Source organism: Gallinula chloropus, assembly GCF_964237585.1.
Source record: "Gallinula chloropus genome assembly, chromosome: 5".
Lineage (NCBI taxonomy): Eukaryota > Metazoa > Chordata > Aves > Gruiformes > Rallidae > Gallinula > Gallinula chloropus.
The window spans coordinates 62,038,991-62,111,079 of NC_140090.1; the positions used below are offsets into that span (position 1 = coordinate 62,038,991).

The 72,089-nt window shown below is 38.8% G+C and overlaps 2 protein-coding genes across 2 annotated transcripts; both read right to left on the bottom strand.

Moving 5' to 3' along the window:
- Positions 1 to 5,087: 5,087 nt before the first annotated feature.
- GDF2 (growth differentiation factor 2) lies at positions 5,088 to 8,462 on the bottom strand (the record flags this gene model as incomplete). Its single annotated transcript, XM_084265385.1, has 2 exons — positions 5,088 to 6,423; positions 8,117 to 8,462. 2 exons carry the CDS (start codon positions 8,460 to 8,462, stop codon positions 5,483 to 5,485), a joined length of 1,287 nt encoding a protein of 428 aa, XP_084121511.1. The 3' UTR covers positions 5,088 to 5,482.
- A 5,434-nt stretch (positions 8,463 to 13,896) lies between these two features.
- GDF10 (growth differentiation factor 10) lies at positions 13,897 to 25,760 on the bottom strand (the record flags this gene model as incomplete). The annotated part of the gene is made up of 3 exons (XM_084264404.1): positions 13,897 to 14,088; positions 18,995 to 19,902; positions 25,463 to 25,760. 3 exons carry the CDS (start codon positions 25,758 to 25,760, stop codon positions 13,897 to 13,899), a joined length of 1,398 nt encoding a protein of 465 aa, XP_084120530.1.
- Positions 25,761 to 72,089: the final 46,329 nt, after the last annotated feature.

Genomic DNA, 72,089 nt, shown 5'->3' on the forward strand with positions numbered 1-72,089 from the left:
AACACATCCAGGGAAGGTGACTCAACCACCTCCCTTTTTTTAATATTGAAAGTTCTCCATTTTATGAAAATGGAAATAGCACTTCAAGTGAGTTCTGTAATGATTCCATTGTAATAAGAAAAAAATCCAAAGTGTACTGTATTTTTATTTTCTTCTGTTAATATTCCTTTTCCTTTGCCTTGCTGTGTCTTCCCTACCCTTCTCTCTTTTTCCAGTAACCAAGAAAGAGAAAAGGGAGGGGGGGGAAGCTTATATTTTTATTGAAGAATTGAAGAAGGGTGAAAAATCTATATTCCTATTCTAAAACCTCTCTAATTTCAGCCAGGTGAAGAAGAACAGTCATCACAGCTAACTGAGCACAGTTGTGATAAACTCACATTGACCAACTCTGCTGTTCAAATGCCAGATTTTAGGTAAGCAGAAGACTCCGGAGGGCTTCAGGAGAATATATTGCAACTTTCCAGCCTGACCTAACTCAGGAAAATAATTGTGAATTTTGGTAAGTAATTTTTCATCAAAAAGGGGAAATTGGTGTGCAGTCCTTGAAGAATTGGTAATTAATGTATTTGCATTATATTGTCTAGATCCTGCATTGCTGATAAATTTGTGTGTTCAGCAGGGCTCACCAGAGGTAGCTAATAATAAAAGAGGTAGCTAATAAAAGAGGTAGCTAATAATAAAAAGTATTTAATCAAGAGCTCTCCTATCCTGAGGTTATTATTTGAAATGGTGACAGCTCCAGTCATCCATAGTAGCCAGTTCAGTGGCCAGGCACTGTGAACGGTTGTCACCAAACTGATCTGATTCCTATGGTGTTGCTGAGGGCCTGACACCTCTGACGACTGGTCAAACATGTCTTGGCACTGTTGTCCTCCATGCTGACATAGGATGGAAGTGACCAGCATGTGCTAGCAGACCAGCTGTTGGCATCTTAAGCTATCTAGTTTGTTATAAAGAACTGGGTTTCTCCCCTGGTGCTGAATGGGAAGTTTTGGTTGCTGGCCCAGTACCAAAACCCAGATTGCCAGGATGTTTCCTGCTCAGCTCCTGGTTGTGCTCACTCCTGGGGTGTGCTTTTGTTCGGCCTACCAGCGGGTCTGTCAGGCTTCAGCCAAAACATGTGTCAGTGAGGGAACGTGACTCAGGGTGTCTCTTTTCTCATGGCTACACCGAAGCCATTCTGTGAGGCTTTTAGCCAATTATAACTGATGATTTGGACAAAAGAGAGGACAAAATAGAAATAGGAAGAGCTTTGAGGCATCTTGGAGGGATGACATGATCTTGAGGTGGTCTGGAAGTAGCAGCCTGTGCATGGGCACTTTGGAGATGCACAGAAGGCAAAAAAGGTTGTGGAAAGCACAGAGGGAGACGTTAAGAGGTCCTTTTAAGATGAAAGATTCCATGTTATCATGTGAGGGAATGTAAGAAAATGTGTGAAAACAGGTGGTGAGTAAAGAACAGAACTGGTGCAGAAACACGACAAGGCCTGAAGATGGCGCCGGGGCAGCATGAAGACAGGGTTTAGAAAGAGCACTGAATGCTGTAGAGTCCAAAGATCAGTTGGTTTGATCAGCCCTGGGGCAGCACTGAGATTTCCACCTTTGGCACGTGAAGTTAGAGCCTTGGCCCTGCAGACAGACAGAGAGCTCTTTCAGCCCCTCCTACAGGCTGCCGGCAGACGTGCCCCTGTTTTGTTTTTGCTGAACACACAAGAAATGGTAGACAACCGGCTTACACAGGGAGAAGGGAGGTACTTAGTAGTCAGATGCAGTGTCCTGTTAGCTGTTCAGAGCAACCAGAGGGGATGTGGAGCTGTTGTTGCTCTGCTTGAGGGTGGGGTCTTGCCTCACATTGTTCATTTACTACTTGTTGGCTTTACCAGCTTGTTCTTTGTTCATATTCAGCTCTTCCTTGCAGTAAATACCTTTGATACAGCAGGGTACTTACGCCTCCTGGACCTTACAGGGTATGCCTCTGTGGACCTACATGGTGCATGGCCATGCACCAACATCGTAATGTCCAGGCCCTGAGAAGTCTGGGTAGAAGAATCACCTGTGATCTGAGAGCAGTGTTAAATCTGTTAAAGCACATTTGTGTCTGAAATTAAAAGCCTCTTTGAGGGGCAGTCTAAAACCTTTTATTCTGAATATCATAAATTGGCAATTCTTGCTTAACATTTCTATATTGACAGTACCTTTGCAGTATAAAGGTGTCTCAGCGGATACCAGCTAAATACCTCCATATTCTCATAAGGTCATTCCCTCTTCACCTGTAGAAAATATTGAAAATGGAGACCCTTTTGAGTTCTTGTGATTGCTGGTGGTGTGTTGTCAAGTGAGAAGTTGCATCTGTTGTTCTGTGTTGGTACATGGCACAGAGGAGTAGATGACATCAGAGGGCTTTGTGCCTGATGTGTATGCAGACAAGATGGAAAGCTATGTAAAAATAGCAACTGCTGTATCTCCTGACCAGCTTCCACAAGCTTACCATGTTTATCTATTAAGACTGAAGTGTCTTAATAGGGTAGCCTTAAAATTGACTGTTGAGTCAGCTGGTGATTCTGATGGTACAGGGCTGTTACACAGATAGCTAATGAGCCTGAGTTAGAGGGTATGCTCCAGCTACATGTTCATATTAAATAAGTTTTTAACATTAAGTGTACATCTGCTGAACAGTGCACAGGCCCCAACCTGTTCTTAAGAAGCAGCCAGTTGCTGGTCAACGTTAAGAACTCTGTGATGAGAGGGAGTTACCTCAGTGTCTGATGGGGTCCAGCTTGAAGGAGGGGGCAAGGTGTTTTGCCTGCCCTTTGCAACCTGTCTACTTTTCAGCACATCTTGGCCACCTGGTTGATTTGTTGCATCCCAAAGCAGTTGAAACATGGTGGAAAACAAACGAATGTTTCAAATCAGATGTTCACAGCTATGTAAACCATACTGCTGAATTTGCAATATAAAAGCAACACACTTCAGCCATCCTGTAGGTAGCACTTGTAGTCACTACTGGGTTCATATTTCTTCTTGACCCTGATCACCACCCTATGGAAGGAATCATGTTTCATTGTACTTCTGTACCAATTAAAATGTTAAGCCCAAGGGAATGTGATCATTAAAACTGTCTGGAAGAGCAATGGAATTTTTTGGTTTAAATACAAAAGTGGCTTGTGCTACAGTTTTGGGACAATATCTGTAGAGCTTCTCTGGAATTCTGAAAGCATAGCTAGGATTGGAGGGGTTTTTGTTGGTAGTTTGTTTTGGTGTGTTTGTGTTGTTTTTTTTTTTTCCTTCCAAGCAAGCTTGGGAAACAGATTAACATTTGACTTCAGACTGTGGGGGAAAAAAAGAGTTCTTGAGATTTTCTCTCTGAGTATGTGGGAAGCAAAGGTTCTTTCCCCTTCCCCACTTTTTCATTTAATTATGGACAAAGTCCTATATTTGGTGAAGTCAAAATATAACTAGGGCCCTGTGTTTAGATAACTTAAGAGCACACATCTACAGTTACATTCACACATGGATGAAAAACTTTTCTAATGTGATCACACTAAATGCTTGTTTGATGGTTTCTTTTACTTGATTAAGAAAAGTTGTACAACATGTCATGAGCTTAGGAGACATGAACAAAACAGGGAGACAGTGCAGGATTCCTACAAAGAGGAAGACATAGATGACAGTAAGATGACAGGAGCCAGTGTGGAGTGGTAAAATGAGAGGACTGCCATGGGAAGCTTAAGAGGTTAATGACATGCAGCTATGGATGAATGGAGTTTCCGTGGACCCAGATCTCGGATCTGACCCAACTGCAGCCCAGTTCTAAAGGAAAAGGCTATAAATCAGTCAAAGGATTCTGGTGAATTGTTCTTTGTGCTCATGGTTTGTGATATAACTAGCAGTTCTTGATGGAATTACAACTGCCCTGCTCACACTCACCTGCTATTTGCTCTGTATTAAGTTAACAATAGTAAATAAACCACGTATTAGATTTCAAGCTGACCTGTTCATGCCAAATGAATTCGTCTTGCCTACAGGCTACCCTAATTTAAAACATATGTATCCATTTAAATCTTGTTGCTTTCATACATTAAGCTACTGTTTCGATTTTTGCCTCATCAATATTCTTCACCATTTTGAACAGATGTGTAGTTTGCCACGGGTTTGGATCTTTTGTGTGTGTGTGTGTGTGTGTGTGTGTGTGTGTGTAAGGTGGAGGAGGAGTAGGAGTGAGGTGGACTATCGTGGCATTGTACAGCACTTACGCCTATCACCTGGAACCAAAGGAAGACATTTTGTCTCTTCTTGTACAGGCAAAATCTTCATTAGAATGAAAGGAAGTTACTTCTATTATAGGAAAGGTGGGGTTCTGGTTTAGTGAAAGTACAACTGAAATCAGGAGAACTACTGTATGTTGTATGTTTCCCATTCAGCAGTAGAAATCTTAGACCACAGAAGTTTTCTGGTTTTTTTCCCACACTTGTAAGGGGTGAAAGAATTTTCTATGTAAAATAGTGTTTCTCTTAAAAAAGCAGTTTTTTAAAAAATTGAGCCTAATGTCAGACTCCAAAGAATATACTTAGGCCTCTAAATAAGTAGCCTGGACTCTTCTCAAGTGCTCTGCCAACCCCCACTGCTATTAGGATACAGCTTCTAAGACTGAATGTTGTTGGCTGCATGTTCTTGTGAAGAAATACTAAGAATATGCAGTAAGTCAAAGTGGCTCCTTATCTTTGTGCGGAGATAAGGGCTGCTGTTCCTCCTAGGAAACAGTGTCTTAGAAGCGGAAGGCTGCACTTCTTATCGTTCAAGTATGTGCCATAAAGGGGTAAAAATAGGGGCGTTGAGGATAAGAAAGCTGAAACCAAGGCACCTGCTACCCACAGAAGGAAACTTGGGAATGAAAAGAGACTGAGACTCTCTTAGTTTTAAATACTGCAAATATTCATCTACAGCAGTAAATAATTTGCCTGTAAAAGCCTCTGACATTACTGATATGAGAAAAGACCTGCAGGATTTAGACTCCTGACTTTACCGTGCAGACTAAATTCCATTTATTGAGTTTTACAGAAGTTGAAAATGTCAGAATTGGCTGACAGAATTAGATTTCATTACCTATTAAACATCTACAGGACATACTATATCCTTATTGAAAACTCCTTTAGTTTGTGACGTAAACAGAATTGATTAAACAGAAAAGTTGAAATAAGATATTAAAATTGTATCAATGTTGCCAAATAATGCATACTTCATTCAATCTCACAATATTTTAATCCAGTATTCTCTTTGCCATGGTATATAATGCAGGTTATTTACAATTATTGTAATTTTTTAAATCCCAGTTTTCCTTTAAAACAAGCAGCAGCAACAACAACCAGCCCCATGCCCTGCTCCAAACCTTGCTTGCATGGATTTTCATTTGCATCACCAATGTACAGATTTACAAAGAGCAGGAAAAAGGGGTATTCTTAATTTTAGAGATTCTGCCTTGTATACTACCTGCAGCCACATTCTGCCACTTTCATCCCTTCGTAGTTATATATTAAAGTGGGCACACCAGCATCATCCTTATAAAGAATGGAGATTGAATCTAATTTTGTTGGGACACAACAGGCCTTGGAAGCTTTCTTCGGGTTTTGGAGATGCACCAGAGTTTGGACAATAGCATGTTTTGTTGGAGTAACATTATCTGTCAGAGGGAAGAAGCAACCTCCTTTACACTCAAAAGCCTCATAGTCTTTTGGTGCAATAATCCAGGAATCCCAGCCAATCTCTTCAAAGTTCACATGGAGGGAAGTTCTCCGGCAGTGGTTGGCTCCAATGCTTCTCTTGCTTCTGGAGGAGTGCTGGTGGGGCCCAGTGATGGCCTTTTCCCCTCCCTGGTCTTCCTCTTCTGATGAAGTGTTGTTCTTTCCTAATTTTTTTAGCACACTTTCTTGTTCATGAACAATCATCTCCCGGAGCTCCACTTTGGCCTCTTTTGTCCCATTGCTGTGGTTATTGGAGAACACTATTAACAAGGGCAGATTTTTAGTGTCAGGAGTAACGCTGATATCCAGCTTCCCACAACTGAAACCACCCAGAGCCTTACTCTCTATAACAACCTCTAGCTTGTTTTTAGTCTTCAGTTTGTCTGCCCTGACCCATCTTTTCACAGCACTGGACACTTCAAACATCTTCCAACCACACTCCTGGATACTGTGGGAGACAAGAAAAGATTTAGTACTTTCTGGGTTTTCCCAGTGGTCACCATCCAAAATGTCATAAATGACCATGTTGCCTTCCAGCCTAGAGAGAGACCCAACTTCCCTGTGGCAGGAGATATAAATTCTCAGTTCAGCTCTGGTGATTTCCTCATATCGTGGAATAGAGATGTTGAAGAGCAAGATGTGTTTCTGAAATTGTTTTTCTTCTGGTGAAGCTAAAGAAACAACATCTGCAATAGGAAATTAAAACACGTGGTTACAGAGCTTCTGGCTGTCCAAATAACTTGCTTTTAAAAGACTCAGAATGTATTTTGGGCATAAAATAAGAACATGTATATCAATGATTTAAAAAAAAAAAAAAGAAAATTCTTCTGGCCAAGTTTCAAGGACAAGGAGTGAAAAGTGGAAATGGTAGTCCCTAATGCTGGTAGTATTTTCACCAAGATTGCACGGTCAGGTGAGTGTGTGGAAGGAAAATAAAGAGTCTGCCTAGAACAATCTGTGGATGATGCTGGTAAATTTTAAGTTACATAAATAAGACATTTGTGGTGTGTTCAGATTTAGCAATTTCCTAAAGAGAATTTTATGCAAAGAATTATTAAAAGACCCTATAAATTTCCTACTCTTATCATCATGCAGTGAGATGAACTGCCCTCTCAATACAGAGAAGTATACTACATTTTTAAGTGTCTCAAAGAACTAGCTGTGCTGAGGCTTTCATTGTCATCAAATAACTTTGAAAGCAGATTGGATTATTGGGAGTTTGGGGAAATCAAAAAGCTTTTGGAAAATACCAAATTGAAGCTTCACTCTATCTTAATAGGGACTTGGTGATAAATCACTGTTCATGCCCAGGTCTCAGTCCATTCCAGGCTGGACTCACTGAGCTTGTGTGGATTTTGTTTGTTTGTTTGTTTGCTTTTCCTGCAAAGGTATATGCAGTACAAGCAACTCTGCCTTGGGAGGGGCAGATGTTTGTCTGTAAAACGAGATTGGTAATTTTTAAGTCATCACTGACTGATGTCTATTTGATGGTCAATGTAAGATAATTATTCAATCATGATTGGGCTTTAGGGCAATTTTAATTGGCTAATGTCACTTCACAGTCTTTATCCACTGAAGCAGTCAGGAGAGTGAGATGTGGAAACTATTCTCTAGCTCATACTGTTAAGGTTTCTTTCCATTTCAGGACTGGGGCAGTATTTTGGGAATTTGGAGTTCTCTAGAGCTGTTATGTGTGTGAATGTTTTTCATATAAACAGTAGCTTTGACTCTCCCTGTCTCACTTTTATCACAGGGATTGCCTTCTAACTTCTTTACTGCTTCTTTTGATGCAACTTTTAAAAGTCTATGTAATGTTACACAGACAGGGATCTTGAAATTTTTTTAGGTGAGATAAGTTTGATTACTGATTTACATATAAACCTTTTAATCCAAAACAGAATTTTGGGGAGCATTGCTGTTCTTTGCTTGGATCCAGAGACAGATCTCTCAATTGGCTGCTGTGTTTTTTAAGTATGAGAAGAGCCCACCTGAAAGAAGAGCTTTCTGATGCTGATATATTAATTACAGGTGATCAGAAGTTCACATTCTAACATTAAAACCGAGTCCCAAATCTCTAGCTTTCAGAATCATGATTAATCTAAACCCTGTTATTCAGTGCATCATCTCAGGTGATGTGTTTGAAAAGAGGATATTGTACAGTAAAAATATCAAAGAAGAAAAGTAAAGGTTATTGTATTTTTTTTTTAAGATTCAAAGAAACTACAGGGCAAGGGTACAATCTGAAATTTTAATCTATTTTGTTTCTAAAAAATCTGTGGAAGCTAGGCACTCAGTTCCCTCTGAATTTCAAAATAATTTGAGTACCTAGCATCCATGTACTTTAAAAATTCTACTCCACATATTTAGGACTTGTCCTACCTTCAGTACTGAAGCTCCTTACAATATTGGACGCAGGGATGGAGGACTTATCTGCAGCATATCTGTTGTATAAATCAATCATGAACTGTGGTGGCTCCTCTTTCATCTTCACTTGTGAGGGGACTCTTGACAAATTCAAACTCTTTAGTACATCTGTCTTCATATTCTCCAGGAAAGATTTAAAGTCAAAATGAGTCTCATCTTCCCTTTCCCCAGGATCATGAAAATGTGCATCAGACTTTCCCATTGCTGTTAACTTGTCCCAGTCTTCCAAAGGCTTGCCTCTTGTCAAACAGGCAATGATATTGAAAACAGACAGTGCAGCCAATACTCCAAAATAATGCATTTCTTCTATATTTGCTTTCTGATGAAGAGACGAGAGGCAAGGGTAATTCAGCTGATTAAAAATCTTGTTTCATTGCAGCCAGAGGAAACAAGAAGGAAGGGAAACAACTGGAATGCCCTTTGCAAATCACTTTCTTGTGTTCTTTTTGTGGTCTGCTTCAAACCCCAGCCTCTTGTCAGTTGTCAAGCAGATTGGTTGTACACTTGCCCTTATCAGAGTCATTGATGCCATGCTTCAGCTTCTGTTATCTAGCAAAGCTCTTAGTTAATGAAGATTCTATAAACATCTGACAAACACATGTGGCTGGTGGGAAGGACATTGTATATTGTAAAGAATCCACATTTCACTTTAGGGTCATCTTGCTTAATTATACTCTTCTATCATTTCCTTGCCAACACAGAGAAAAACTTTCTTAGGGACGTAGAAGATGACACTGTTTCCATCAAAACTAGAAAACACAGATCTAGAGCAAAGTTACTTCATTAGCTATTAGAAAATAACATCTCCAAATCTTTATTAAAGTCCCTTCAAATGCCATCAGAAAATCCCTGATCATTTGATGGAGACCTGTGATTCTGCAAGACATGATCTTGTGACAATACAAACAATACAACCTTAAAACTTCTTTCTGTTTATCAGCCAAGAGCTATTGTTTGTACACAGTGACATATCTGTTTTCTGTCAAGTTTGCTTCATGTTGTTTGCAGGCTTGTCTGTTTTCAGTTTGATTCCTCTGGGGTATGGGAATTTAGTCTTGTTTTTATTCTATCTTATGTAATATATTTCTTAGATTCTTGATGGTTGATCCAGTCCAAGAGCAGCCAGTCATTATTTCAGTGAACTCAAAACGAAGACAGAACTAGGCCTTCTAAGGCCACATGGAAAGGAAAAGGTCTCTGTGAAGACACAGAAGATTATCTATGAAGATACTATTATCCATGAGAAAAAAAGGGCCAAGGCAAAAATACAAGACTGATGCTAGAATTTCTCATGATATACAAGAAAAAAACCCTAGTTTATTCATAGACAAAAATATCACTTGCTATTTATCTTAATGAATGCATTGTGGTTTAATCTAATCATACATATTTTATCTGCATTATTAATGTATCACTTTACTTCTAAGTACAGCTCATCCATACTGTACATGAGCCATAAACTCTGAATGGAATTATGAGCTTTTATACTTAAAAAAAAAAAAAATCTCATTGCAAAGGTGTAGACAAGGTTTTGTCCTTTCCGATCATTCTCCTCCAGTTCTCTAGCAGTGCATACAGTGTTTAAAGTGAGCACAGACTACTCAAATGCTCTTATCTGTTGTTTCAAGTGATAACTGGGATCCAAGATTCTGGTTAATTATGATCCTATGATGTAAGGTCCTGGTCCATAGCATAGCAAGACTGTTAGATTTTACTGAAGGCCTTTGTGTGCCCTACCTGTTTGCAGAGCCCAGTTACTTAGGTTTGGCCAAAATGGAACTTTTTAAGGATCTCCAGAACTTATCTAAAGATGTCAAAGAATCAAAGATTTCTGCAATTTTTGTAGCATTCACTCTAAAAGAGTGTCCCATTTAAGAATTCATGGTACTTCATTTATTATTTCATTGTCCCTGTCTTCACCTTCTAGGCAGGAGTAATTGTAACTTTCTGGCCAGCTTATGGAGACCCATAGCACTGCACTTTTCTCTCTGTCAGAGTACTTGTACAGTGTAATTAAGTCACTTCTTAGTTTGCTTTCTGAGAAACAGATTGCACTTTTTAGTCATGTACTATAAGACATGTTCTCTGTCTGGTTTTGTTCTTTTTTTGTGTCTCAGATTTTTAATATCTTTTTGAAAAGATGAACACTGGAGCTATACAGAGTTTTCTAGTGGCAGTCCACCAGTGCCACATGCAGAAATAAAATCTCCTTTCCTTATGTGGTTCTCTACTCCAGTGTGTATCTTTTCAAAGCTTTCTTTGGCTCTCTTTTAATAGCATCACCCTGGGTGCTTATACTGTTCCATAAATCCCTGATATCCACCAAAATTGTTCTAAGAATTATGGCTTTACGGGGTGCAGTCTTTTACTCAGTAGGAGCAGCCTCCATTCCTTGTGCCTAGGTACCATCTGTCTAGTTTAAAATGAATTTTGGTTACATAAACTGCAGCTAGATCAAGTGATCTATATAAATACCTCTCTTCTAAACACTGTCTTCTGCAAATATTGTAAGGGTTGTTATATACAGAATTCCAGTTCATATATAAAGATGTCAAATAGTGTTGGGCAAAGTGTCAACTTTGTAGAAACTTTACAATGAACAGTTTGATTCAGTGGCAATTTCTTTTGAAAGCTACTCTCTGAGGTTTGGCAGTGAGACAGTTGTTAATTCATGTGATACACAAATACATTAATATTGTCCAGGGGTTTATTTTAATTATACCTCCCTGTGTAAGTGAATTGAAATACTCCACAAACATCTAGGTATTTTGTATCTGTTGCTGTTACCTCTGGCAATTAAAATGTGGCCTCAAAGAATGAAATTGAATTTGTTTTAGAAAAAAAGTCCTTAACACTTTGCTAGGTAGTATCAATGGTTTTCGTTTTATCTGTCTTTAATCATCCAATATAAGTAAGTCTTCTGTCCTATTTTAAGTGTTTTATCAATAGTAACTTTCTCTAGAAGCTTAAACATTGAGTGGAATAGTTTATAGGATGTTTGTAGAAATTAAAAAATCTTTCAGAACCAAAAGAGTATCAGTGTCTTCCAACAGCAGCTGACAGAGTTTGTGCCATTTCAAATGCAGTTTCCTTTTCTAGTGGAAGATCAGACATCCAAATAACAAAGACCCAGAAAGCCACAGCCACTTTTAGACAAATAGAAGTTTAAGACCTTGTTCACATCAGAGAAATACAATACAGCTAAATTCCAAATAAATAAACTTTACTAATAAAATAATTGTATTGTGTATGTAGTAAGTGTTTGCCTTGAGAGCTATGCCACTTACAGGTGTAATTCTGGTTTGCCCATGCTAAATAACACAGATATGCTAACAGACCTTTAAATGCAGACTAAACCTTTGAGGGTTTTATAGGTATCCTAACGAGCATGGGAATAACATTTTCCCTAATGTCCTATAGACCTTAGATCATAGGATGGTATCTCCAAATTGCTTGCATCAGCAGATATTGGAAAGAAAATTTGTACCCAAGGACTAATTCAAGATACAGAAAATATTTCTAAAGGAAAGAAAAATGCTGTAGACAAGAATATACACACACTAGGCTAATGTTATTCTGTTCAGAGCTGGTGCTAAATGGGAGCAAGACTAGACCTACAGAAAAGGGTACATTTTCTTAGAGAACAGCAAGGAAAAGTATTTAAGATACTTTGGAAAGTTTTATGCATATGGCTGTTCCTAAGGAATAATGGTGAATTTCTAAGAAATTTTTATTTATGCATTAACATTACTTTGTCGATTGTAGTTGAGCTTCTAATGATTGATAAAAACATAAGTCCCTGCCTCTTTATCTTAGCAGGAAATACCACATTTACACACCTCTGTTGTCTGGGAATCTGTACAACATGAGTATGGAATATTGGTGGCAGATGTTACCTAGTCCCAAATGAGGATAGAAGCCTTCATCAGAAAACAGCATGTCTAGTGTCCTTCCCCTAAACATATAACTCTCAATAAAATAAAATGGCGCAGAAGGTTAGACTGTCTCTTGAGGGAGATTTGTTCTGTATCTTGCATTCTATGCTACCTCTCAGACTTCAGAAATTTGTTCAGCTTCTGGTCTGCCCACATTATTGTACAGCAGGTGGGTGAAAATTATTATGTGGCAAGTGTCTCCTGGCACACAGGGACACTGAGAAAGAGGATTGACAGGCACAGTGGTGAAATATCAGCTTAATGGTGTGCTTCAGTTAGAAGGGCTACCATGAATGTAACAACAAAGGATTGTACAGGAGTTAGAGACACAGAATTTATTTCTGTAAAGAAATGTTCGTGTTGATTGTTAGGAAAAAAAAAAAGAAATTAATGAAAGCTCTGTAAGGAGTTAAGAAAAGAGCTCTGAGAAATTGTTTTGAGGCTTAGAATAAGAAATCAAAGTACTTATTTAAATCTTAGCCAAAATGTAATTTGACCTTGCTTTATATACTAAAAATACACACTGAAAGTATTTTGGATAATAGATAAAAGGGATCTAATAAAATAGGTTACAGTAAGGTCCAGTGAATTGAAGCTAAAGCTTAAATTCAGACTGGGATTAAGCCACTGCATTTGAACAAAGAGCACTAACTTTTGGAACAGCCACTTGTAGTCCACTAGAGATGTTCTGTCACATGAAATCTTTAAACCCAAATTTATGCATGTTTTTCAAAGATATTCCCAAGATCAAGACAGAAGTTCCATAATACAGGGTACAGAAGCTACTGGGTAAGGTTCTTTGATCTGTGCTATGCAGGAGGTTGGTGTTGATGATCATTGTAGTCCCTTCCGTCTTTAATCTATTGAGGTGCATTATGACAAGCTTAACATGCATTTACATGTTTCTATCTAATTAACACAACGAATGTAACAGAGTGCATTTACAGAAAGACAATTCAACTGTTTTTAGATACTACTGTACCTTTAATTTATTAGCTTTTGTTAAAAGCATGTAACAATCTAGAGGATATAAAGTATAATTTACAAAAATATAAATCTTGGTTATTTTATTTTTAGTATTTCAACATACTACTATATAGTATGTGTTACTCAGACAATATGTTTAACAACCTGAAATTATGCAGCAAACCAAAAGTGTGGAAAATTACATGTCTTTTGTAGAACAAATTATATATTAGGGAAGGGTAACCAAACCCAGTTATATTAACATACTGTTTATATGAAAGCTTATGCAGTGCATTATACTTGCATCCCAAAGAAAACATACATTTTTAAGCCCTTTATTACAGCATTTTTTTCAGTATAAATATGCAGATTAAAACTATGAGTGTTTTAGGCAAAAGAGTTTTGATTTGTGTACAAAAGTGATATTCTAAAATAAGCCTGCCTTTGCAAGTTCACTTCCCATCTTCTCGGTTAACTGAAGAGATAAAATAGTCAGAAAAATAGAATATAAAAACATATTTTAGTTCTTTGATTATGGAAAACTTCACACTTAAAGTTTATATTAAACACCAGGTGTCTTGGCTAGATGGGTTAGGAATATATTTGTAAAAATAGTGAATTTCTGGAAGATGAATAGGAAAGACAAATGATGACAGTAAGACATATCCTTCCAGGTGAACACGTCTGTGGTTTTAGTCTCTCCACGTGCTTTCTGCAGAGGAATTGTAGGCTTGCTTTCATTCATCACACAAGTAGATTCATTTCCTATTCACAGCTTTCCCAGTGCAGTCAGGCAGGATGTGTAGGTCTCGTTAATGATGTGTTTGTATGAATTTATCGGCAGGCACAAGTTTCAACTGACATATTGGGATATACCTTTAAAACAACGTTTTTGTTCTCATCTAAGAACAGGACACTGAGTGAATTCATTTTGTCAGGAACACAGCAGGGTTCTGGGATTCCAGGAATGATTCCCACTGCTTTTACAATGCTCTGGATTGTAGCATGATTTGATGGCCGGACAATCTGGAATGAAGAGGGAAATAGTTATTGCTTCATTTATGAGCAGTTCCTTTCCTAAACAGGCTTGGAAAATGACAAAAATGATGGTTTTTCTTTCTTGAAAATGTGAATACATATTATTGACTATGCTGCATGGCCCTGTGACTCAGTCCCTGACACTTCCAGCTTTCTTGTGCAGGGTGTATCCAACAGTTAGTTTGTGTTATGCTGCCTTCATAAATACCAGAGGAGGGCACTGGTGGCACAGCCAGCAGCCAGTAGCCTGAAGACAGAATGTCACTGACTGCATCTACTAGATGCTGGAGGCAGGCCTGCAGGAGAAGGCGGCAATGATGGAATGCGCTTTTCTCTCATAAGGTCTTACCTTTTTTCTGAACCTCTTATCTGACTTGTACAATTGGCTACTGTATTTATTTCCAAAATAGCGGTCTGTATGTTCCAGTAGTACTTATCCTCTTATACTCTAACTGGAATTAGTTGTGTTTTCCAGGAGTACTTGCTCTCTTAAAAGAACAGTGCTCCAGAAGTAGTTTCCACAAGAGGGAGGTGCTCTAGAATACTCAGCCAACCTGACAGAGACTTTCTGATCATAACCCCATGACAAGTAATTACTTCATATCTGTAGTTTGTCTGCTTCCCTCTGCCTTCCTCACCAGGCTTTCCCACCTCTCCTGCCCTCCAAGGTAGCCTCAAAGGGGAAGGAGAAAAAGAAAAGGCAAAGAGGGCAGGAGAAGTATGAAGTGAGGTTTCACAGTGGCTTTACATCTGCATTCTGCTCAGGGTACTGGGCCACAATCATGTTTCTACTATTGATTTTTAGATGCAGTAAACAACAATAGAAAAAAAATTTGAGAATAGGAGGTAGCCATTCAGAATGAGAGCGCTGAGAATGAGAAAGGAAAAAGGTTATGTAAATAGTATACTGTTTATACTTAAGTGTAACTTCTTGTTCAGACTTTATTCACAAGCTGTGCTTGACCCTTTCAGCCTGAGCAACTGAATAGTACTAAACAGTTTTCACCACTTCTGTCACTTGAGATACATAAATTTTGGCACAGGTTTACTGGTGACAGAGTGACAGCCTTTCTTTGGTATTGCCTCAGCATAGCATGGGATGCATGTGCTCCTGCTCCATAAGACAATAACGTAGCATGCAACCTGACTGAGGTTGAAACTTCAGTGACTTCTGCTCAGTTGTTGTACTTGAATACTGTCCCAGCAAATGAGTACAGTAACAGCAGTAAAACTGTCTTATTCACATAAGGCTTTTTGCTACTGCTTCATGAGTTTTCTGCATAGGTCTGGTATAGGTGGCATGTGAAATCTTTATCATGATTGATATATCAGGTGGAAAACGACATCTCTGGGATAACAAAGAGGGACATTGCACACCTGCACATGGAAGCAGATTAATGTCTCATATCCCCTCTATTTTTTTGAGTACATGTAAAAGACTATTTTTGATTTCAACATGAAAGGTTATGTAGTGCATGGGGATAACAAAGGAGCAATTTTTTAGGATACTTCAGTTTTCATACATTTACTTGAAGTGTAACAGATTAGCAAATTGGATCCAAATCTCAACTGCTAACAAAGCTTTCAAATGTTATTTAATTAAAGCAACCTCAGTCAAGCCATTACAAGGAAACTGTGAAGTCCGTTCTTGATCCTTTGGAGTTTCTAGACAGCATCTCTATAGCCAAGTTCAAAAAAGAAACCAATTCTGGAAGTGCCTTTCTGTAATTAGCATATGTTGGCATAATTACCAACAGCTTGCACTCTTATGCCATCCTTGATCTTTAGATTTCAAAACTGTCCACAAACAAGCAGCACCAAATTATTCTCATAGCTGCTATGCAATGTAGAAATAATCTTCTACCTGCATTGGCCATGTCAGCAAATCTGGATAGTAAAAGAGAGACAGCAGTAGCTTTTCCATGCTTAAGCACCTGCAGAGTTTAGAACTAGTTTCAAAAAACTAGTTTCTAGAACCAGGTTCTTATACCAACCATTATGAAAAACTTCCTGCAGTATTCCTAGCACCTTTATTATTTCATATTATTATGAAATAATAAAGGTGGTACATATCCTAAAGTGGTACCTCAAGAGAGTTTGTTGATGCCATGCAGTGGGTAGCCATCATTGCCCTCAGTGCAAATTGCTGACTTACAGAGTTCATGGGTATGAACCTGCACAAGACCCTACTAGGATCTGATCCTGGAGTCTCTAATATCTACAAGGAACAGATAGAAGTGAGACAAGTCTAGTGTGACCAGCTTGCTACCAAGAGGAAAGCAATAATTAGGTGTCTAATACCATCTAGTTTATTTACTATGCACAAAAATACTTATAGAGAAAAATGCTTATTATGGGCTATTACTCTGTACAAAATCTGGCTGCCTGAGCGCTACATCTGCAGCAGAGCCAGACAGCACACCCATGCCACATCCAGCTAGGATCCAAGTTTCACAGCCATTCTGGAAACCTTCTCTTCTCTTCCTTAACCTCTAAGACAATCCTAGCTTAGACACCATAAACCCTGACCCCCTTAATAAGCAGTATTTCCTTGCATTGGGAAAGCTTTGTTTTCAAATTTGAATTCAGGTCTCAAAATTAAACTCGTGAACTGATACACTCACGAGGATGAAATCTGGTGAATTCTAATAAATGCTGACCAGGGAAAGGGTATATTCCCACCTACTTCTGCCACACATAGGACTAGTATTTATATGGCAAATGCAGTAGTGCAGCCAGCCAGCCAGCCGTTATTAACCATGTAAGCTAGTCTTCCCCCCACCTCATACTTCAGGGAATAAGAACTTCAGCAGTAAGGTTGGTGAACTATGACAATATTTGTACCAGAGCTCTTTTGTACCTCAATAAAGAACTGCAGTTATTAAAGTAGATATTGAGAGTCATGCACCAATACTTCAAAAAAAAAAAAAATCATACAACGTGATGATTCTCTACATGCCAGGCATAGAAGTATATTTGTATCTCCACAGTTCTAAAAGAGTATGTGAAAATAAGTTGTTGTGCTGCATGTCCTGTTGTCCATCACAGGTTGACTGTGTAGTCTTCATGAATAGCCTTAATCTGGTCTTTAACTCAGGAATGCCAAGTTCATATGAATGCTTTCCTAATTTAGGGTACTGAAGCCTTAAAAAGCTGGAATCAATCTATTCAGCACTATTCCGTATCATTGCATTGGTACATATGCAAGAACAAAAGCTATTGTCCCCTCCATAATTCATCATGCTGATGTCCTAGTTATCTCTGTTGACTTGGAAACAGTAATGAAAAAAAGTTACAGCTATGAATTTGCCTCTATTTTTTCCTTCTTAAAAATACAAAGCTAAAAAAGCGGACCTCTTCCAAATCAAACCAAATCAGAGTGTATTAAACTCCCTCAAATATATGTATTTAAACCCCCTCAAATATATGTATCTGTGATTTAGCTTTAAATTTCTCTGGGGATTTTTTTGTTTGGTTGGTTTAATTTTTTGGCACCAAGATGATAATATCGCCACATTAATTTGTCTACAAAATAAGTATAAAAATGAGAACTAAAATAAGTGGTTTTGATTTACAAGGGAATCTTTATTTTACAGGAAGTAATATTTCTAGATAAGACCTAAGTCAGCAGCATAAGCTTATTTAATGATTCCAATTAGAAACACTGTCTTTTGGTTCTGTCAGCTGTTGTGTCTTTAGTATCATACTGTTTGGCTCACAAGAAACCAGATATGTTAAATATATGTTTATTTACCTTTTTTGTTTTGTTTTTTGTTTTGCTTTGGTATGTATGAATGGTGTGTTTAACTGTGGGTCTGTGGCAGAGGACCCATATTTCCAGGCTGTTCTATTTTTTGGATAAATTAAACAGTGATTGTGTTGCATGATCTCTTTATACTACAACAAAAAAATTGAAGTTGTATTTGAGCCTAAGCAAGCTTAAATTTTTACCAGACAATGTATCAATTATATATACATGCTTCAGCATCAGCCAGCTACACAAGAACATGTGGTTAGATTTGTACAGCCTACCCTGAGGTTTGGATCTCAACTGTTCCTGGATTTAAACTACCCTGCATATCTACTCTTTCCGAAATCACACTACTTATTTCAACATAAGCATACAGCTATCTCCCTGTGTATTAAGTAGGGAAGATTCCTGTCTTAGAGCTTTGAAATTCTGTGCCATAAATACTATCCATTTTTTATGTGCCAAGTGACCACATGCAAAAAAAAAGAAGTAGAATAAATAATCAGCTTATTTGCAGGTAGAACTGCAAAATAATTACACTTTCTAAACGTGCAGGTTATGCAATGCTTCAAAGCTTCCCTTTGCCCTTTTACTTGAAAGTCATACAAAATGCCAATTCCTGTGCTCCATGGGATTGCCAAAATTCCTACTTCTTGACACAGAGCGAGTGGGAGCATTTTGAGATGCATATATCAGCTAAACCAGCATTCTTATTTTCAAAGTGATAAGTTTGTTAAAGTTAAATATTCCTCAGTGACAATATTCTGCATTTTCCCCCTAAGGTATTACCAGTGGAATTCAGAAATGCTCTGATATACACCTCATTTTATTATTAGCATATACTACTTTATACATCTGCTACCACAAAAGAGTAGTTTGATGATTTAGCTTGTAACCATTTTTTAATAAGCTTCATAAATCTTTACGATAGTTTCAAGATATACAATGAGAAATTGGAATCTTTTTGCCCTCTGAAGAATAAGTTGATGGAAATGCTATTGTTAAAATGATTTCGTCTAAACAAGGCAACAGAACAAAGTGAAAATGGTAAAACTAGAGGAAAATCTAGCTAAAAAAGTAGGAGGATAGGCAAAACAGTAGATCTACAGTTTGCAAACTAGCAACAACAGAAAGGCACACTACCTTGGGCATTGGAAATTCACATGCCCCAGCACAGTAGTAGGCATCAAATGATTTGGGAGATATGATCCATTCATTCCAGCCAATATCAGCAAAGTCAACTTTCATGTATCTTCTTGAACAAACCCTTGGCTCGTTCCATTGTTTCCGCCTTGCTTTCTTCATTGTTTTCTCATCAAAATTTAGCACCTGAGACTTTGTAAGTGTTTCTGTATTTTCTTGCCCTTTTCTCCTTCGGTCTTTGCGTGAGGCTTTTGGTTTCAAGGACTTGTAGGCATTCTCCCATATGTTGTGTTTGTGATATTTATTGTTGTTATAATCTACTTCTGGCAACTCATTGTTCTGGATAGAGCTCGAGAGGTATGTATCCCTCCTCACGCGGGTATCGGTAGAAGCATTAGGGGATAGATTTGGGTCTCCATCATTGGAAGGGAACGGGTCATAACGTTGTAGGGTGACTGCCACACTGTTAGGTTCAGAGATTGCGAGATCATTGGCATAAACTAGTATATATGGTAAATGACTGGTGACCTGTTCAGGGAAGCCCTGATGTTTCTCCCCAGAATCAAGTTCAGCGCAGAGAATGAGCTCTCTAGCCTGTTTTGATTCTTTAATGATATGTGAAATGTCCTTTGCATGCCAAGCCCCTCGCCTTTGAAGAGACACGGTGATGTTTCCTTTCACTAGCCCATAGGCAGAATTCTGGTGAATGCTTCGGAAAATGAGGTTGAGCTGCAGGATCGGGGGCAGGTGAAGGAGACGGCAGGATGAGTTCTTGGACCGCTTACAAAACACTTCCCGGTGCCGAGGGCGTTTTTCAGCATAGAAGTGAAAAGTGGCAGCAAGGATCATCTCTGAATCCTGCATGGATGTCAGATTGAAGCAGTACAAGGGTTTCTGAGCCAAGAATTCTGCAAGAGAGCAAGGAAAACATGGATAAATTTTGAAACCAAAAATGGTAGCCAAACTCTTGTTCATATGTGAGTGGATTGACAAATTTGGGGCTTTCTTTATCCACTTCCCATCAGCTGTTATAGTGAGCTTGTCACTTCAGCTTTAAAGTGTGGTGAATGAGAGGAGGAAAAACCCAAATAATATTTACCAATATTACAATAACATCAGGAGTGTCCAACACACTGGGCATCTTTTGTATACATATGGCACAAATCTCTTCCCTGAGATTTTCAGTTTCAGACTGCCTTTTATTCCATGCAGGCAAGAAAAGCAATCCTTGCTTCTATTTAATTTATAACAATATAAATTTCAGAGAAGCTATAAAATTTGCCTGTGTCAGAGCTCAGAAATTTATGTTAGTGTATTAGCTGAAAACTAGGTTTACAATTAATATTAAAGATGGTCTAATCTAAAGCTGACAGCAAAGATTCCTGAAAGATCTCTGTGGGCAACAGCATATGAAGTTTATCATGTATAAACAGCACATGAGACATTTCATGAAGGGGATGGAATTAAGCAATGCAACACATTTTGGGGGCTGTTACTCTTATGAACAATCCTCCTTTCCATTATACAACATGTATGTAGGAGCTTTGTTTAAAGTGCTGTGATACCTACTTGATTTCTAAGACTTGTGTTTTGATCTAGTTATAGCTACTGTTGAATAAGAATTGACTCTTAAAATTTGAACTTTGTTTGATATAGCTTCTTTTTAGCTACTTGAACAATTTGTGCTCAGGTTACCTCTCTACCCTCCTCCCGAGGAGATGAGCAGTTTTACAACTGTTTATACCATGTTTATTTAAACAGCAGAACCCCCTTGTAGTGTGTTAAAACATAAACCCAGAAGCAAAAGACCATGCCTTCACAGTCTATCATTGTGACCAGGTGGTATTTTGTTGTTTTTTTATTTCTTTGTAAGCTCAAGAATATAAAGGAAAGTGATAGCAAAACCAAGATGTGATTCCTGTTCTGCCAGGCTTGGACTGGTACTTGAAATACATCAAAGGACTAAAGTGGGTAAGTTTGCATCTTTAGTTAACCCACGTAGACAAACTCTCTGGCAGCCCTTCTTGACGTACCTGGAAATTCTCTGGCAGCAGGGAGAGAAAAACACAAAACCAAACAAAACCAAACAGCCAGCCTTCTCAGAAACACTTAGGTTTCTTTTTCAGTGCACTGTGAAGCTACAGAAATTTTGGCAGCAACAGAAAGACAGTACTATTAACTGCCACCTGTCAGAACATTCTTCCTTTTAAGCAGTTTCACTTAAACAGATTGTACTGAGTCTGGCTGAGGTGGAGTTAGTTATCTCCATAGCAGCCCTCGTAATGCTCTGCTATGTATTGTATCTAGGAAGATGTTGATAACACACATGAGTTTTGGCTGCTACTGAGCAGAGCAGTGCTGGCACAGCACCAAGGCTGTCACTCCAATATTCTCTCCCCAGCAGTAGTCTGGGTGTGGGCAAGAACTTGGGAGAGGACATGGCTAGGACAGCTGACCCAAACTGACCAAAGTGATATTCCATCCCATATGATGGCTGCTCAGCAGTAAAAGTTAAGACAAGGGGGGGAGGGGGGCATTGGTTAATTATGACATTTTTCTTCTGGAGTAATCAGTATGCCTACTGAAGCTCTGCTTTCATGAATGACCTTTGCTTTACTAAACTGCCTTTATCTGGGCCCACAAGGTTTTTTTCCATCTTATTTTTCTTCCCCTGTCTTGCTGAAGAGGGAAGTGATAGAACAGGTTGGAGGACACCAAGCATCCAGCCAAAGTCAACCCACCACCATGGAAATTGAGCGCCACATCTCACTAAATTGGTGCTTGCTTGTTTCCAGTTCATGCTGGATAGAACCATCATTTGGACTAAACCACAGCAGGTTAGGCTGTTCATTAATTCCAGGCCAAAACAGACAGTCTGAAAGTACAAATGTGTGCAGTTTCCATCTACAACATCTGTATTTGATCTGTATCTGATGCCCATATAAAGCTTTCATAGGTGGCAGAGAGGCTAACAGAAACTATATTCTGTGACAAGGACCTATTTATTTCTGTCAGTTAAGGACAGGATTCCTATCAGTAAAATTTTAAGCAACACCAGTCAGTTGACCCCAGGTGCTCATAGTGTGAAAATTCTTATGAGCTCAGATTCTATTCAGGTCTTTGAAACACAGAAATTTCACAAGGCCAACAGCCTATTTTTTCAGACCAAGAAGAATAATAATCATAGCATTTCCTTTAGAACAACAGTTATTAATGTTTGTTCATTTCAGAAGGCAAAAAGTCTATCCCCTGCCTCCCCCTACCTGAGAAGTGCACAGTTGAAATGAATTTTTTTTTTTTTTTAGTAGTGGAATGCTCATAGCACCATCAGTTCTAGAGATATAACTAAGAAGCATTTATTACTAGGATAAAGGCATTTCAAACACCAGAGTCCCAGGGTTTCATATGGGAAGGTAACTTGTAATGATAACTGAGAGAAAGGCAATTTTAATTAATATAAATGAATTCTGCATTCTAGAGCAAAACAAACTCTTCAAAAGTAAAAACTCTTTTTAGAACAGGACAAGAGTCTGTGAATCTGCATCAACTGAAAATCCAAAAGCCTGAAAGTAAAGGCTTTTTAGGAATTGAGGAGACCTTGAGTTTAGATAGAACATAGTCATATTTATCATATTGCATCAGATTGCTCAGGCCAACCTGTCAAGGTCGTTACATTTTCCAGGTCTACTCTGAGCTGAACTGTACTAGCTGTATACATTAAAGCAGTTAATGTAGTGATTCTATCTATATATAGTCTTAATTAAATGGCTGCTATTTCTTACAATTCACCAAGGTCTTTGCTTTGTCTAGCATAGAGGATGGATGATGTTCAGTGAATGAGTGGCAAGAGTCAATTTATGGGGCTGTTTCATGGTTTAGGCACCAGACTGATGCCATGAAGACTAATTATCTTCTCAACAACCTAGGTGAAGTTAGGCAATTAACTTAATATTTCACTTTTGGTCACAAACCAGTTAGGACTTAATTGTATCACTAACTTTAGACAATTGGTGCTGTTTTCGAAAGCTACAGAGTTACCTCAAAATTGGAAAGGATCTAAAAAAAACCCTGAACAACTCAACCCCCAGAACCTGAGAAAGTAGTCCATAGACTCTCTCTCAGCTGCTTATCAGAGAAATAACAAACTCTTGTGAACACACAGCTCCTGTGAGCTGAGAGGAGGTGATCAGATGTTTGTGAAGCTCTTTTCTTGAAGCGGTAAGTACCACTAGACAAACATAAAGAAGTTGTATTTGGAATGTGTGCAAATAGTACATGCATATATTTAGCAAGTACCTCACATTGAAGATGGAGAAACATCATATATTCAGTAATACTGTCAATTCGATAACCCTGTAAGGGATATGTAGAATTATAATATGATTGTCTAGCTGAGAAGTCCTCAGTAATGCATATGATAAAGGAGAAAACTGCATCTGACCTGACCTTTTGCACCTCTGGAGTCTGCATCTTGATAATACTGATGCTTGAGCATCCCCTAACAAATGGCTTTAAGCTATAGTGTAGGAACAGAAGGCTACATGTTTTCTGAAAGGTAGATTTAAAAAAAATAATCCATTGCTTGGGATAATTAAAAGGAAATTATTGTAAGTGTGGTTTGTTTTGGTTATCTCATTAAGATCAGAGTTATTATCCACATTTTATAGAGAACAGACATTCCACAAGTCTTATTAGAAGAACATTCCTAATTTCTTCTTTAAGAAGAAAACACTGGAATTTCTTGGAGTAGATAAAGAAAAATACACTCCCAGATAAGGTTCTTCTCCATTCCCTCATTTTGTGTCATTCTGTGAATCACTTCAGACTGTTTATCACTAGATTGATGAATTACAAAGAAATACAATTTATTGTCATAACAAAGGAACACTGCAGTGGAGCTTCTGCTTTCCCACCATGTTACTGGGGAGAGATGAGATCCAGTAGAGAAAATACACAGATGGAACAGAAGACAGGGGTATCAGAGAAAGGTGTGCTTTATTTCCATCACATGGAAAGACACATTATTTCTAAGCATCTCTGCCTTGGTTTCATAATCTGACAGATGAGCAAAATAATATTGATTTGCAATTGTCCAGCACAGTATCTGTAGAAAATACTGCTATTTCAGTGTCTTAAACTAGACTTTTAACCACTAGATACAAGTTGCTCAGTAGATTAATTTTAGAAAGGAGAAAAAGAAAACAGTGCCATTCTTGCATTCTTCACAAACCACGCTTGTGGTCCTGGGCCTTACTTGAGTAGCAGCCAATATCAGCTGCTCAGTTCACAGAAAAATAAGGGTGGCAGCATGAGTTCACAGAATAACCATCCACAGTGGAAGTTACTTCCTAACCCCTATTAGCAGCTACTAGCTAATGATCTAGAGCATGACGATTTATTTCTCTCCCAAACGTCTATGATTGTTGTAAAGACTAACCCCTAGGTTTCTGGACTTCTTCATTAGCCCCTTACCTTTCCATGGGACATCCTCCTCCTTGAATATGATTACTTTTTAATAGTACATTTGATATAGGATAGAAATTAAGTTGGAGTGTACTAGCTAATGTGAATGATTGTGTGATATTCTAGTGACCATTCCCTAAAATACTGTATGCTGCTTTTAAATGTGGTGGAAACTCACAAAAGCAAATTTTGAATTAGTATATCAGATGTGCCTATACAAAAATGAATATTTCTGGCAATGTAAAAAAAAAAAAGTTATATTCTAGAAACTGATCTCTTATTTTAAGAGCTAGTATCTTTGTTATAGCCTGTAAGAGTTAACTAAAGGAGGAAGACATTTTCCATAAAAGATACTTTGGATTTCCATGGCAGTGGATAACAAATGGATAGCAAACCTCCTCTTCCTCATTTTGAAGTAAGGCTCTAATAACGAAAGTGTCATTTTGACAGAGTATACATGCTCTTCCACCCTCATAATGAAGCCAGGTAAAGCTGGGGAGAGGGAGGGCAGACAGATGCCCTCTCAGGTTTAGGCAGTGCAGTGAACGTCAGATCCCGAGCAGTTTAGGTGCTCCCGTAGGCGGCACTCTTCCTAACAGAAACTTGTAAGGCAGCGAGAAGAGCCGGAGGAGAGGACCCGCGGCTTGAGCACTCGCTATTAGCTTTGCACTCCCAAGTATCTCTGAAAAGATTATTTCGCCCCAGTGCGACGTGCGCAGGGAACGGCTCTTCTTTTGCTGACGGTTTGCACGCGCAGCAACGGAGGCTTTCCGCAGGGCGCTGCTACCTTGTCGCGGATCGGGAGCCGCGAAGCCGGCAGAGGTGGCAAGCCGGACGCAGAGCGGAGGGGAGACCGTGTCCATGTAGTTAGCAAGGGTCTCCCCAGTATTCACCCAGCGTGACACCCCCAGCAGTCAATGAGAGCCTTGGCGCAAAGCCGTCACTTTAAAGCGAAAGAGGAGTGAGGAGGCTCCGGCGGTGCCCCCCGCGCCCGGCCCGGCTTACCTGGCCTGGCTTTGAAGCTGCGGACCGTATTGCCGTCGCCGGGCCGGCTCCCTTCCCGATTGTACTTCTCGTAGAGCTTAAGCATGTGGACAGCTACCATGTCCTGAGAGATGCTGCCCAGCGCAGGGGGCGGCGAAGAGCCCCCGCGGGGGTCACGGCCGGGGGACGACGAGTCCCGGGCGGCCGGCGGCTGGACGGGACAGGCGAGCTGGCTGCCGGCGCCCTCCCCTGCAGGCGAGCGGCAGCCCCCATGGCCCAGGGCCCACAGCAGGACGCAGCAGGTCAGGCGGCCGGCCATCGGCGGGATGCTGCGGGGCGGCCGGGCACGGAGCGGCGGCGGCTCGGTCGCTGCCTTTGCCTGGGTCTCCCGGTTGGCCCTGCCGCACCGGGGCGAGGGGGCGGTGGGGCCGGGGAGGGAGGAGGGAGGGTGGGGGTGGCTCCCCCCACCCCCGCTGCTGCTGATGCCGCCTCCGCCGGGCCAATCCCCGGGCCCGGGGGTGAGGAGTTGCGGCCCGGGGGCGGCGGAGCGGCGACAGCGCCAGGGGTCCGCATTCGGGGGTGGGAGGGGTGGAGCGGAATAAGAAGACGACACGACACGCTACATTCCTCTAATGTGGGGCTTCCCCGCTCTTTAAAGCGTAGCGGGCAAAGGATCTAAATTAATTAATGCAGTGCCACTGATTGGAGACACATGTCGCCGCCGCCGTGGCAGGACGGCACCTTGGCTGCCTGCGCCAGCGATGGAGCCGGGGGAACTTGAAAAAAACTTCTAAAAGATAGAAGTAAATAGATGACAAGCGGGCACACCGGCAGTGGGAAAGGACGGGAGGATAGGTGATGGGAGGGGCAGCATTAAAAGGACAGAGTGCGCACATACATACATGCAGGAAGAAGTGGAAGGGTCTTTTTTGTCTCGACAGGCAGGACTGACAATGCTGTCTCAGAAAGGCAACGCTGTAAATAGTTGTTTAAAGGATTCTGGAAAAAAGAGGAGTTCCCGGTGGGTCCACACTCTGGGAGACCCAGTGTGAACTAGCCAAGAGTGCAGCAAGGGTCACTGATAATTCCAAGCAGATACTTAAATAGTAGGGGTTAAAGGGGCTACGCACGGGCAAACTTTCGTCATTGGGCTATTTCTATGTGTGATCTGAAGGGAGAGAATACTGGCATGAATTTCTGAAGGATTTACATGGCTTAGGTCGGAGGGGGTTGATTTAAAAGTGAATGGTGCATGTTGCGCTTATTCATCATGTGACACAGGTAGCTCTGAATCATAGTTTATAGTCACCCAGCAGGTATAAATGCTGCTATAATGAATAGAGGTTTTAAAGACAACCTATAAGGAGAGTGGTATATTTTAAGGAAATTTGTTCATTCGACCTCCTTTTTAAAAGCTTGTCCTCCAGTAGCCAAGACAGTTACTTTTCTTGGAGAGTATACAATGCAATAATTGAAAAACTGTTGGAAAACGCTACTGTTGCTGTGTATAACACAACTCTTTTGTGAATTTTTAACCTTGGAGTGTCAAATCTGAGCAGATACTATTGTGAAAGCCTCTGAACCACAAGTTTGTAGTTTTTGGATCGTGGCAAAGAAAGGTTTGATTCATTTTTAAAATGAGCAGCAGGCCACATTTCTCTGTGCCCCCTGAATGTATGAAATGAACAATTTGCAAATACAAATTTCCCCAAATGTACGTTCCTAAAGTATCAAACCTCCTATTAATTAATCTTTGCTTATAAATAAACCAAACTATCCTTTGATGCTTTTTTTTTTTTTTTTTTCTTTCTCCATGGTAGCATACTCATGACCTCCACTGGGGGTGTGAGCAAACCTTTTGTTGTTTGTGGTTTTTGTGTGTACTGTTTCTATACAATCAAGGTCCTGTGAAAAGGAGGAAGAGGCAGCAGGAGGTAGGAACAAGCTGGGCTATTTTGGACCAATGTCCCATTAAAATGTTCTCTCTCCCCTTAACTCACTCCAAATTCCTATTCAGGCATACACTTTGTATCAGTCTTTAACCTGCACTAAAACCTGTAGGACACTGATACTTTGACATTGTTGGGAAAGAATTAAAGAATCAACCAGGGATGGCTAATATTTCTTGCCTTATTTTATTGCAGAACAGCAGGAATTCAAAGTCTTTAAAGCTCTGGTACTTTGACTCTTTTATGCAGCTGAGATGATGAAATAAAAATGTGTTTGGTAAAGGAATTCAAATTAGCATTGGGTCACATAATTCCCCTGTTCTGAATATGGCCAATCAATGGCATCTCTAAGGCATCTAGAGGCAAGAGCTATGCAATTTCTGCTCATGCAGAATAATATTCCTAGCGTGGAAATTTCTGCTAATTAAAGCTCTTGCCAAGTAGAGTCTTTTTTTTCTTCTTCTTCTTAAATAGCTCAAGTCAAAGCTTTGCAAGCCAGAACTTGGAGAAAGTCTCCAAGTTAGAGCAATGCATTCAAGATTTTAAACTACAGATCTAAGTTAGCTGCTAAAATAATTTTAATATAAATAGTATTACACACCCTTAATAACAGCTTATATATGAAAAAAAATGTTTTCTTATGGAATTGGAGACATTTAAACAAGGAAGTTATTGTGACCTGTGCTTGTGTTTTGTTGTAGCATATAATATAGGAAATACATAGGAAATATATGAGGGAATGTAGGACACCAGGAGGAGGATCTGTTCTTTTGTTCTACAGAAAAAGAACTTATTCACTCCCTTTAGGGCTAGATCTGTCTGTATTAAAATAATTTTGCCTGACTCTTTATTTTTAATAATAAAGTGAGTAGTAGGGATAATGAAGGTTAAAACTCCAGGGAAGTTAATGAAACATAAATTATTACTAAATTTGGGCTTCAGTCCAAATTTCTGGTTACTCCTTATTGAAGGACAGCTCATTCATTTTTCACTCTCAAAAATACCTTGCTATGTATAATGCTACACAATTAGCTAGGACAATTCAAGACTATTCCTGAAATGTATAACTTATTAAATAGAAATTAACTGAGTGAAATGCAGTGGACTGCAGGTTCTCAGAGAAACTGAGAGCAGAACTCTAAAAACCCTTTTCAAATTCCATCCAAAATCACATGGTGTGACAAGAATAATATATGGCCAGTAAAAAAGATCTATATTTTGTTTGATTTTTTTTAATGATAGTGAAATTATGTTAATATCCCAAAAGAGAACAAAGAGTCATAGTGGTGTTTGGCTGTTCGAGCAAGCAGAATGCTCAGGGATGATCCAGAGCCCTGGAAGGCTCTTAATGTTGAGGGAAGTGTTTGGGAACATCAAGCCGTACCTATTGTTGACAGGGAAAGCTTTTACATCTTGAGAAGAGGCACTAAGTATCCCAGTTCATCTCATCAGTTTAAGAATAAACTTATGCCCTGGATTTCCATTCTTGATCCACACAATCTCATATTCCAGTCTATGGCAAGAATAGTCTTTGCCCCTGCCAATCTCCCCATCTTTCATCTTTAGTGACAAGAATGTATTTTGTCTATCTTGCCAAGAAGATTTGCCTCTATTCACATCCTACCACACTATGAATACTGCATAATTGCAGAAAATAAGGATCTAGGAACCAAGAAGCACAGACTTAGTTCAATTTAGCATAATTTATCCCACCTTACTGTAGGTGTCCTAAATTGTTCATGTGGTCTGTGCTCTAGGGGTGCCTGTTGTTTTTCATTGGCTATAAAAGAAGTCTATGTCAGCTAGCTGAGATGTCCAGATGATGAATTTCACTCTAAGGGAGTGGTTGTGTGAGGCAGAGAGAATCTTCCTCTTCTATTAATTTCACTGGCATTTAGTAGCACATGCACTATCCAGCCTCAGCATTTTGCAAAGCTGGATTTAACTTCAGTTTCTCTTCGCACAATTAGCATGTAGTTGGTATTGGCATATTAATCCCTTATTCCCATCATTAATAAAAATGTCCCGAGTATCTATTGCTTTTCTAGTTTTATCTCACTAAGAGTTCAGGTTTATTCTTTCTTATTTGAAGACTTTCAGAATGTGTTTATGACAGATCTGTTTGGAGCCTGAGACTTGTGTTTCTACCTTGAACTCCATCATTTATGCTTGTAATGAGGATGGCATAGAGAACTATTGGATATGCATCTCTCATTCTGCTGCTATTCAGAAGCTGTCAGACTCTATTGGAGGATTTTCCCTAAGCATAGGTACTTAAGTGCAAAGATGTCAGCTGGTATTAGGAGAAGTAGTAATTTTGTGATGTTACTAGGCACTGGCCTGAAATGAAGGCAGTGTTTTATTTCATTTTTTTTTACAGTGACCACTTTCAACTTTGTAGTGATCCATGCACCACCACAGAGAGTCATTTAGGAAGAAAAAAGGCTAGATTTTTCTTTTCTCCCATTAAGAAAGAGAAGCAGACTTTTCCAGTGGAAAATCCAGTAGTAACTCATATTTGTTGAAAATGCAGTTCATTTGGGTTGGTAATGCTGACTTGGAATTCACCTGAACTGCAGTAGCTACTGTCCTCATTTGAGAGATGTTTCCTTATTGTGGGAGGATGCATTAGAAGTGCCTGGCCATTGCACCTCCTGGGATACACACCTTTTTCTTCTGTGGGAGCAGGAAGCTCCAGACCATGCAGAAGAATGAGAGCACAAGGCAATCAAACCACTCAGATTGTGGCTGAAGCAAAAGTAGACAGCTTTAGGGAGGAAAGGGGTGGGGGTTTAAATCCAATTTCCTGTTCAAAAGCAATTTTAGGGAAATATTTCAAGCAGCCCTAGGCACCCGTCTTTAAGTTCCAGCCAGCAACCTATAGGGCTTTGAATTCCCTGTCCTTTCACTCAGTTTGTTTCCTAGGCAGCAAAGACTCTTACTGAGGTTAGTGTTCAATCCAAGTTCAGGGCTCAGCCTTATGCACTTAACAGGCAAGATCGATACCTGCTGAGCTGGTGTAAATGCTAGTGATTTTCAAGAGAACAAGTGGGAAGGGGTTAGATGGGCTTGTTGGGACTGCAGCATACCCTTATATACTCTGCAGCAGTGCTAAGACATCCAGCTGTAATATGCATCTTCAGACTGCTGTTTACAAGTGGAATTTGAAAACTGTGGAAAGAGGGTGGGGGAAAGGCAGCAGCAGCTGGGAACAATCCATGACCACAGCTGTTTTTGCAAAGATCTTCTTGCAAATTGGGTTGGGATCTCTCCAGGATTTTCTTGGTCTGAGTAACGCTGCAGACGAGAGGAGGATGTACTGTGCTGTTAGAACGGGAAGGTTTCTGCACATGATGGAGTACATTAGGCAAATACCGGGGAAGTATTTTAGAAGCGTGGGGACCAGCTGCTGACCAGTAGGTGGCAAGCGTGCCCCTAAGTCAAGGCTCACCAATTGCTCTCTTGTGGGTGGGATGCGGTCCTGACACCTTAGGGTGACGGTTGGCATCACTTAGGATCCTGTAGCATTTTCCCAGCGAGCAGCTTTGTCAGGTAGCTTCAGTGTTTTCGGCTCGCATATTCATAGCCTCCATTCCTATGGTAGGTTTGGCTGATGTCCTGCATAGTGCTTGTGGGAGAACTTGTCCCATTGAGGTATGCTTGATGCACATGGCTCTACCCAGAGCTAACAGCTCCATTAAGGATCCATGCTTTCTTAATTGCAAGTCATAGAGGACTCTCAACAAAAAATATATTTTCATTAACATTTAAGATTTACATGCTATTTTTATTTAAAATTTATTGGGATTTTTCCCCCTGCAGATACAGCTCTTTTTTCCATTTTTTCCCCCTTTGAACTACAGTATGGTTTCTGTGCAAGAATAAATGGTTCTGATGCTCTTCCCAGAAGGGGCAGTATTGCAGTAATGAAAAAAGGCAACTATGAATGCACTAAACCTGGACTCAGATCAGTGGTGCCTCTTCCAAGATGTAATTGGATGTTGGTTTAGGTTCAGAGTATATTAAGGATTGTGGGATAGAAGATGCTGCAGGTATTTAAGCAGACCTGATCCTGCCTTTAGGAGGAGTGAAAAATGAAATGATCTCCTGCAGAGCTTTAGTTCCTAAAATTTTGTGATTCTATTAATGGAGAGGGTGATAATTTATGCTAGTAAGAAGAAATTTAGTACTAAATATGGCATATATGCTGGGGCATTTCTTTCTGAAGAACTTATCAAGCTTCTGTGTTTGACCCAAATGCACTGAATCTATACTGCATCTTAAGTTTCTCTTAGTTTGTATGAGATGCAGGACTGTTTTCTTGCCTAAGTCTATTTGTCATCTTTCTGTAGCATATGGGCTTTGTTCCACCATCAGAGACCCGAGACTGTGTGATCTTATTGTTGTAGTGTCTGAATCCCTGCTGACATCCTTCCCTCAGCCCTATAAATACAGCAAAATGCATACCTTTAATGCATTCTTTCCCAAGCAGGTGTTCTGAATGTGAAGGTGACTTCTTCAGGATAGATGAAAACAGTGAGATTTTTTGAGAAGTTTTGACAGGTTTCTAAGTATCCTGTGGTTTTGGTTTGTTTTTTAAAATTGAACATCTACAGGTAAAATAAGTATAGGTAAAAGAGTAAATGCGTGTACATGTTATTTTGACCATGATTCCATATCCCCTTGGGTTAGGGTGTGGGGATTTTTTTAATAGTATAACAAAATGCTTTTAGGTATACAGGATCCTTTTGTGGATTTGCTATGAATCAGTGTTAATCATATAGGTAATAGTTTGTTTTAGATAGGGAGGCTATAATATTTTCTGAATTTTCCAGCCATATTTGTTAGTCTAATGACAACTATTGCTTCAATCTGCCTTGCTTCTGAAGCCAGGAAGCCTCTTCTCATTTCTTATACTGTGTAAGAAGTTACCTTCCTCTTTAGGCATTTCAACAATCCAGCAGAATTTATTTCTTTGGATATATCCTTTTTTTTTTTTTTCGTATCTCCTTGATACTTATGTCTCTTATTTTTGTTAACATTTTTGTAGGGACATACCAACATGTCTCACCTCTTTCTGAGGAAATCCTATTTTGTTCTCCACCATTCAGTAGAAATGTGCATGAGTGGGCAAGCGCAGAAAACTAGTTTTCCTGAGGATTTCACCATTCAGCTGTCTCATTTGAAAAAAGTAATTCAGGTTATCATCCCATAGTATAGTCAATATGCTTAAAACCCCAACAACCAGCAAAGAAGGTGACCAGAGCTTATTTTTCATTTGGATTGCCATAGACAGAATCCCTGGTAGTAAACATAATTCACACATTATGTATAATCTGACTCCACAACTCACTGCTGCATAATTTGGGTCCATATGGGTATTTTGCTTATTGTCAAAGAATACTATGGGGATGTTTTCTTTTTTTCTGTTGTACTAAGTTGTGGGCCAAAATGTAACGTCACTGCATTAACTGTGGAGTTGCACCCAAGATGAATTTGGCCCTGTCAGTTGTTAAATTCTTGCTATGATTGATCTCAGCTTGCTCAGAAAGGGATCATGCCAGACTAGCAACCACAGAAATCATCGGTTGAAACTCCACCAAAATTCTCATTCCCTGTAAATTGAAAAATTAAGCTTTGAAATAAAATGCTTTGTTCTTTAATTTCACACTAACTTTTCATTAACATTCTATAACTCTCAAGCTTTTAGGAAGATGCCAATTAAAACAGAATGGATTGAAGTATTTGAGTGGAAAAAATAGGAACATGATTCTAAAAGATGTATAATACTAGTTCTTGGCATCTTGTGGCATCTTATTTCTGATATTGTCAGTTGTAAATTTCAATGCCTTACACCCCCTTTTATCATAGATGTATATAGATGTAAGTAAACTAAGCCCTATTCTTGACATATTTATTTTATGAATTCAAGAACACCCATCATCTGACACAATGACACAATATGAACACTTTCCCAATGCTTTCCTCCAAACTTTATGCATAGGGATTTTTTTCTACAGAAAGAAAAAATACCAGAAATTCCATAACAATCACTTGGAATTGCTTTATAGAAAAATAATGAAAAAAGCTTGCAGATAAGTATTGAAGCAGAAGAATGATAAAGCTAGCACTAGATTTTTTTCCCCAGTACTTAAAGTGACGATTGCATGTGACCAATAAATTTCTACTCTGAAAACATGTCCTAATACAATTTTGTTAGATTATCAACACATCAGCGGAACAAAAGGAACAGAGTAAAAAATCTGCCATCAGTAATTGATAGGTTAGTAAATATTGGATTAAAAGTGCCAGTGGTCTAATGGCATGGCTATGTATATATAACTGTAACTTTATGCACCCATAATGGCATTATATGTTAATGTTTTTTTACATGCTAGTGATTTCTACATTGAATAGCTATTACCATATTATGCACCAGCACTGGCAAGTTTCTGCAAGTGAGCATGATTTTCCTGAGCCATCTGTACTGCATTCCTGGTGGGAATGGGTAGGACAGGAAAATTCAGGAATATGGATAATTGTCTTGTGATTACAAGAAACTATCATAGTGAGTCTCAGATAGGCATAAAGTCTACATTCCTAATGCATATAGGTGCAAAACCAGTAAGTATTTATTCTGTATCTCTAATGTCAGAAAATAAGAAATTAAGGGAGGAAGGTATTTTACTTGAAATTACTACTTTTTAGAACGGAAACTTAGGTTGAAACTACTTGTAGGCATTAATAATGTTCATCATTGTTTTTATATTTTTTTTGGTCCTGTATTCCAAGTTTTATTACATTCAAAAAATGCCTGTGCAATTGCACAAATATAACGTTTACAAAGAAGCATGGAATAGCTGCCTCAACTCTGCTAGATTTCCTGTTATTGGGAAGGCTAACAGAACCTTTTCACTGAAAGCAAGTAGCAAGTGTAGATACTAAATGTGCCCAGCAGAGCCACATTAAATGCTTTGTAAACTCTGGATCTTTAGTACGATCTGTATCTTCTGTTGCACTTTTCACCATCTTAATTTAAGAAAGATGTCAGCAGATCAACTAAAATGATTTGCAGATAAACCAGAATGTTAAATTTTATTTCAGTCCTTCATCTGGCTTTGTCTGTCATCATGAGCTTCTTTACAAGGATTCTGAAATGCAGAACAAAATGCCCATAGCTTGCATGAAAAGAAGGAATCTCAAAACTGCTAAATTAACTAGTAGGTCCTAAGTAAATTAAATGCCTTGCTTTAAATATTAGATAAATAGTTGCTGATTGGTAGTGATAGTTTGGGGGACAATTTCCTCACACTTCCCATTGCCTTCTGGGGATTTTAGGAGATGGAGGTTTCTTCAGGGTTATTTGAAATAGTAGAAGAAACTCTCTGAATAACTAAGAAACCCTCACCCACTTTTGCTATAAATACAAGATGCATTTCAAGGCATAGAGCACTTTCTTTTAGATAAATAAAAAAACATGTATTGGCTTGTTGTTGGTTTATATATATGTATATAAACATATATATGAAGAAGAGAGATATAAACTAAAAGAAAAACAGACTTCTATACCCAGAGAAATAGTTTAACTTCCTCATTCTTGCTTCATACTGTAAAACTAAACAGAAGATGTATCTGAACTCCGTTGCTCAGTATATCATTGGATAGCATTTTGATGCTAAGGTGATGTAGTATAACCTGCATTGGTTAGAACAGGTATTCTAGACCTTTGTTGCCATCATCTTGATATCTCCCAGAGTCCCAAGAGAGAAATAGGCATGATCTAAGCCAAGAGATAAGCAAAGATTGCATAGTAGACTCCTGGCTCCAACAAGGTCTAACCTCCATGGTTCTGTTCAGTGAGAGCGCTGTGAAGCAATGAAGCAATATGTTCTGAATTTGGAAAGGGCTGCAGCAGGCAGTAAAAGTTTGTAGTCAAACAAAGCTCTAAGCCTCTACTTTGTATTTTTGGTAGGTCAGGCTCCTTCCATGGGAGCTGAAAGCAGCAGTGGTGCCGCCATGTCCCAGAGCTGCGAGTCAGAGAGCTAGTAAAGTGGCTCAGCAGGGTTGTGCTGGAGCAGAGGCAGCTTCTAGCGGCCCTGCCTTTAGTAAGGAGTGTCAAGTTTTTATGAGCATCGTTACATTTTTATAGTTTAATGGGTTTGACTATTAAAGCATAACAAAGCACATTAAAAACTTTCCACGGCTCATTTCCGCACTCAGTAGCAAGTCTTTGCTATGTGCAGCATAGGTCCCTAGAAAATACTGAATAACAAAGGCCAGCTTAATACAGTGCTTTTCACATCTTCCTTATCCACTTTAATCATCTTGGTCTGTCTCTATTTAAAAACAGTCTTGATTTGAGGCATGCTTTATTAATCTTCAAAGCTCTCTGCACAATGGCTGGTCTGGAATTCACACCTATGTGTTGTCTCTTCCAGGAAAAAAGATGACAGTTTGTATAAAGGCTGCAGGTGAGAAGAGAGATAATTAGAAAATGTTTTGAAAGACACTGTCAGAGAAACTAAAGAGTATTGGATAAAAGAATAGGGAGACCAGTTTTGATAAAGAAGCAGTAAAGAAAACACAGTAAAGAAAGCAGCTCTGACTAGTTGCCAACACTGAAATTTTGACAGAATGGAGAATGATGTATTAAATAGTGGTGCTGCCATCTTCAGCTACAAGAACACGGAGGTGGATTCAGGCTGCAGTTCAGTGGAAGTTTAGTGTGGCAGTAATTCAGAATTTACTCTAGCTACAGCCTATGAGATCCGTAAATTGCTAAATAGTGTTAAGTTGAGATGGCCACTACTCCCAAGTATGGCAGTGTTGCAGAGAACGTGGTAGGGCACTGACGTATTCAGAGCTGGCAGGGACTCCCATACTGGAGCTATGCAGAGGAGTGAATACCTCAAGGACAATGGAAAATTTCGAGCAGAATATGAAGAACAGTTCCTTACTGTAGGCAAGGGGCAGCACTGACATTTTGGCGCATGTATATATTAGACAGAGTGCTCCATGGTGATGTTTGCATTGTTTTCTGCATTTGTAGAGAAAAGTTAGAAAGGATAATTTTAATCAGTTAAAATCTTGCAGGGGGAATTTTAAATGCCTTTACTTCTAACAGGCTGCTTAAGGAAATGCATGTACAGAGTACTTAAATCTTACATAGGAATTTGCTTTGCTATTTCAATAGGATCTTTGCAAAATTGTTTAAAAGTTTTTATTAAACAGAAACCTATAAGGCAACTTAAGTGTAGTATGGACTTACATTGTTTTATAAAAAGGTATTCAGGTGTCTTAATGTATCTAATGACATTTTCAGAAGGAAGCTGGTATCTATATTAGGAATTTTGGAAAATCTTACTAGTACTAATCATCAAATATTGTTTCATGCCTAAATGTGACAATAATTGGATTGCAATGCTTGTGAACTTTAGGATCAAATGCTTTGAAAATGTAAAGTATTTTATTATTATATACTGCCTTAATTTGCTCATATGTTTTATAAGCTCTTGAAAACCATAGCAGAGTTATGGCAACACGATCCAGACCTGGGATAAGGTAATGTATTCAGAAAGGATGTATTTACCACAAGGCATTCCAGTGCTTGTCAGCGGTGCCTAGTCCCCAAAGATGGTTTGTTGCTGCATTCATCTTCCTGCTAACAGTCTGCATTTAATACCACTTGCACTCATAACTTGGAGAACACAAGTTCATCGCGGGGTTACTTATCATTGCCAGAGAAACTTCACTCATTCTTTTCTCCTTATTCCCTGGAAAGAAAGGATACTAGCTAATTATTCCAAAGGGAACCGATAAGTTCAGGGGTTCTGCTTCATGACCCATGTGTTATAGGATCTTTTGCAGCAGAGGGGAGTTATAATAAATGTCACTGAAAATATATTGCAGATCACTGTTAAATAATCCCCACTTTATTGCAGTGAAAAACGATTCGACAGTACAATGATGAGCGTGGAAGAAAATCCTTCTGGTGACAGGACATATGGCCTTTTTAAAAATTCTGGAATGGTAGCTGACCTTCCATGAGAAGACAAGTAAGCACAGGTGACAAGGATCCCAGCTGGAAGATTATGAAAGTTTCCAGCTTGGGAAAGAAGGAGAGGGACCAATTGTGCATCAGGTTTCTCAAAGGAAGGTGTTCCTGCTTGATGGGAAAGAGGATAATGTAGCCTGTTCTTTCATTTGACAGCAAATAAAAGATCACTTCTGAGATTTCACACCAGAGTAACCATACTTCTTCTGTCATCCCTCATAGGAGTTATGATCTGTTTAAGTATGCATGTTGGTCAAATGGCAAAACTGAATAGACATCACAGGAAGGTAAAGAAAAATCTTTCAGAAACGTTTGTCTGTTCACTTGGTTTATTCATTGCTCCTGGACAATTCTGTCTTCTTTCTTCCCCCTTCCAAATATTAAATAATGTTAGCTGCTGTAAATCTTGACTATGTATCTTTATATGAGGAGTCTTCTCGTGACAGTGGATGATGAGGTGTGAATAGGAAAAATGAGACATTGCCCTTTTTGGCATTGCCAAAAGTTGATTTGTCAATGCAAGCATGTTCCAGGAACAGGATATGAGATAAGGAGAGGTAGGATGAAGTGAGGCAGGGAATGCCATGGGTATGAATGATAAAAGGGATGATGCAATATGAGATTAGTGCAATGTATGGAGAGAAGCTGCTTAGAATGAATATGATAATTACATCTAACTATCAGTAAGGGGATGTATGCTAAGATGTCGCAAGTAAAGCAAAAGAAATGTTAAGGTACTGATGTTATAGTCCTGTTGAAACCCTGGTCATCTAAGTAGAGAGTGAATTCCTTGGAATGGTCACCTACTAACATGGATTTTTTTCCTTCCTTTCCCTAAACCAGTGCAGATTTGTCTATGCAATATAATCTACTCTTATCACAGTCAAATTGATAAGGTCTATATCATATACTTAACAGCAAAGTGCTTACATGATATAGGATTCATTCCTCCTGTTTTATACTGTGCATGCAAAGGAATGATTTTAATAAGATTGATTTCTGTGGAATTTGGATATGACTGGTAGTGATTCCCACAAGTTAAACCTACAGTCCTCCGGAAATATGAGGCGTCTGGATTTCACACATCCAGCATTATGTGAGATGGATTCCACCACAGAGATAACTAAGGTGACTGATAATGGCTCCTGTGAATACCCCTAAGGATAGGGAACTATAGCTGCCTAAACTTAGTTTTGGTGACCATTCTGTTTCTATATTCACCAGCTAAATGGCAGCACTGAAAGCGAGACCGAAGCTAAGTATGATGAAACTCATATGATAACACCACAAATACCAAGAATGTGTCAGGTATGATAATGTTTCTGTAACATGTACTGCGTGATTTTGCTGCCTACAATCTACTGTCACTTGCCAGGCAGCTAGTACACTAACACAGATTTACTGTAGAGCACTGAGTTACTGAGGAGATTTCATTCACTTGTAAAATTAAACCAGTGAATTATTTTCATTAACTATTTCCTTCCCTCTGACAGAAAATACTGTTTGTTCTATCTGCATGTATGCAAAGTAATTTCCCATCTCTCCTGGATAAAAAACTGCTTCAGTACAGAATATATGCATGTACAAACATACTTTCATACCTGTATCATACATTTTACACAGCAATGTTTGTTAAAAATAGTGTCTGTATGTGTTTCTTTTCATATTCACTTTAAAATGAAATGGAAAAAGCTGCCTTTGCAAGGAATTTTTATTGGCGAAGCATATCATTTACTTTGGCTCCATAAATCAAAGTGCAGTCGTGTTGCAAAATATGGGTAGCCCATTTAGAAATATTCCATCAGGAGGTATGGAGGTACAGTATATTATACCTGCTGTTTCAAATAAATAGCATTCTCAATCCCTGTTCATCTGTATATAATATCTTTTATTGCAATATGGTGCTTTCCATCAAGTTAGTTAATTTTTTTCCTGCAATTCAAGATGTAATTGATCACTACAGTACTTGCCCTTGGGACAAAGTGTCTTTTTATTCAGTGTGTTGTTTCAACTTTTCACCACTCTCTAAAAAGAATTCTACATGAAATATCATAGCCTGGGCAATAAATTTTATAGTTCTTCTTTAATTATTTTTTCTATCTTCAGCATATGTATGTAATCCGATATGTACTGCATACATCCTTCTGTTCTCTGCCTGCATTCTGTTTTGCAGAAAGATGCTTTTCAACATAATTTACATGAAGCTCATGGAGGACTTCAGTTAGCTTTAGATTATGAAGTTTTGTTTCAGCAAATTACTTAATTTTGTGCTTCAGTGTCTTTGTTTCTGTAGAGCTACCGAAATAGAGAGCAATGCAGAGCTGGGTTTTCAATGTCAAGACATTATCATTAATTTTACTTTTAAACTTTTACTTTGAAATAATTGCACTGTTCTTCTGTAGGACTTTTAAAATCTTGTAAGCATTTCATATCTTAAAATGATTTTGTTTTGAAAGTAATTCAGAAGGAAAAGTTCATGAGAAGGCTGTATCACACTTTGTAAGATGAGTCTACAGCCCTAAGCTAAGAAACAGCTTGGGGGGGATAGAAGTGAATCACTTTGGTAAGCTTTGAAAAGAAGGATCAGCTCACTGAAGCTAAGTATTTCAGATGAAGCTGTAATTGATCAAAAGTGTAGTTATTTCACACTTCAACTGTAAACTCTTTGGGACAGGGTCTGTACAGTGGTCTGTATGGTGGGTCCTTCAAGGTGCCACTTCAGTATGGATAAATCATGATCATCACAATAAATAATTAACCCTGTGCCATTAGAGAGGCCAGCAAGTGATCAAGGGAGACTGAATGCCTAGCACTTGGCACTAGGGTATATGTCTTGTCAAACAGCAGGTGATAGGCTGGGAAGAGCTGAATGAGATCAACTTCTGTGGTTAGGTGTGGTCTGTGGATCGAAATTTTAGCTCTATCCATCTGATCGAGATTGTATAGATTTTCTTTTTTTTTTTAAACAGGTTCTCTAAGAAATTCCATTAAAAGTTTAACTAGACATGAAAAAATATGACAACGATGTTTTTGCTACCTTTGAATTAATTTTTGGCCAACTGGTTGAAGTAAAATGATTGGAGGGAGTTACATGGGAATGTGTTAAAATTTTCCTGCACAATGCATTTTAATTTGGAGATAATACAAATCATTATTGCTTTACCAAACTGAAGAGAATTACTTTCTTTTTAGAAAAAGAATTATATAAGTATTTTAGTACTAAGATCATAAATTACTTCAGAAATATGAATTAACATTTCTAGTGCACATATAAATCACTATTACAGCCAACAGATAATGATGGAAATTCCTTAAATAATTTTTAGGCATAGGAATTGAGACTTAGTTAAGGCATATTCTATGTTTTGTTGTATTTGCCTTTTATCAGGATTTCTAGCAAATGACCTATTAGAAAGAATATTCATAAATCAAGAATCTAGTTGAAAATAGTTACTGTGTATGCATCCAGCTTCTAATTTTGAATGGATAGGGTTTCTGATTGGGGTGGTCATTTGTATTTCTGATTCCTGAAATCTGTGTTTTTCAGTAACTGGTAAGTAATTAGTGCAGCATGAATTGCAATAACAGATCTTAAGTAGATACTGAAACCTATTGTTAATAGTAATGAAAAAATTATATTACATTCTGAACAATTCTATTTCCAGTATGCTTTCAAGGGTAAAGAAAAATGGCTATGTAGTAGTAGAAAAACTTGTATGTTTTAATAGTAGTATATGAGCAGGAAAAGTTTCTAAAAAATGTTCCAGAGTAAACATAAGTAATTTCCCTTTTGAAAATCCTAGTAGAATAGCCTGAATGTTTCTTTAAATGTCATTGCTGCAGCTTAGCAAGTCAGACTTTCTCCACTGAACCCCACACTTTGCACTGGTAGTTTCTTGCCAGTCTAAGTGTATTGGCTGGCTATAATTGTCTTGTGAGCTATAATGCATTACAAACGTCCCCATTTCTTCAGTGAGACAAATGACATGTGGAAGCCTTATGGAAAATACTTATTGTTATCAGGTGTGTACTGACTACAAGTGTGTACTCAGAGCACTAAAGTCTAGGTTTATACCCGACACTGTCATTGATTTTGAAAATTTCCTAGTTATTCAACTATTACTGAAATTTTAGACTACCCCATGGAAGTGTATTCATTAAAGGAATGTTATGGCACTTACCCAACACCTTTAAGATTTTAAGAATATTTTCATTTATTTGTATTTATTACTGGGTTGGGCTATGTGCTTACAGTCTCTGACAGCACTTGGAGGTCATCACCCTTCTGTGTTCATGTGTTAACCTATGGACTGTATTTATGTTTTCATACTTTGGCATTTGATTTTGCTTCTGTAGATTACGTTCATGGGTTACTCTGCTCTCACCTATTGTTGTTTACTGTCATTTTACTATGTTTGAGAGGTGAAGTTCTAGTGGTCTTTTCAGGATATTTTCCTGACTATTCTGGCTGTGGTTACATAACTGAGGATTCCTTTTCTCTTCCTCTGATCAGGTAGCACATGGTGTGCATCCATAAGCATTGCTTATTGACTGATGTCACTATTTTACCCGCACCACATGTATATATAATTGTCATCATTCAGAGAAAATATGTTGTCAGAAAGAATTACTGAATTGAGAGGCTTGGAAAATAATACTTCATTTTGTGACAAAATGTTTCAGTAGTATACCTTGCTGTTATATGTCCTACACCACTTCATACACATTCATTACTGTTTGGATATGCCATCATATAATTAAGGTCACTGCTTTTCACATACCCGAGTAATTTTTACTTCTTCTGAGCTTCTAGAACAGAGTTCTGTATATTTTTTTTCTTATGTTCTTGACATTCGCCTGTTGTTATGGTTGTCAAACATTGCAGATTGTAAACATTAACAATGAAGGCAGAAGTGACATGAATTGAAAACTGTTTAGATGTTTGGGGAAAAAAGAAAGGAGTAGATAGTGTGAGCATGTAAGTGGAGAGTACCAAAGGCAGAAGGAAGTTGCATTAACAGTTCTGGAGCTGATTCTCTGTTTAGTTTAGAAAGAGAGGAGATGGAAAGCTAGTGAAAGCTGGAAATGGCTGGAAAATGAGTTTCAGAACAGAACAAAGAACCAGGCAAGGTGACTGAGTCTGGGATATAGACACTGCAAAGGGAAGTCTGGAGGGATGAGACATGCTGAATCAAGGATCCAAAAGACCTTCATTTAGTAAACATCTGCCTCATTCCCTAAAAAGCAACCAGCTTTTGAAATAAATGAGGCAGGGGACTGCCTTTGCATGCATCCTACCTAGTGCAGATCTGCCCTGAGCATCAAATTAATCTATAGATTAATTTATAGATGAAATCTATAGATGTGTTTGTAGATTGTCTCAGCAGATATACATAGACAGAATCAGCATTCAGGATGAAATACAGTATTTTCATGTATCTGTGGTTTGACTTTGCAACTTTAACAATACTTTTGAAATATTTTTTCCTGTATATACTAAGGATGCATATCCATTCATATTGAGAAATATGCATATTCAGGTATAAACAGACCATACAAATGAGCACATCAATGGAAGTATATGCATATAGGCACAGACACACTCACAAAATCAGTAGGTCAAAAGCCCATGTATGCACATGTGCATATACAGAAGCAAATTCACGTACAGGAAGTGGCACATAACCATGAACAGCATTGAGTGAATACACACACCAATACCTACACACCACAGCTCCTTTCACAGCTGTATAAAGTGACAAAAAGGCTTGGAGCTGTGCAAACATCATTAAAAGACACCCACACAGCCATGACTGTCTCAGGCTGGAAAAAAGGGAATACTGAAAAATACTGTCTGGGAGAACAAAACAGGAGAGTCAACCCATCAAACGTCTGGAACTAAAATAATGCCATAGAGTATACCCCGGCCAAAAGCATTGCCAGCAGCTAAGTCAGTCACACAGCAAGAGCAGTCATCCACACATACATATTCTGCAAGAAAAATATCCACCACCTGCCAACTGGCTACTAGCAACCATGATGTGTGTGTGTGGCCAGTACGTTGGCACCAGTGTTGGAAGAGGAAGAGGAGTGGGAAGAATGAAAACAGCAATAGGAAATCAGGAACAACAAGGGTGAAATGGAATCAGTGCTCCCAGTCAAAACGTTTGTTTAATAGAAACAGAAGTCTGGAATGTGTACAATGTATGTTTTACACAGTGAAAGGTCCTGGTCATGTGTGAAACTTCAGCTTTCTTGAGTAGCAGGAGGTCTTGTGTGTATGAAGAACACTGCTCCACTTAGCACACATCAGCTGTCTTGAAAATGCCAAACAATGAAACAGGTGGCTAATTGGCTTCCATTCTTTCAATTCCTACAATAAGAAGAAATTTGGTCAAGTGGTGAGGATAGGATGTTCAGTCAGACCTCCTGGCTGGTGAGGCTCTCTCTCTGAAGTGCTGTGTGATCTTGGGTGACTCATTCATGCTCTTTGTGTCTAAGTCTGCTATGCATAAAATGAGGATAATGATGCTTCTTTACCTCTAGGGGTGCAGGAAGATTGAAAGAATGGATGTAAAACTCCTTAGGATTCATGAAGGATATCAAGTAGAGGAAAGCTGAATTGCAAATGAAATTCCTGAAATCAGTCTTTGAGTCAGACACAGTGTTGCAGGGTAGCTTTGAGTGTCATCAGCTTTTTATTGCAGTCAAATTCTATTTTCATGCTGGTTCCATATCTGTATCTCCTGTATTTTCTTAGGATAGTTTTCAATATGATATAATATTTTTTCCAGTATCATGCTATTACTGTATGAGATCTACAGACCTATAATTCAAAAAACCCAAGTATTTGAAAAAGCAAATTTGATCTTCTAAATTTCAGTATTTTCATACTTGCTCTGAATAGTTAATAGCCATTCTTTCCTATTTTTCTTACCTGTTACAATTGAACACTTTTCTTTACAAGAAAAATCATCCAATAAATTATCTGCTTATGTATTCCTTCCTAGGGAATAAGCTATTAATGGAGGGCTCATCTAATCATCTATTCTTCTTGAAGGCCTGATGGGGCCTGATGGAATTCACCCGAGGGTGCTGAGAGAGCTGGCAGATGTACTAGCCAAAACCCTTTCCATCATCTACCAGAAATCCTGGCAGACTGGGGAAGTTCCACTCGACTGGAGGCTGGCAGATGTTACCCCCATATATAAGAACGGCCAGAAAGAGGATCTGGGAAACTACAGGCCTGTCAGCCTGACCTCAGTCCCTGGGAAGATCATGGAGAGGGTCATCTTGGGAGCTATCATGCAGCACATGCATGATGACCAGGGGATCAGGCCTAGTCAACATGGGTTTACAAAAGGTAGATCCTGTCAAACTAACCTGATTGCCTTCTATGACAAAGTGACCTGCTTAATGGACAAGGGGAAGGCTGTGGATGTGGTCTACCTGGACTTCAGTAAAGCCTTTGACGCTGTTTCTCACAGCATTCTGACTGAGAAACTGGCTGCCACTGGCCTTGACAGGTGGACCCTCAGCTGGGTTAAAAACTGGCTGGATGGCCAGGCCCAAAGGGTGGTGGTGAATGGAACCAAATCCACCTGGAGGCCGGTCACGAGTGGCATCCCCCAGGGCTCAGTCCTGGGTCCGGTCTTGTTCAACATCTTTATCAATGACCTCGATGAAGGGATTGGATGCTCCCTCAGTAAGTTTGCAGATGATACTAAGCTGGGAGGAAGTGTTGATCTGCCTGAGGGTAGGGAGGCTCTTCAGAGGGATCTGAACAGACTGGACCGATGGGCTGAGACCAACGGGATGAAGTTTAACATGGCCAAGTGCAGAGTGCTGCACATGGACATAACAACCCCATGCAGCGCTACAGGCATGGGGGAGGTTGGCTGGAGAGCTGTCAGGAAGAGAAGGACCAGGTGTTGGTTGACAGCAGGCTGAACATGAGCCAGCAGTGTGCCTGGGCGGCCAAGAAGGCCAATGGCATCTTGGCTTGCATCAAAAACAGTGTGGCCAGTAGGTCTAGGGAGGTAATTGTGCCCCTGTACTCAGCATTGGTTAGGCCACACCTTGAGTACTCTGTTCAGTTCTGGGCTCCCCACCATACAAAGGACATTGAGGTGCTTGAGGAAGTGCAGAGAAGGGCAACCAGGCTGGTGAAGGGGCTGGAGGGCAAATCATATGAGGAACCGCTGAGGGAGCTGGGGCTGTTTAGCCTGGAGAAGAGGAGGCTGAGGGGAGACCTTATCACCACCTACAGCTACCTGAAGGGAGGTTCTAGAGAGGTGGGCGATGGTCTCTTCAGCCAGGTGACAGGAGATAGAACAAGGGGAAATGGCATGAAGCTGTGCCAGGGCAGGTTTAGATTGAATATTAGAAAAAAAATTTTTACTGAAAGAGTTGTCAGGGCCTGGAACAGGCTGCCCAGGGATGTGGTTGAGTCACCTTCCCTGGATGTGTTCAAAAAAAGTGTAGATGAGGTACCTAGGGATATGGTTTAGCATAGGATGGGAATGGTTGGACTCGATGATCTTCAAAGGTCTCTTCCAACCTTGTGATTCTGTGATTCTGTGAAGATAGTAAGTGTTTTTGCGTTAACATGGCTTAATGTTGTGTTGTGTTCGCTCTCAGCTCATAAGGAACTGTTACAAACCACCATAGTGAGAATCCTTTTAGCCATGCCAGGCTGCCAGCCTTGGCTTCTCCTCTGTCAGAAGACATAGGTATAAGGTGGTCACTTACCCATCCAGACAAGTGTAGTTTTGGCCAGAAATTCAATATAAGAACACAGATAAATTTCTGTTGAAATGGCAAGCAAGCTAAGTTTTGTTTCCAAAACATTCATGGCTTTTAAACAACAACAATAACAACAAAAATCATCAAAACATTCCAGACTAGCAATATAACAAATTTTCTGCCATGAGAATTCACCTCATGGACTAAATGTAGAACTACTGAGAATTTTCCTATGAGACGTTTTATCATCAATGAGTGTCTTTCCAGAAAACTAAATGTCTGCAGGTTGTTGCTGATTATTTCAATATATATTTAAGAAAATAAAGAGGATGAGGTATTTTAGTGGGGTGGAATGTTGTTTTGTTCTTACTGGATTTTGTATTGAAATGTATTTTTCCTTGATTTTTTTGTCTTCAAATGATACTTCATGATAGCACATCACAGCTCATTTGGAAACTGCATGAGTGATTCTTCTGAGGAGGTGCTTTACTGGGTAAGTGTAGCCAGTTGTGCATCTGCTTTGTCCATGTTTTGAGCACACAAGATAGGACAAGTCCAATTCAGAAGCTATGTGCTGAAAAGCAAGATGTATTAGTTCATGTTCATATGTTTACATGGCATTTGGATAGAGCTGACTGCCATCTGGGTTGTATGAACCATGGAAGAGTAAAATCCCAACTGTCTGCACCTATTCATCTTGACATACCCAACATCTGGTTAGAGAAACAAGTTGTAATTCACTGCTTAGTAAACTTGCTTCATCATTTTTCAGTTTCACTTCTGACTTGTGTAATAGCAGGTTACATCCTACATTTACATAGTATCTTCATTGCTACATCTTGTGCTTGTCAATAATGTACCTAAACCACTGTGAAAATACGTGAAAACTCTACAGCTGCTCAAGATTCTTTCATTAAAATCTAAGAATATAAACTGCCTTTACATCCAGTTGAGAATATTCATGAGAAATTAAGGTTTAATTGGAAAAGAATTTAAGTGGTGAGTTATAAACCAAAAACTGTAACAGCCCCCAAAATTGTTGTTCAGGAGAAATGTCTCTTTTCCAGAAAGGCTTGTATGTCTGATTTACTTTCCTACATCTGTAATATACATGTTTTTCTACTTGGATTTTCAGCAAAATAAAAAGATGCCAAAAAAAAAATCCTCTAAATTGTTGCAAAACAATCACTAAATTACTTGTATTAATCAGAAAATGCCTGGAGAACTTGCAGATTATTATGAATTTATATTTTTTGTCTCTTAATCAGTTTATAATATTTGGGTCCATTTAGGGAGAATATGCAAAGATGGACTGAAGTTCAATATTTTAAATTGCTTTAAGTAATCTGACATTCATCAGTTTTTCAAGCAAGCTGGGTTCAGTGATCTGGGATACTTACTCTGTTTATCACAAAGTTTTTAGTCTCTTGTACTGAGCTTAGGATCATGATTTGTCCCTCTGAAGTGAAAACATTTTATTGTGGGTAAGGGGGCCTGCTAGAAAGAACTGTTTGTAGAAGTTTTCAGATAACCCTTGGACATTACTTTCAACTTCTGAAGTTAAAGGCAAATGGTCCTAGAAAAGCAGTATGTAAGAATGAAGCTGTATCACTGGTGAGTAGTGGAGGCTGACATACATTACTATATAAAACCATGTGCTGCCGAGGAGCTGAAGTCCTGCAGTATATTTCCCAAAGGCTCCAGGACCCTGAAGCTGCCTTGCTAGCTGGTAAAGGCAGTTCCAATCAGGTATCAATATTGCTTCCTGCAGCAAATGCTGGAATTTCTTACATCAGTGGCAGTTTCACTTTGGAAGTAAACATCCTGGGCTCAGTTCTGCTTCTGACTTTCCGACATGGCTGCTTCCCAGCTGAAGACATCCCCCATCAATCATCCTGGCCGGAGTGTAGAAGATGACATTTTAAAAGGCTGGTTCAGTGTCTCCCATCCTCTTTCCAGAGTGGGCATGTGGAGTTTGTTGGCAAGACAGGAGGGGGAAACAGAAATATAGTTCCTGGGATAGACAAGTCACTGGGGCCCTTACGCACAGCCTGCGTATGAGTAAGAGTTGTCTTAGTACCAGCATGGTTAGTTGAGTAGTATGTGTCGGGGAATTAAAACTAAGTTATAAACAATTCAACCTGAGCCTCCTTCCCACTCCTTGAGGACTGTGCTGAAGACACAATATTGACGTGGTACCACATGGTGACAGAAGGCTGGAAGGCTTTGTTCTCTAACACGTATCAGATCAGTTCCAGTACATTCAATTCCAGATATCACTTCCAGGCTGTTGTAATCATGATGGTGGTGAATTTGAAAGGCAGGAAGGGGTGAGAATCCTACTTGGAGCTTCCTGGAGGTTCAGAAATGAATGATCTTGAATTGTAAATTCTAGGATTTTCCAAAATTATGGCTTCTCCTGTTCATAGCACAGACTCAGATAACTACTTTACAATAGTTATGGTGGAGATACAGTTTATGATGAAATAAAGAGCCATTCCCTGGTACTGAAGGTTGTTTTACACTCTTTGAACTCTATCCTAACTTCAAGAGTGTTTGTGCTGATAAAAAACATTGAGGTAAGTGCATTTCTTGCTGTTGGTTTTGTTTTTTTTATTTTTTTTTCTGGGAGAGGTATCATTGGTGCCTGTAAAAGCTACTGAAATGCAGGACCCTTCTTCACATTGCTGTACATACTGTCTGTAAGGCATAAGCAGTTGAAGCTTGAATGAAAAAGTTTGATGAGACAGTACATAAGACAGTCAAGCCCATGGAGAAAGCTTACCCTGAGGTTCTTATTTTAGTCCATTGTACCAACAAATCTAAGCTCTGGGAAGTAGGTGAATATTCAAAGTGTAAAATTCCATTCTTCTGTGTGTTTTCCTGCAAATGAATTGGAGATACAGAACAATTATTTGAAGCTTTGTGATTACCTCCACCTGTGAAGTTCAGCATTTGTTTAAGTAGTCCAAGACACTGGGTCTACACGTTAGCAGATACACTAAAGCGGAAGTGATTATTTCTATTCATTGAATGAATTGAAAAAATCAGAAGGATGTGATTTAATTCAGAGCAGATGCCTCTTTCTCTCACCTAGGAAAAATACATCATACAAAGAAGATATGAGTGAATGCAGTTTTACAGGCTGGTCAGTCCCCTCCTCATTCATGGCATGCTCCATACAGCCCTAATAAGGATGTTAGACAAGACTGTTCTGTATACTCAACTTGTAACCTCAGAGAAGCCATTTAATCTCTTTATCCTTTAATTCTTCAGGCACCGAATCTTTACAAACTCTGGTAAGTAGCAATAGTTTCTGCTTAGCACAAAACACAGTGTAATCTGTTCTTCTGAACAGCTAGTAGAAGGAGAGTTCGGTTTCATTTGGTGCTCTAACTTACGTGATCACTGTCCCTCTGTAGGGAGTCTTATTCCTCCATTGGCTATAGAGAGACTGAAAACATGAGTTAACTCATATAGTCTGAAGTTTGGCTTTGCTCATACCTCCTGTAGTTCTTAAACATTCTGAGAAGTCAGCTGTACTCGGTGTTGCAAAGACTTGGTGCTCCACCTATGCTCATTTTTGGTCATATGCTCATTTCACTTGATCAGTGACCACCCGCCTCTGTTTGAATTTTCAAGGTGAATGATTGAATTGAATCTTGCTATAGTCTTTCCAACACTGGACCACCCACTTACCCTGTGTCCCTTAAAACAAACAGACAAACCATCTAAGGTCTTTGTTCACCCTCCACTCTGCTGGTATTATTTTACAAGCATAATCTTGTTTAATACCTGATAATTAGTGGTAATAGTCTTTTTAACATCTGCAGCTGTCAAAACCACACATCTCTAGCAAAAGCATAAAGAATATTAGGTATCCAGGCAGTAGGCTACATTTTCCCTCCAGTTTGTCTCAGCTAAGAAAAATATCTCTGTGATGTAACTCACATAAATTTGGTTCCTGTTACTGATCAAATTCATGCTGGTTTTTGTTTTGGTTTTGTTTTTATTATTTTTTTTATTTTTTATTTTAAATGATCTCAGTCCTAGAAACATCTAACAAAGGCATCAAGGCAGACAGCTTCATAAAGGAGAAAAGGACACTTCACATTGTGGCTTTTCTTTTAAAGGGAATCCAAGGAAGGCAGAGGAAATTATACAGCAGTCTCCACTAGAAACATGACACATAGCCTTTGTTTTAAAACTGTGCTGTTTGTCACATGCCAATACTCAGAATGTGGGATGTTAGAAAGATCTTTAAAACAGGCTGCAAACCCTACGGCTATTGTACCATTTTAAATCTCTGCCCCCACAGCTGGACCCCAGATCATAATAGCACAAAAGCTCGTTCCACATATTCACTATGTGTCTGCAACACAGCTATGTTCTTGTTAACGAGTTTGGAAGTGTTATTGTCCATGTTTTACACATCGGTATGGGGACTCAGGGAGTTGGCATGGATGCTAGTCTCAGTTCTGCAGCTAACGCATGGTACAACTTTAGCTAGGTCATTTATCCTTCAGGTGTTTGACCTTAGCAGAGGATAGCATAACAAGAAACTGTGACAACATCTCTAACATTTTAGGGTGTCTGTCCATCACAATTCTGTGATGCTGGATAACACTGGAAAAAATAAAACAACCTATCTTGATGGTAAAGCAGTAATGACCCACTTATCATGAGACAAATTTGTTCAAGCCCAGGAAAAAATAGGTTGTATGAAGATAGATCTATTTTTGTCCATGCTGATAGATCTATTTTAGCTGCATTGTGTATGCACATGGAACATGTTCAGCACAAAGCTGTTTGGAAACTGGGCTATTAGTGTCAGCAAACTCAGAAACAAAGGAAAGTGAAAGTGGGTCAATATGTGATTTTAAACATCATTCCATATCAAGAGTTTTCTAATTAGTATGGGTGACTACTATGTGTATGTGTTCCATTCTCATGGTTAAAATTTATTACCAAGGGATTTTTTCTGGACAAATTTAATGAGAGTATAGAGACCACATGATGGCAAACCAGGCAGCCACCAAAAAGTCTAGGCCAACAGTGTGTTTTCTTATTCAGCGTTCTAAGGTATATAGAGGAAAGCGATTTTCTGTAACCAAAAAACATAGAACATGTCTCAGTAGAGAACATCATGCAAGAATTACATTTGCTTCAAGAAGACTGCAGGTGACAAATGGTATCATGTTGTGTAGCCCCTTGCTATTGGATCACAACTGGATATTACTGGCAAAGGAATACTGAATTGAGCACTTGGTGGCATTATGGTTAGTTGTGTGGCTTTTAACTTACCTTCGACTTGAGGATCCTGTTTCCATTTTACTTGTACAATTCTTGTAGTTTGCTGTGTCTGGTTAAGTAGACTTTATGGACTGTGAAAGAGGTTGCATGGCAAGACTTCCCTTAGATAAATAAATTTGTGTGTTTGCCAGTAGTCCAGTTTATGGATGATACTTGATGGATTAGAATCCAGATAATTTTTCCACCATTTCTAGTGAAGACACTGTAATTACAGCTGGGATTTCTGATAGTGTCAGTTGTATCCATAGTTCAGATTTGATACTTCCTAGACAACTTCTAATTGCTTAAAACTGGAATGCCTACATTTTTTGGCATTCACATGAAGTAGTCATAAGAACTCCATAGGAACTTTTGATTGTTTCTTTCTCAAAGCTTTTACTCTGATTCATTGGTCCAGATTTGAATCCATCCAAGTTAAGGCCATGTCATGGGAAGATTCCATTCTGAATCTAAGAGTAACTTAAGAAAGAAATCTATGATGCCCTGATTTCCATGTCTACTTGAGTGGTTTCCATTTTCAGACTCAGAGAGTAACATCTGTATACAGAGCAAACATGGATTAGATGCTTTTTGGTGTTGCTGTGTGATGTAAACTGCAATGTATCTAGGCAAATGTTACCAAAAGAGAGTTGTCACAAATAAGTAAATAAATTAAGTAAAGAAATAAATTACTAAAGTGTTACTAAATGAGTAAATGAGGGCACAGATGATATAAGTCATCTCTTAACCGTGACAAAATGTAGCTTATAAAAGATACAGTAGGAAGTGCCCTCTTTTCCCATATAGGTAAGTTTACTTCTAGCTACTCAGAGTCTTTAAGCTGATTGCACAGAAAATTACTACAACTGTCCCTGTTCCCCTTCCTCTGGCATAGCACAAAGTGTCCATCAAGTGGGGTTCCTACAGCCACAGAATGTGTGAAGGCCACCCACAAGAGAGTGAAAGCGCAAAGACTGACTGTCCCTAGTGAAACCTTGCTTGTCAGTTGTAGAACTAGGATCAAACACCACAGGTCAGTATTGTCAACTTTTTCAGTGAAAACCCGTGCTTAGGTTGCCTCAGAGTTTGACAAAGCTTTTTGTATGAATATCAAGCAGATTTGTGTTCTGAAAACACTTGCTTCAGATACATCTCTCTTCTCAGTTCTGGATCTGCACTTCTGCTTTAAAAAAAGTTTAAATGTTCTTTTTAATTTCCTTAAAAGGAAATTTCCATTTTTCAGTATACGATTACTTTAAATTTTGGAATATCCCTTAATTTTATTTTTAAATGGAAAAAAATTGTCAAATCTAACTGCAACAATTTGTTTTAGATTACAGATTATACTGTTGGCTTGTAGCGATGCTTCCTTTCAACTTTATAATGACTGAAAATTCTGGTTTGTGTTATTTCAGAAATACTATTAACCACAAAATATTAGTGCAACCTTAGTTCTAATCTCCTGGCTTCTTCTGTGCACACTAGTCCAATCTTTTTCTCTTGCATTTCAAGTGAGAAATTCTCTGATGTTCATCAGATTTCACAATAGCCCTCAATTAGAAAAACATGTTTTTCAGGAGCATAAATAGAGCATGTAACATGGAATGTGAAAGCTGCTTTGAAATGTCAGCTTTCAAGGCCTGTGATTAAGAATTTGATTTTGAATCATTAAGCTTTTGGGAAGTTTCCTTTTTGCTCAGATCCTGGAAGTTCTCATTCTAATGCCACACTACAGACTGTGTATGTGCAGCAGCCAACTGACAGCACAGTAGGAAGATTAAGCTTTTGAAAAATTATTTGCCTCAAATGAAAACCTTCTTAGGAAGTGATGTCCATTGCTGCCAATGTAAATGTTCAATTTATGTCCATGCCAGCAAGAAACCTTTTTCCCAGGAAAAAAGGAGCAAACACATGTAAGAAGCAAGGCATGTGGTAAAAACATGTAAGCAAGCTCCAGTTAGACAAGAGACTGGAAAAACTTGTTATTAAGAGGTGATATGGTCACTTTTACTTATATTGCAGGGTTTTTAGAGAACTTGCTTCCGAGTCAGTATCCCAGATGACAGTAAGTGTTAAATTTGTCACAAGGAACAGACAACCCTCTTGAGTTCACAGTGCCAACAGGATAGGCAAGCAAACTATGAGTCAGAGAGGCATAAAAAAGGAATTTACCCACTGTTTTAAGGAAGATGTTCAGAGCTGAAGATCATAATCCAGGGCAGTGTGTAAACCTCACTGAATTCAATGCAGCTTTGCCATCTGACGATGAAGTGGTAAGAATTATTTCTGTCCTGTGCCTCCCTGTTCAATCCCATGCTCACAGAGTCCCATGTTTTTCCAACAAAGTCCTAATGGTGCTTATTCACCATGAGTGACAATGAATAAATATTCATTTTATGAGAATGGAGGCTTAGAGTATCAATGACATATTACAAACCCTCTCATTGCTGGACTGCTCTTTCAGCCAGCTTGTCTTTGGCTGGTATTCATTGTTATGACTACTGAGAAAATTGTGATATGTTTTGCTGAAAAACATTTTCCCACCAATATTTTAATGAAAACTTAATTTATTTTTCAATCAAACTATACAGCTGCAAATATTTTGAATGAAAAAGATGATATTTTATGAAATGTGTCATTAATCTCCTGCTACATTATTAATACACAAATATCAGCTTCCTAATACTTTAATATCACTAATACTAACTTCCTATATGGTTAATTCTAATAGGCCTTTCTAAAGGTAACGCAGCTGGCTGCCCCATTTTCCCCATTCATCTCTTTTTGAATGCATCCCTCAACCATTAGTTCATGAGTTTATACCTTTCCCAGTTGATTTCTTTTTCCTTCTTGCACATCAAGTACTTCACCCTGAACACCAGCCAGCACACTGTATAGAGTTTGATCTGTGTAGTTCAATACCTGTCATTCTTTCCTCAGGAACTGTATCAGTGAAGAAACTGCCAAAGCCCCCTGTGTAAAACAGCTCATTTAATAATAGAAACAATTCATTGGGGGAAAGAATTTTAAAACATGAAGCAGTTGGCACCCAAATTGCTGCACTTGCCTTTGTGCTGACACTTGTGCTGATGTGGCTGCACAAGGAGCTGAATCAGGAAACTGGATGAAAACTTCCTTTTGCAGGAGGAGGTTAGTTTTTTCAGCTGAATTAGTTCCCTGACCCAAATTACCATGCAACCACACAAGCATCCCTCTCAGTGGCAGTCCACACTTAGATCAGCTTAATTTGTTCATTTCATCTCAGCTTAAGAGGCTGGTGAACATCAGAAACAGTATTTTTCAAGTTGGTTTTTCTGTAGATCTCTATTTCTGGAAGATGTTGTTTCTTGTTCTGTGCTTAGTCTGTGTGTCCATTCACATGTGTCAGTGGATATTTTCTTGCCTTTGCTCAGCCTGATGCTCTGGGGATCAAGCCTAGGTAATCGTATTGGATTTTATGCACTGGGCAGGTGATGATATGTTTTAAACAGTTTTTCAAGTATAAATTATTGAGATTAATTCAGGACCTGGATATGAAAATTATGAATGTCTGCCAACCATGTAATTGCATCCTGATGATCTCAAGCAGCACCACCAATACCATACGTAAACAGCACAACATGCAGTTTCTCTTCAGAGCTGAACAAGGCTCTATTCCCACTTGGGAAGTGTTAGAGAAAACTTCAACTGTAGGTACTTCCTAACTGAAGAGTGCTTTGACTTGTGAATGAAAAGTATTCTACATGGTCACTTGTGATGGTTGAATTGTGAATTCTTTCCACTGCAGTGAAAAACTGTAAGGGCCCATGTTGCTAACATGGTATCAACATTTTTTGCACTAGTTATACTAGCTATAAGAATGGTTGCTTCATCGACCCCATTTTACACGTACAAAGCTTGATTAGGTTGCATTAGATAGACCTACTATGCAGCTATGACTGCAAAGTATCTATTGCTTTCGTGTTGACGTGCATTACAAACAATTCTTCCCAGGCAGCTGTCACACAGCAAAATCCTGCTAATGTGAAGTTGGATTCTTTTTCCACAATATGCTCTATATGTTTCAGCATGAAGGTGCCATGCTGTTGGTGTGTTGTCTCGTTTTGGACAAAAGGGCATACACCATATATATATATGAAATTAATAATGCATTGTTAGATAGTTAATGTCTTAACAATCTAATAGGCCAGTTATTTTAACATGCACTTGGGGTGCAAAGTAATACAGAAAAATAATAGAGCTGAAATAGTCATACAGATAAAAAATTTCCTAATATTACTGTATTAATTTTCTAGTCTGAATAGGTTGTGGTAAAGACTGATAGAGGGCTGCTTGTAGGAAAGAGCAACTCAGATTTCAAACTATGGGGAAAAATGGAAGCTAGTGATATCAAGAATTCATACACACATTTGGTTTTATGAGAGCTAAATGGTCTGGACATTATCATGGATCCCATAAATGGGTTAAATTGTGAAATAGTATGACATGAATTGGAAATAGTTCCATACTCAAAAGAAATAGTAATATGTCAACTTCAGTAAAACCTCCTATATGCAAACTTATGAAGGTCTACATTAGATTTCTAACTAACTAGCTATGCTAACTGTAGAGCATGGGGTTGGGCTATGGCTGTTCTGTAAATGCAGGCAGGGCAGATGACTCCCCGTTTTGCTAAGAAACCTGTAGAACTTATAAGAAAGAAGGGGGAAAGGAATGAAATGGAGAGAAAAAACTTGAAATGAGTTGGATAAAACATAACCTTCACTTATCTTAGAGTAACAAATCTAAGCCTTTTCCACACTGTGACTGTTCATTGTGGCAGACCAATGTTATACATAGCTTTCATATGAAATTTTACATCCATGAATCCAAAGCTTTCAAAGTAATGCAGGAATTTTATCATTACATTGCTGGAGGGAAAAGTGAGGCAAAATTGCTGACGGGAATTATCTATGGTCACTCTACAGGCAGGCAGCTGACTGAAAATAGTAAAAAGCCTTGCCCTCAGTCCACTGTTAAAGACATAGGACTGCACTGAACCCCCTCCCCCCAGCTGCCTTCCAAATCAAAACACCAAAAGTAAAAATTTCAGGATTTTCTCTCCTTTGTCACAAAGAAAGAAAGAAACAATTATTTTGACTTATGGGGCCTTGTTAATGACCCTCCTGGAGAACCATTATCTTGCAGAACTCAACTCAACACCAATTACCTTTTCTCTGTTGCAACACAACTACACACTGTCAGAACTGGGATTTCACGTGGGAATGCGTGCCACTCTTATTGTTACTCAGTAGCTACTCAGCTATCATAGCTTCCATGATCTCTTTTCCTGCAGCCACTGTTAAGTGCTTAGAGAGATATCACCTGGATATATCACAAATCAAAAATGGTGTCACTGGAGCTGTTAAAGGACACTTGTTTGGTCCCTCTGGTTTGAGATTTTGCCAAATAAACAGAATGATGATGACATGCTCAGTTAAAAAGAAAAAACAATATTGGTAATGCCTGAGAAGCAGGATTTGCTAAATCCCTATATGGTGTCTCCCACTGCTTCCAAATGCAATTGGGGCCTCATTTTGTTAGATGCTGGAGCTGTCTTCATGGCATAATAAAAACTGCATTGCACATACACCCAGACTCTGAATAACATGAGTTTAATCTCCAAGATGAGTTAAATTGTCTGACACTGTGCTGCACATCATGTCTGGGACAGCTTACTTAAATTCTGCCCTGAGAATATGCCATAGGACAAACAGTCCTCCAAAACACATAATATTCTCAACTGTCAAGCAGCACTTCCTCTGCTAAAGGTTTCCCATTTCTCTCCACACATGCACTTCTCTCCATAATCAAGATTCTTCCCTATGCATACTCTACATTTTAAAGATACAGACATAACAAGCATTTAATTCCAGGCTGTAGAGGTGGATGCAAAGTGCATGGTTTAAATGTATTTATTTATTTATTTATTCAAATTTCATTATCTGGGATCAATATAGACAAAGTCAAGGGCTTTGAAAAGATCCATAAAGTCATAGCTTCAGAAATTTTCAGGCCTGAAGGGACCATCTAACTTGCATTCTAACAAAGTGCAATGAATATGCTTTAGTTGGTTTGTACTGATTCACTGGGATTTGACCTCAGGTTATTTTAAAAAAAGTCATGAAGTTTGGACTTTGTTGAAGAATCAGAACCTCAGATTTTGTGTGTGAGTTCAGGCTATAAGAAGATCTGAGTTTGTTTGTACTGGAGCATAAGAACACAGTCAACTTCTCTATGTGTTTTCCATTATCATTTCCATTTACTTCCTTAATTGAAAATAAAAGCATGACCCCCTTCTGTCCTCAGCTCCAGTTTGCTCCATCTGTAACAATTGTAGAATCAAAAGATCTAAGCGTCAAGAAGAAAAAAATATTTCTATTGCCCATCACGTTTTGTTGAACAATCTGAATTTTTTGGATGAAAACATTTCTGGCTATATCCATGCTATGACAGGCCATCAATATTTATTTAGAAGTGGCATCAAACAGACAAGGAGAATCAAATGCCACACACTGTATTTGTCACAGATTTCTTGAAAATTAAATGAAATTATTTTTCTCTTTCTCTGAAATGAATGGCCGTGAGGGCAAATAATACAAGATTTTTGTGAGCAATGGAATTCAACCACCATTACTCAAAGGAACAAAGTCTAAAAAATGATTATTAGCAAAAGATTCAGATTTTCTCTTGTGAAATGAATTTTCTTGAGGCTTTTTCCTTTTATTTATTTTAGATGCACTTGGATAAATTACTGCGCTGACTAGAGTTGTACACACAAACTGATTAAAAATTCACTTGATATATGGTGATGTGTAATCATCAGAGACATGTGGGTTCTCAGAATATTTCTTCTGCTTGCTATTAACAGCATGTGAACATGAAGGTGCTCCAAAGAAGCTGAGCCTTTCTTTGACAGATTCTGTACAGATGTGATCAATTATAGATCTTACCTGGTGGAGCAGTTCTGCAATACTAGAAATGAGGATCAGGGAATTAGCAGTTAAGACCAATTACATGTTTGGACAATTTCCAGCCATGCTGTGGGCCGTAATATCATTTAACAGTTATAGGCACACTTCATACTAGAAAATAGTTTGAAAAGTGATTTGAAATTGTTACATTTACTGTTCTGGATGCAAAGGAGCCCATTTCTAGCTTGTCTGCATGCCACCTTCCTCCATCCATGCTTTGGCTTCCTCCATCACATATATCAAAGTCCTATTTCTGTGATAATGACAGGTATGGTTATCTAAATCACAGGTGCTTTTTACTATATTAGTATATCTGCTATAGTATTTATACTTCATGAAACATGCTATGTGGATCTTAGGTCTAATTATGAAATGTATTAGTATAAATCAGGCTGCAGCTAAAATGGCAATTTAAAATTTATAATAACTTTTAATGGGTGTGACACAGAAGTTGCCTTTTCATTTTCTGAGTATCCTGTTTTAGTAATCCATAAGAGCACATTATGACTTATTTGAACAATATAAGGTATTGCCACACATACCTGAGTATGAGTCAGGTTTTGATGTCCTAGTTCAGTTTTGAAACATTTTCCTCCATATGACTAATAGTAGAGCCCTTCTGCAAATGAGGAGCAATGTGATAGAATGCCCGGGTCGCTGAAGCAGAGCTCCAAGGGTGGACTTCTTAACAGGGCTTTGCTGAAAATACACTAAGAAGCTTTGAGTACATTCATTTTCTTGTCTTTGAGCAAGCAGCTCCTGAGACCTCTGTTGTTTTATTTCTGTAGCATCTAATACAAATGTGGTTCTTAGCTTTTTTTATGTTTCTCTTAATTCCTTAAGCCTTCCTATGAATAGTCTGTATGGGACTCCATGCTATCTGGACAGTACTTTGCCAGGAGATCATCCAGTATATAGAGATTGCCATTGTCCAGCCTTATATTTAAAAGCAATACATTTCATTTCAACTTGCTCAGGTGGCCAAATAGCTGTCATTTTCATCTTTTCTACATCCTTAGGGAAAAAGTAGTCTGCAATTCAGTTTCCTTCTTAACATGATATTTTAGGAAGAAACATTGTCTCCATTCTATTATTCTTTTGTTTCTTGCAGTGAGAGGCTAAAAAGCACAAAACAATTAACTAGCGAAGAGCAGATCCAGATGCTGTGCTTATGAGCAGGAGGATATTTGTAATAGTATTAAACTTTTAAAGTTAGCAGACAAAGGAAACCAAACCACAGCACACAGAGCTAAGGCACACATTTTTTAAATGTGGAGGTAGTTCATAAATATAAATATTTAACTGGGGTTCTGGAAGATTGTCTGTCTTCCAGGGTAAGGAATGTAAGTGAATACTTCATGCCATTCTGAAAGGTACAGTATAACTCATCCAGAAATGGCAGTCCTCAAGTAGCAATCAGGGTATGAATCTATGGGCTGGCAGAGGGTCAGGTGAGTTAAACAAGTGATCCACTGTGCTTCCAAGAACCCAGCATACATTTTTGGGTGTCTGGTACTGTACAGATGTACAGAACAGGTAGTGTCTTCTGAAAACTGTAGTTTAATCAAGATACACAAAAGTAAACAAATAGGGAGTGAATCTTTCAATGTTTATTTTACATCATTATCTAACTCCGTTTCTTTGGGTGTTACAGTAAAGTGATTTATAGGATGAGAGAACTGAAACTTTGTGGGATAGAAAGGAACTTAGGAAACTTTCCAGCGTAATTATATTTACATAGGAAATGTGTTTTATCTCTAGAAAATTGCCAAATCCTGAGAGAATGGAGATGTGTCTTATGGAACATGCTTCCAAACAGTTCCGCTCAAAACATATCCAAGCTCACTGACTCTGAAGAAACTTTGTTGAAGGACTCCTCTCCATGTGTCCAGAGTTTTATTTGCTGTGTCGATTGCACAGTATTGCAGGGTAAAAACAGCAGTTTCACCTAGTATGAGAAAGAATTGCAATTCATTCAAAACCTTTGTGAGCAGCAGGTTGCCTTGCATAATTTTTCAGAATTGCCAAGTCCACCAAATGCTCTGACTCCAAATGAATGACTTCTCACTCTTCGTCTGTCAGCATGTCAGGAGGCCATGTGAGGTATGCATAAACTTTTTTGCCAAAAAGCTGGTTCTCCTTTTCCCTTTGCCCTGTGGAGTGCCTCTCAGAACTTCTATTAAATTGTGTACCAAGGTATCCCCTCAGGATGTGAGAAAGAAGTTGTGATGGGGAATATGTACTTTGGGACGTGTTCCAGAGAAGAAAATGGGAACCCGTCCAAAATGAGGCAACTGCACAACAGCATATGCATCACTCCACATATCCAAACCAAGTAACTGGTGTTTTAATCTAATTGTTTTTATTTGGATTTTTTTTCCCCACAAAAGTGCAATATTCTCTGCACAAAGCAGCTGCTTTTGTGATGATACTAGCTTGAGGAAAAAAGCTTAGGTTTCTTAAAAAAAAAAAGTTATTTCCATCAGGATACCACCTTTCTTGCAAATAAAAAAATAAAATAAATAAGAAGGTATAGACACAGTAAATAATATTTTGATGTTAGGGAGAAATTACAGAAGTACTATACCTGTTAAATTCTGAAATCTGCACTATTTGAGAAAAACACTACAATTTCCTCTACGTCAGCTGAAATCATTCAGATGTCAAAACAAAACCACCTATGCTTCTCTTGATGTGAGACTTGAAACAGAATGTTTTATTATCCATGCTGTAAACAAGTAAGTTTGGTGGGTGCAGCCAACAGTCAACAGTCTGATGGAAAAATGAGACCTTACGGGACAAACTGTTATTTAGGAGATTAAAGCTATCATAAATGCCTAACAGGCATGCTGCTTACATGTAACAGATTTCCAAAGGGAGCATAGGTGATTCCAATAATTATTACAATCGTACAGATAAAAGAAAATTGCCTCAAAAACTTATCAGAATGCACAACTGAAGTGGCTGTTAAAAGCCTGTGCATTTCCATCAGTAAGCTGTCAGCTGCTGTAGAGACTTGGGGCCATAGGAATAAGGCATTCTTGCTATTAGGGAAAATATAGGCTGTACCTTAGTATATGGAAGATAAGTTATGTATGTACGTGCAACTTAATAAACTAGATAGAAAACAGCATTACTAACAAGTACTCTATGCACTCAGCCACACTGGAGTACAGTAAAAACAGAAATGATCTGCATGTGGTAAGTACTCAGAACAGAATATAAACTGTTTCCCTGCATCTGGCCAACAAGCACCACATCTGTATCCAATAACTCTAATCACCCTGTATGTAACTTAAATAAATCTGCATTACTATGTAAATGAATTACCATTAAATTATGACCTGGCCATAAATCTTCCATAGAAGAGGAAGTTTCCCATGGTAAATTCTATTCATTCTTAATAATTCAATCTAATTGCTCTCTGAGATAATAATTAACATCTTCTGTTTTGTTTTCACCTGGTGGTTGTCAAATGACTAACAATCTTTCACTGCTTCCTAAGAGCAGAGTGGTTCCATGTAAGGACAAGATTGTGTTGGGAGCTTTTTGTATCCTACTAGCCTAAGACTCCATACTTGGGTAAAGCGATAATGGTTTTGTGGCTTTTGCTAAAATGATGCCTGTCAAAATATGAGCAAGGAAAAAAATTTGCAAATTATATGACTTAGTACAAGAAAACATCAGGGGAATCTAGTAAGCTGTGCTGCACAGGAGTTGAAGCTAGTTTAAAATCCATCTAATGCATGTCTGCATCCCTGTCTGCAGCCAGACACTGAAAATCAAGCCAACTATGTATTAAAGTGGATCTTTACAGATATGCAGAACACTATCAGTCCCACTGAAGTCAATGAAAGCTCAAAGTAGTCATTATCACCTTTGAAAAGTACATTCATTAACAACTTCAAAAATAATATGGGTAACAAGAGTTGGAGCATACACCTCCCAAACTAAAACCACACATGTACAGTCCCTGAGATATTGGCAGCAGGAGTAAGCCTCAATAGAAAGCCATATAGTTAAGCTCACATTTACGGTGTGGGAAGCACTTGAATCATGCTCTGCCAAAACCTGTTTCCTCTTTCATCTTTTCTAATACTAGTCTCCCAGGCTAGTTCATGTAAAGAAAATTGCAAAGGGCCATTCCCTGGTCCTGGTATCAAAAGACATGGCATAGCTCACACCCACATGGCTTCACTCTCTTCCACCCCATTGTAGTTTTGTGTGGCTGGGTTCTTGTGGAGGAGGGGTTGCCGGGGTGGCTTCTGCAAGAAGCAGCTATAAGGTTTCTCTAGGCCTCACAAACACCAGCCAGCTCAAGGCCAGACTTCTTGTTGACCAAGGCTGAGACAATCAGTGACAGTCATAGCACCTCTGTCAGTCACATTTAAGAGGAAAAAAAGTAGCCACTTTTTACCACCAGAGAAGGGAGTGAGAAGATGCAAGAAACTCTGCAGACACCAAGGCCAGTGAAGAAGGGGGGTGCTGAAGAGAACGATGCCCCTGCAGACAGTGGAGGAACCCATTGTACAGCGGGTGTCCCCCCGCAGCACATGGAAGAGGACAGGGAGCAGAGGCCCCACGCTGGAGCAGGTGGAGGCATATGGAAGATGCCGTGACCTGCATTGGAGCAAGCCTCTGCCACCACTTGTAGCCCGTGGAGATAGAGACACACACAGAGATGAGAGAGAAAGAGATTCATTCGGGAGCATCTGAGGGGGTAAGCTTGTGTCTCCGTGGGGGACCAGGCTGGTGCAGTCTGGGCCTGAGAGACTGAGAGACATTCTGTGATTTTATAACTGCACCCCATAGAAGTGGCCCACACTAGGGCAGTTGGTGAAGTCCTTTCCCCATGGGAAAGGACTCACATTGGAAAAGTTCCTGGAGGACTGTCTCTGTGGGTTGGACCCCAAGCTGGAGCAGGGGAAGGGTGTGAGGAATGGCACCCTGCCTCACCCCAACCCCCAGCCAAGAAGGAAAACAACTCATGAGGAACTGACCAAAAAGCCCATTCCCCTAGTCCCTGCCCCTCCCTGTGCCACTATAGGGGAAGAAGGGAGCAAAATCATGACTAAAGTGAAGTCTGCTTAAGAAGGGAGGGGTGGGGGAATTATTTTAAGATCTGGTTGTACTTCTCATGATCTGACTGGTTTCACTGGGTGTGTAGTGTAGTTGTAATAAATTAGAGAATTTTCTTTCCCTTATTCTGTGCTGAGTCTCTTTTGCCCATGGTGCTAAATGAGGAACTGACTGTCCTTAACTCCTTAGCCTCTCAATATACACTTTCTCCCCTTCCAGCTGAAAAGGGGAGTGATAGAATGACTTTGGTGGGTGTCTGGCCTGTAGCCAGAGTCAAACCACCGCACATCCAAATGCTGTAAGGTGTCAGCTGGGAACATTCCCCAACTTGAAGAATTTCCATACCATGATCAGTCAATGCCTGAGAGAGTGTCAATGAACATGAGTCAAAATTATGCCAGGGAGCATGCTAATAATTCAACAGTAGCAATGATTTTGTGCTATCGTATGTTTGAGCTTATGTGGTAACTATGGCTAGTTTACTAGCACAGAGAGAGTTTCATTATGTACGTCTTAATCAGAGAAATGTGTTTTAACAATACAGTGAGAGTTTCCAAAACCCCTGTCTTCATTTTTACTCCTTTCTAAAGGTGTATGTAGTCAAGCTGGCTACAAGAGTGAAGCAAAAGGCTTAGGTAAGTTCATGAAGGCAATAGAATAAAATCATAACCATTTGGAAACTGTATTAGAACCAGAGCAGAAGGCACTAGGAGACTGTATTGCATTACCAGTGTCCAGATATTAACTTGGATTTGCAAGGAATGCCAAAAGGAATGTCCATTAATGCAATCATTCAAAGGTATCAGTATCTTCTAATAGCTGGGTAAGCTCCCAGTCCAACCAGAGCCTGATTTCTGTGCTTAGTTCACAAGAGAACTGTGGGCAAGTCACTTCACTTCTCAGCTGGTAGAGTTGATGATATTTGCAAACCATTTTAAATTTTGCCAATGAGAAGCCTGTAAAATGCTAACCAGTGTTAGCTGCTGTGACTGCCTGGATCTTTGTAAAAACATGAAGGAACATAATTTCAGTGGATAGCAGAGGGCTTTTCATCACATAATTCCATTTGACTGGAATGGGAACTGACTACTTCTGAAGGCTAAGTTGTGTCGACATAGCACAATGATGAGGTTTTCACCTCACAGTCATTTCCATGGCAATGATTTCTTCCTTCCATCAAGTCTTATAAATTATGCAAAAAGTGAATAATAGACTGCAATAAAAAATATACCCAGGGACATAATACATACTTTTCAGCAAGCTGGCAATAAAAAAATGCATGTGCATTAACTCTGCAGAAAAAAATAATTTCCCAACAGCCTGAATCTGAAGGATGGGAACCTAATGAGATGTCATGTCACAGATAATGACTCTGTAAAACCTCCTGCTGTCTTATATTTGAAAAGAAAATATTATTACATTGAAAAATCAACACTAACTATTAGACTGCAGAGAAACTATAAGTTAATTATATTTTCAGATTCATTCTTCTTAGGCACAAAACCAGTCAGTCAGTTTCTGATGCAAGGGAATAAGAAGAGTCTATCTAAGTAAGATACTGTGGAATAGCTGGCATTTCAGAAGTTGATCACACCAATTGCTTTTCAAAATAATCCACTTCCAGTATGTCTCAGGAATGAGAATTTGGCTGCAGTCCCTTTGGGTTTGTATGAAGCAGGTGCAAAAAGCACAATATCAAAAAACTTTGGATTTCCATGAAAGTGGCTTTAAAAGGCTAAAATTAGGGTGCTGATGGTCAGCCTGACCTTATGTAGAAAATCCCATGGGTCTGCTTTGAAACAGCACTTTGGCTTTGTTATTTAAGTCTTGGTCTGGGTATAGGTCAGGCCTAGCTGCTGATTGGTGAGTGTGGTAGAGTCAGTGCACAATTTTAATCTAATTACTTCCCTTTAATTTTAATCTGATTACACTTCTCTTTGCTGATGTTCCTTTTGCCTACCATGTGTTTAGGCGGTAACATCATGGGGCAGAAACTCTTCTTACCATCTGTACAGTGCTCTGACTAATAGACCTATCTATAGGTCTTTCAGACGTGGAGGTAGTGAGGACATAGACATATAGATAGACCTATCTCTTTAATATAGGTAACCCGAAGAACTGGCTTTTTTTCTTTAAGAAATTTTAATTTTTACAGATGCCCTAGATAATGGTTCAGAGTGACCTTCTCAGCAATTGAAGATCTGAGGAAAGCAAAAGCTCACAAAACCTAATTCCTACAGAAAAGTTATCACGGCAATATTTACTGCTAGCCATTTGCTTTGAACTGTTCAGGTGAGTTTGGCTCAATGTCACAACAGGTACTAGTTATTACCTGCATTATTACAGCATAAAATTCAGAGATGACTTAAAAATGACAAAGCAGGAAGCTAGGAGCAAATTCAAAGATAGAACTGTAAAAATAATATGAAATAAGAATCATTCAGTCTGTCTTTTCCAGATTTTCAAATTGAGATGCTACTTTTTCTGGTTTTTTTTTTTTTTTAGATTTTCTGAGAGAATAGATGTATTATGCAAGTAATCTCAGAATGCTTATATATGTACTGTCTGAATGTTCCATGTCATCTTGTGCATGGGAATGGCCTTTACAGAGTTCATTACATTAATATTTTCCCATCACTGTAATTACTTCCTTAAAAATTTATGATTTCTGCGTGAAAGCCAGTTTATTATTTTATTTGTAATTATGTTTCAAAGTAATTTATGTTGTGTCTCAGGATAACAGCTGGCAGTCAGTTTCCCGCTGGTCAGTTCCATTTTTATTATTTCAGTCCTTTGAGCAGAATGAATTTATATTGTATTTTAAAATTTGCATCCAGTTACTTTTCTGTTAGGCAAAAGAAGGCTGCTAATGTTGTAAAATATTGCCTTATTTAAAAAAAAAAAAATCTCAATTTTTTACCGTCACTGCTGTGCTTAAAGTTTTGCTGAAAGCAATATTGCAAACTCTTCAGTATCCTCTTAAATCTGGAAACTCATTTTTGCTGGCATGTTGCCTTCCTCACTATAGAGTTCATTCAGGATTCTGTCATGTAAAGGGTAAGAGTCTGATAATAGAGGACAGTAGAGTCAACTTTTGCCTGTCAGAGTCCTCAAAGGGCTTTGACTGAAACAGTTTTGCAACGCTGAGAATCATAGGGGATGTTTGCCTGTTAGAGCCCCGCAAAGGACTTCAACTGAAACACTTTCACAAAGTTTAAAGTAATAGAAAGTTTATTTAAGTGACAGATATAAAGGTTTGTGATTGCTGTTGGGATATATATATATATGATATATATGCTGATATATACACATATATATGATTATAACTAAAATGCTAGCAAAATACTACCCCAGGGACTCCTACTTAAAGGGTGAGATTGCAATTGCTTACCAAGGAGTCCCTGTCTTGGAGGAGGAGGAGCACACAGCCTGTTGACTGCCTCTTCAGGGTCTTCAGTTTCTTTTCTTCCCTCCTTGTCCCCCACTAGGGTAACTTCCTCGATACCCTTTATACCCTGATCTTAGCTGTTCCCTCCCAGTGGTGAAGTTTAACATGATTTGGGTGGAGAGTCGAGTTACTCTAGTCATCCATGTTTAGTGTGTACTGCTTTTTCCTCATTAGCATATTTAGGGGTGCCAACTTTAATATTTACTTTGCAGTTAATGAAGCAAGCAGTCTCACTCCAGGCACTGTAGCCTTCAAAATTCTGTGTAGATACCATCTACCTGTTTCTTCTGCACCCTCTGGCCAAAACAGGGTGGTCCTGCTGACATAAGACCCCCATCTCCAGCTGCTTCTCACATCAACATTGCGGATTTCCATTTGCAGTATTTGCATAACTGATAAGTGGACACCAGTGTTTTTGACCTCTTAGGTGCAATTCCCACAGATTCTTTCAGAACATGTAACGTGTCTATTCTCAGCTAAGAGGATTTTCAGAATGGTCTGACTTCAGCCTGGTGCGATTGTGAACTAGAGACTAGATAGAATCCACTGACTTTTTTGCTAGTGACCCTGATAATGATGTCAGTGGAATATATCCCTGATGTCTTAATTTCACTGAAGATGGTCTTATGCTGATTTTCACCACTTTCAGGTTTTCCACTGATGTGAAGCTGCTTTGTGATCATAACCAGGCTCATAGCATATTTAAAAGCACACCCAGGTCTTCAGGGATGGAGTCTGTAGAGTACTGTGGTAGTGTGGGAGTGCCCAAGGAATTTAGATCATGGACAAAGAGAGACTCATGTTGTCATTAAGTTTTTTTGTTTTCAAGTGAATTTTGTATGGATTTGACAACACTGTTTTTCCACAGAGGATGTAGAGTAAGGTAGCAAGAAGACAAACTCCTTCTCCAAAAACATACACCTTCTCCCTCTTCAATCAGCCTTTGCTTTTACCAATATATCTCCCAAAGAAAGAATTATGCCTAGGGCCTAATAACCACAAAGAAAAGATCAGATGCCAGAAACTCCATTTTGCTCCTGCTTATTAATCTTGAGGCTTTTGTCTGTGCCAGCACTACACCTCTTCTATGTGGTACTCACTGATGAGAAAACTTCTTCATTCCTTGTTAGCCCAAATCAATAGCCCTAAGTGCAACTTAAATAACTATAGAGTAGGAGTTCCAGACCTTTAAAGCTCGATTCCTAGATATCTAGATATTGAGAAATCAATCTATTAATTGATGTCTTCAGTTATTACTGGCCCAAGCCTTCATTCTTACTCCAAACTAGAGTATCATCAAATTACTGAAGTCTGCTACATAAAATATTATAAACCATTCCCCCTGGCAGCACTAGTATTAATTTTACATTTTCAGTCTTTCAGATCTAGTGACTGGCTCTTTAGCCTTTGTTGTCCTTAAACTTAATTTAACCTCAACCCTAACCTATTCTTTAAGACTAGTCCAAATGCTCATAGTCACTTCAGGAATAAAAAGAGAGTAATTTTCTCCACAGATGCCAGCATGTGAACATTGTTTCCTTAGCAATCTGAGCTAAAGAAGTTTGTTTTTTTATCCTGTAGTCCAATATTGTAAGTCAAGCTCTAACCCTAACCTTAGACTAGTGGTAAAGATCTCATGTTTAGCAACAAACTTATTTTCAAAACGTTTTAGCTCATCATAAGCACTCTTAGGTCATTGTTAAGAGCTTTAATCTCCATTCATACTGAACTTAGCATCTCTGTCAATGATGAAACTTTGCTTACCTAAAATAACATAGGTGGTTGGGAACAGAGCTGAGAAAAGCAGGGCATCAGAAACAAGACTGGAAACTGTCTCCTGTCAATATTACTGTGAGGCAAAAACTCACTGCTTATCAGGGTCACGTAAATGCAGCTCAGGTTGAGTAATATTTTGGCAGAGTATTTGCCCTCTGGACCTGAGCAAGACTTGGTAGAAAGGTTGGCAATTAATTTAGACAGTAATATTTCAAGTGATATTAACTAGGGTTAAGTCAGAGTTACAAGGATTATCATATCTCATACTCAGAGGTGCATGCTGATTCTTAGAGATGGATGGAGTTCAACTCCCTTTCCTTCATTCCTGGTCATGTACAATCTTGTACAACTGGCTACAACCAACAGTTTTCTGCCTTCTTCTGTAGCATCTGGCATTGGTCACAGCTGAATGCAGAGTTCAGGGCCAGATGGGTCAGTGATCTCCCTCATTGTGGCAAACTGCTGTTAACAAAGGACAAGTGGCAAGAGGCAAACAGTCAGCCTGATATGTGGTTGTCCTGTTCTGGTGGTACACTCTCCAGCCAGGGGACTGGAGTGTAAATCAGCACTGGAAGAATGCCGAGGTTTTGAAGTGGATGTTAGGAAAGGCTGTTCCCAGATAAATTTTTACTAGAATATTGACATCTGGAAGTTTCCAATCCACCATTTAAACAAGAACAAAACAAGGCAAAATCAAAAGCCAGTCAGTTTAGCTTGGAGGGAAGCATTCAAAGCAGAAATTAGAGTAACCACAAGACAGAGAATTGCCAGTATTCAAAAAGAGAAAAAGGGAGGGGGAATGAGATACTGCACTAGCAATAGAAAGTGTCCAAATTTTCTGTAGCAGAGCGTCCTATTATTTTTCAACTCTCTTTTCCAGCATAAGATGGTCAAATCTAATGGCTTGTTTTACCAAATTTAGACTTTTTGGATTCTAGTACTAAAAGTAGTTGCAGTTAGGAACTTCTTGTACCAGTGCATAGGATAGATGCTGAGGAGCTTGAAGGGAAATAGAATATGGATTTGAACAGATAGTATATATTATTTGCAGAAAGGTCCTACTTCAGATAACTGCTGTTGCACTGAATTTCCAAAGGCTACTGAAAGTGCTGATGTGCAGGAATTCTCTGATAGACACTTCTTCTTATGGTGTCATTTCAGAGTATATATCCAGCTGTGGAAGATAAGATTTTTAAAATGAAGCCATGTGATATTTTTTATCATACCACAGGAGAAGATTTTCTATCATGCGGAACATGTTGCCTCAGTCTGCTCTCAGTCTGGTCAGTGGCCAATGGGACAGTTTACAGCTACCCCAAATCCTGTGTCTGTTCATGAAGGACCAATACTTTTATAGGCAGCCATAGCCACAATGCTAAAGTATTACACAATTGCAGTCTTAAGCAGAATAAGTAACTCCAGGGTACAACGAGGTCCCAGTCTCAATACTAGCAGGACAGAATAATTAGTCAAAGTGACTCCCATGAAACCAGAGATCACTGTCTGGGTAAAAAATATATCCACAGAGTGGGGAACAGTCATTGAATTCCAGTTAGGGGAATCTTGATTTTTATCCCAAGAGCTTCCTTTGTTAATTTTTTAGTCTGGATGTTACTACCCTCAGGTCTGTGTTCTTTAGAGTGGTCAGTTCTATAGATTATGCTGTTAGTAGCCACAGTATGCTTGTCAATGTAATTATGATTATTTTATGTTTCTTGGAATAACAATAAGAATAGAATTACCAAATCAAAATGACACAAAGAAACACAAATTAATTTCATATTTTCCTCGTGTGTTTTGGAAGAAAAGCTTTTCAAGGTTGCCCCAAAACTAGAAGAGATTTCACTGCTTCACACTTTACAATGCTAATAAGCATTGGAAAAGCTGTGCTTTTTACATCTCAGTAGCTCTTCCAAGTTGAAAACACAATGCAGACAAGACACTTCTGGTTTTAATACAAGGTGCTCATAAAAATCAGACTTTTATTTGAAGGAACTAATGTTCTTTTTTATGGTGCTTTTAGAGCAGATAGTTGATGATTATTAATTAACAACAATTTTTATCCCCAAGTTCAATAAAGGAAAGCCAAAACCATCTTCATCTCTGCATAACACTCAGTACAGCTGAAAGAAAAGGAGCAAACACATTTCTTTCTCCCGTAAAGTGGCAGAGGGACCATTATTCTGCAATGAAAATGGAGAATTAGAGCTCAACCAAACTGTAGATAGCCAGTTTGGACTTCTGCTCAGCTTTGTGTAACTTGGGTGTAGAACTGAATGTCCTTGTGGCTTAACTGTCTATTCAAGTAGTTACATGACTCCAATTGCCTGTATCCGATTTATGTGTTTTCCATAAACTATGTTATGATTTAGACCTTTTTTAATTTCACAGATGTGGTTGGGAGCAGAAACAGAGAGGAGTAACTTTTTAAAGTAACTGGGATTTTGGCTGCCTTCCTGGGTAGTTCTGATTAAAGATGTCTGTTTAGGGACTGACTCTGTAAGGATCAATGCTAGTTACCTTCTGAAAAGAGTATTTAGGTGCTTCAAGATAACTTTCACACAGAACTGAAGGATTGCTACTTCTGAAAATGTAGTCCTAAGTGACTTCAAAGGGTCACATGTTGTTTACAGCAGCAACAAACAAATGTGCTTCACAGGCCCCTGAATCAAACTTGCCCTCTCTGTCATTCTGTAAAGCAGGACAATAACTCCTGCCCCTGAGAAGTCTCAGAGCACTAACAGTATGTCTTTGCATCCAGATCAGAAGGTCTTAAAAAATAGCAAAGCCTTATTTTTCAAGCTCCTGTACACAGAAGCAACAGAAGAGCTTTGTCCTTAAGTTTGGGTATAATTTTTTTATAATAGATTACTTCAAATTCCAACAAAAATAGATTGTCAAAACCATGGTGTTGGTATCAAAAGTGGAAATGACAATTCTGTTACAGATTCCTGGAAGTGGAGCATTAGCTTACGGGTTTCGGAGAGTCTTGGAAAAACATGTAAAATGCATATATCTTAGCTGGCTCCATGAATTTTAATGAAATTAGAAAATTTCTACTGTGGAAGTTCTTGGGAAGTGCCAGTCAAGCCATTTGGGCTCTGTAAAAGGTCATTACTGAGCCTAAGATATACAAGAAGAGGGTTCTTTATATTTGTACTTTCTGTTTCTATAATCACGATATATTATGAAATTTGAAATACCAATATTCTGTTTTGCTGAATACTGACTCTCACTAGAGCCCCCAGTGGTGTGGCTACTTCTGTCAGTCTCAGAAAAAAATATCATTGAT